A 72,089-nucleotide genomic window follows, 5' to 3' on the forward strand; every position below is an offset into this window, starting at 1 on the left:
ATGCTCCTTTGGTTGGTGGTCCACGCATGAGCTCGCATTAAAGAGAAATACAAGCAATGTCAAAGGTCATGTTTACCCAGCATATCCTCTGAGTCCCAAACGTCTCATCTTCAGGAAGATGGATGACAGTAAGAGCCTGATTGGAGAAAGGTGTCTACCTTCAGCTCAGGGTCTGAGTCTCGGACGTGACGTGTTATTTTGGCAGCAGAATAGAGGGATACGATTAAAAAAGAAAGAAAAGAAGAAAAAAAAAAGAAAAAAAGAAATTTCTTCAATTTGTCACATCGATAACCCCGAAAGCTTAAAAGGAAATTTAACGTCTACATTAGCATTTAAATTGCATGACAATTGAAAAAAAAAAAATGTTTCATGACACTTAACAAAGAAAAAAAAAAAAAAAAACCCTTGATCTCTTTTCACCCTTTCGGAGATCTCTTCCTCCTAACGGAGTGGTGGCTATTTTGACTAATGAACTGCTGGTCTAGATAAAGATGAGTCTTGATTGATTCCCGCGATGGCGTTCCTTCCTGTGGTTGGTCAGCCCGTTTTCGACATTTTTTTCATCGACCCTGCCGTTGTCACAGTTCACTTTTTTTTCTCTCTTTTCGTTCTTTTTTTGGCCTCCAGTGGCTCGTTTAAAACCCCAAACACACTTCACGGTCCGGTGGTATTTTTGGCACAAGCAGATGTTTGGATTGTGTTCCCTTTGAACGGAATTTTGGAGCCCACTCTGATTTCTGGCCGCTGGCAAAGCTGCATAAACCGACGTTAGGCACAGCGTCTCTGCAGAGGGTCTGAAGTACACGCGTTTGCAGATTTAAGCAGCAAGTCGCAAATTTTGTTGTTCCATTGATAAAGTGAAGGAATAAATAAATAAACAGGTAGATAAACATAAATAAAGGCTGCCTTTCCTTAAAGTGACTCATGAAGAGTGTGACTGGCAGAGAGGTAAAGGATGACTAGAGGTGAAGTAGGCCTTACTTATCTCTCTGCCTAAGGGGTTTTTTGTTTTATTCAGCCTCAGCCTAACCTTGCCACTATGCGTATGTGTATGTGTGTGTGTGTGTGTGTGTGTGTGTTAGTATGTGTGAAAGACCATATGTAGAGAGAGAAAGAGGTACAAAAAAAAAGAGAGAGAGGGAGAGAGAGAGAGAGAGAGAGAGAGGTATCTACTCGATGATAATGTAGCCTTTTTAACAGGCAGCACCCCAGGCAACCAAAGCAGACATGGCTTTGATCTTCACCAGAACGAGCCAGAACTCGACTCCATGGATTCTTACTTTATCTGAACCCTCTCCACGTTCTTTCTCAGGGAGGAGAGGAGAGGAGAGGGTGTGAGAAGGAGAGAGGGAGAAGGAGAGAGAGAGAGAGAGAGAGAGAGAGAGGGAGTGAAAAAGGGAGAGAGAAAGTGGGTTGGACGGACTCTTGCGGCAATCATGGAACCACACCGCGCCTTGCTAAAATGCCACAGCGGCAGGACTGGGGTGTTGTTCTGGGAGATGGCAATGCTAGGATAATCAACCTAACCTTTCCACCTCCATCTTCCCTCTGATAAGAGCTGCGGAAGAATAGCAGGAATTGTAAACACGCACATCCCATTGTTGTGCGTGCGCAACAGTTTCCTGCAGGCTCTCCAAGGGGCAAATTTATAGTTTCGTAATGAGTCATTTAGCCTCTGTTGGAGGTAGGCGCACCTTGAGAATTTCTGCCAGAAATTTTCAGAGGAGAAACAGCACCTCTAATACAAAAATAAAAAAGAGAGAAGGGCTTAGAAAACTCACCAGTAATTTGCAGAGAGCAAACTCATTGAGCAATTACGTGAATATTTTAGTTGCAGTGTTCAAATTCAGCATCGTATTACATTATCATTGCATTTTAAACAAGCATCATAGGAATGTTCTATATTATTGTGCTCGTAAAATCGACGTAAACAGAATTCTCCATTGCACATTGACTTTTCTGGTTGTCTCCTTTTTGCCAAGGCCAATAGAAATACCTTGTGCTAGACTAAAATAATTAGCCGTTTGACTGTTGTAATAGGCTTCCGATCCTGTTTTTTCCACAGTAACACTAGCGTTACCTTAATTAACGTATTGATTCGCTTTCATTATGTTTAGCAGAAGATCGACTGAATCTAAAGAGTAAAGTTGTAGGATTAGTCATTTAGTGCAGCTCCTCAGTACCAAAAAAAAACAAAAACAAAAACAAAAAAACAAAACCTCACACATAAAGGAATACTACCCTTTAGAATCTTTACAGCTATGAACTTTTATTATGTTGCACCTGGAAGTTCAAACATATCGTTTTGGACTTTTATGGGGAAAACAAGCCAGCCGCTTACACTGCTTACGGGAGGAGAATCGCGTGATTTCTGTGGGGAACCTGTATCCTTCCGTGACGCTTGAGTGTAAAATGGGTCTTATGCTTTTTCTGGGCTGAGTCTGTTCTAAGTAAGGCTGAGAAATGGAAGGTCAAGTGAATGGAGGCCTGAATACGGCACACACACACACACACACACACACACGTTCGTATTCCGGTCATGTCTAGAAACACGAATGCTCAAGGAGTTATTGGTCCCACTGTGAAGAGAGATGGGGGAAGTGTGCTTTTCTTCCAGGTGCTACTTTTATGCTCAGAGGAAACCAGAGATCCAAGAGAAAAGTTTCTCATGACATCCTGCTATGTCCCTGATGGTAGGATTGGCTTTGGCTCTGTGTGTGTGTGTGTGTGTGTGTGTACATAGGATGTGTGCTCCTGAGGGAAAGAGCAGACTCACCCTCAGTGTGACACTACCCCTTTCCGACAGGTCTCTGATAGGGACCCGACAGGGATGATCAGGGGGTTGCCAAACGGAGACCAGAAAAACTGCATAGGCAGCTGGCAGAGAGCCTGGCGAGTTAACTTATATCGTATGCAGAGAGGTGGCTCAGAGCAGAGCTCCAAGGCTGAGGGGCAGGGATCGGGAGGTCTCTCCGCAGCACACCGGGGTCTCTTGAACTCACGGATCAGTCAGTCTGCTCAGACACCACTTTCAGTGTAGATGAAAGACACAGAAACCCTCACAGAGCTTAGGACATGAAGGGGCTCAGAGAAGCTTTCTCTCTCCTCTCTCTCTCTCTCTCTCGCTCTCTTGCACACACACACACACACACACACACACACACACACACACACACACACGCACACACACACACACACACGCACATACATATTGAATCTATCCACATCCATATTCTCTTTATGTCTTCTATCCCTTGTATTTTTTTCACCACTAATATGTGTGTTAAGATGTAATGAAAAGACACAGAGTAGGAATTGAGATTAAAGCCTCCGAACCCACAATCTAATTTTACCTTTTCCTGTGGTCTCAGATTAAACCTACCATATTCTCTCCCTCTCTCTCTCTCTCTCTCTCTCTCTCTCTCTCTCTCTCCCCCCATCCTTTTCATTTCCCTCTATTTTTATGGTTCCCTCTCTATCTCATTTCCGCTCTCACTCTCTCTCTCTCTCTCTCTCACACTCTCTTATTCTCCTGCTTTATTTGTCATTCCCTGATTCTCTCTCTTGCCCCCTTTTTCTCCCTCTTTATCATTGTCTTTCTCATTTTTCTATTCCTCTTTATATGTCTGTCTTCTCATCCCCTTTATGCCTCTCTCTCTCTCCCTCTCTCTCTGTCTCCCTCTCTCTCTCTGTCTGGTCTCCCATCACAGGAGGCATTAGAGCCAACACTGGCAGAGCAAACTTTGAGGAATAGCTGCTTTTTCTTTCATCCCCACATCAGAGACCCATTCAGAGGCACTACCTGTCCTACTTAAGACTACACACACACACATACACACACACGCACATACGCACACACACACACACATACACACTTCTTTCCCTTTTCCATTTCCACCACTGAACAGCGAAACAGCGGAACCTGTTTGCGAAGACGTTTTGAAAAGGCACGTGTCAGGCAGAGATAGGTTACGGTAAAGGGGCCGATCATTATGTCATTTAAGCGAAAAGCAGATGACGCTGGCGAACGTTTGGCGAGCGCGCGCTCGTTATTGATTAGCATTTGATCCCGGCTCCTTTCATCCCTATGGCTCCCAGGGCCCTGGTTTGACCTTCCACTCCTGCCCTGTCTCTCTGCACATCTCACAGTACGCAGGGTGTAGCCGCCAATGTCTTCCTCACTTCAGTCAGAAGCGTGACAGCTTGGGAGTGACGCAGAAGGAGAGAGGAGGAGGAGGAGGAGGAGGAGGAGGGGGTGGAGGAAGATGGAGGGGAGAGGGGGAACGGGAGCGGTAGCGGGCGGGGGCGGATGGGCTTGATTTTGGCTTTGGCCAGAAGGCAAAAGTAGTGGGTAGCCCAAACAGATCCATTAACGGTGTCAGCGGTGGGATGACTTTGGAAGATGAAGCGCTGAGGAGAAGTGAATAAATCCAGGAGAGGAGAGTTATGTCTCTTTCACAATCTGCTCTGCCAGCAATGTCTGAGACACTTCCACGCTAAGGCCAGTCAGACTCAACAGTCATCATCACTAATAGCGGCTATGCAGGTGCCTCCGGAAACTGTGGATAAGCACTTCCGTTTCACACAGTCTCTATCCGTTTCACATTAGAACTTACCTGAAATGTCCTCAGCTCATTATAATCACTGCATGGTCAGACTCAAACTATCTCTCATTGTCACTTTCTCTGATTATTGTCACTATCTCTCAGTCTCTCTCTCTCTCTCTCTCTCTCTGCCCCTCTCTTTCTCTCTCTCTGTATGTTTTTCTCTCTGTCTCTGTCTGACACTGACCGTTAAGTCATGTTTTATCGTTCCTATTTGCTGACTGAAGGAACTCAGAACCTCTCCACCTATCTTTCTCGAGCTGTAATAGAATTGCTCCTTCCAACATTGCTAACAGTTTCCACGGTAACAGAGGCTGGGGAGAGAGAGAGAGAGAGAGAGAGAGAGAGAGAGAGAGCTGTGAGAGCAGTGAGTGATGTGGACAATTTGATCATCGTGATGTTTTGGACCAGGCACTGATACGGCAGACATCATGTGCCACAATAACACCGAGAAGTGTTTCCACAAAGATGTGATACAGCAGAATTCGTTGGTAATATGAGTGCGTTTGAATTTTTACTGTTTTTTTTTTTTTTTTTATGATTTCATCGCCAGTCATAGTGATTCACTTTTAACAATAACATCTTTATAAGGAATGCGTTCCACAAGTTTTGATTTGGTGCTAATAACAATCATCCATCATGAAACGTGACCTTGATCAACAGCGTCAATGAATGAAGCAGAAATGTCTTTGGAAGGACTCTGTGGCATTCCCATAATCATTTCATCTTATCTTTTATTACCTCAGAAAGTCATTTTCTCGTGAAGCGCTGGCATTATGGACTTTTTTTTTTTTTTTTCCTTCTCCCCTCGCAATAGTTGACATTTTATCACTCATTCAGCAGACGAGACAGACAATTACTCTGCCGTTGTTTCTGGTCCGATTATCCTTCCCCAAAAAACAGAAAACGCGGCATCAAGCAAAGGCGCTTTTCTGTTCATTCAGCCAAGCACTTTGCTAAACTGGGACCAAACATTGTTACCCTCGTTTTAAAAACTGACTAAACCCCCCCCTACCCCCCCCCCCCCCCCCCCCCCAATCTGAATGTGTCGCCACATTGAAAAGAGACAAAGAGAAAAAAAATGGGTTCTTTACAGTCAGATGGCAGCTTTGTGTTGCCGGTGGTAGAGCATTTGTTATTTCTGGTGGGTATAATGTCATAGATTCTCTATAAAAGGTACGGGTGTAAAGAGAGAGTGTAACCCTAAACTCACTACATTACCTATCTCCAAGTGAGGGTTGAAAAGAGGTGCCGGGATGAAGGGGTTGGGGGGGGGGTGGGGGATGGGGGGGGGGGGCGCTAAATTTAGGCTGACCTGAGTGCCCGTGAGCACAGGGAGGCAGGCTAGGAGACAGGTGCAGACCAGCCATCATGGAAGAATACAAGAGCCCCATGGACAGATAATGGAGACTCATCTGACAGCTCAAGCGCCAGCCCCCCCCCCTCCCCCCCCCCCCCCCCGCCCCCACTATATTTAGAGCAGAGCTGGGGGGGAAAGTGAGTGGGGGAGGAGGGGGGGATTGCTGGCAGTGTCACAGCTCCCATAATGAAGAATAGGGGGGAAAACGTGGATTAAAAGTTGACTCCACTGTTTCTGTGTGCCTGGTTACTTGAAAAAAGTCCAAGTTGGACGAAGATTTGATGAAGTTGGCTATTTGTTCAATGCCTTTGCGTGTGTGTGTGTGTGTGTGTGTGTGTGTGTGTGTGTGTGTGTGTGTGTGTGTGTGAGAGAGAGAGTAACAGAGAGGGAGAGAGAGAGAGAGAGAGAGAGAGAGATTATATCTGGTGCATTAGGCAGAAAAGTGTCATGATCAAACCCTTTTTATAGGTTCGTTCTCTGTTTGTTCAGTTTTGTACTCTCTAGAGGTTTTGTGTGGCCTGGTTGTTTTGTGTGCTTAGAGAATAGCAGTGAGAGACTTTTTCTTCTTTTTCCTTTTTCTTTTTTCCCGAGGACCGTCATAGCTGAAAACAAACTCCCACTCCCCCAGCCTTACCCACTCTTTCTCTCACAAACATCTCCATCACGGCTCCAGCAGAGGTGTGAATACAGCTCGTCTGGGTCTTACAATAGAGCGACTGACACTAACTACAAGCTGAGACTTTCACCGAGAACCTGGTTGTTTAAGAACGGTCCAGACGGCGTGTCACAGTGTCGGACGCGGGGTCGTCACGGTGACGCGACCGTTGCCACGGCCGCAACGCTTTGCCGCTCCTACGCCGAGGGAAAGGAGATAGCTGTTGATAACTCTAACACGTTGGACCCATGGCAGTGAAATAATATCACGGCATCCGATTCCACAAAAAAAAAACCCTAGCAAAAACAAAACAAAACAAAGCAAAAAAAAAAAACCCACGTCTGTTTCAATTTCACAGTGAAAGGGCACCATTTTGTATTGCCACGTTTCAAGTTATTTCTTTCTTTCTTTCTCTGAGCTGTATTATTTAAGTTCGGTTTGGACAGCCTTGAAGATTGAATACTCTTGTTTTCTTTCCCGTAAACTGTCCCCAACAATTATGCTTCAGCTGTGCAGAAAGAAAAAAACAACACGTAAAGAAGTTTGTTTTTCTCTAATGTATGGTGATAGTTTAATCCATTCAGACAGTCTAGACTGTAGAGTACAGATTTTGTATACATTGTGTTTGCTGTCGCTAAGACGACAGATATGGTATAGGGGTGGTATCGCGTTAACGTGCTGACCTTTCCTTACTCGTAAATGTTTGACCTCGTGGTTCGCCGTGGGTCTCTGCCCCTCTTCTCGCTCAGGTCCCTCGGGGGTTCGTCCATCTGCGCTATTAGCTGGTAATTTGAGATTATGCACCGGACCGGGTTTTTTTTTTTTTTTTTTTTATCTGGTCTTCCATTCCAGCTGAGAAACCAAGGTCAAAGCCGGAGAGAAGGTGGGAGTGCTGCATGCTGGGAAGAAACCTGCCGAGGATGATGGGGGTGAAGGGAGGCCCGGGGGGCCGGGAGAGACGGAGGCGACACAGGGGGAAGACTGGCTGGGGAGATGAGCAGATAGGAGGACCAGCATAGGGAAACTCTGGGCTTTAGGCAGAGAGAGGGGAGGGTCAGAGGGAGAGGAGATGAGGAGTAGACTGATGGGAAAGGCAGAAGGAGAAGGAGGAATGGTTTATAGGGGTTATTATTTGAGGGCAGAATGATGGATTGAAGCTCTGAGTGTTTGGCAAGGAGGTGAGTGTGTGTGAGGAGAAGATCTAAAGTAGAGGGCAATTTGTTCTCCCTCCGTCCCGCCTGACCACAGGCAAATTTTGGATCAAGGATAACTTCAGTTAAGGAAAAGCAATCTAGAGAAATCTTTACACAAAACCGAAGGTCAAATGCGTTTAACCAAGCCATAAATAAGTGTGTAAAGTTTTGCAAATTCAAGTAAAATCAAATCGAATCAAATTTCTACAGCCTCTACTTACAGACTGAACCTTCTTATCTTAGTCACAAATTCATGCACTAAAGGATATGAAACTGTCTGTATTTAGAACTGCTGATTAGGCATTTGAAATCCATTTGAAATTGCATCTCATTCACTCCTCAATTTAACCAACATTTGCAAATAGACAACAATTTGTCTTCCTTTTAGTGCTGGAGTATTTTACAATTGTGTGTGCCAAGATGCACAGTGTAGCTGTATGTTAGTAAATAGAGGTACTACATTTCAATAATGGAATCACGTTCTTGACTCCTTTCTTCCCTACAGGTGTGATTGAAGAGAAATAAAGCTAAACAGATGCTCTCTCTCTCTCTCATACCCTTTTTTAGTCTTTTGATCAGTCAGTCATTCTGGTACTGATGCAGTCGCTGTGTTGTCCTAGTTTCCATACAAACCTTTCTTTCTTTCAGCCAGTGCTCGGTGGACATTCACCAGAACCCGTCGCGTTGCCGTGGACGCTACCGTCCGTCTGCGGGAGTACGGATCAGTTCTGCTCCTCATTCAATCTGGAGATCTAAGGCTCCTTTTTCCTCCCAAAAACTTCAGTTTGACTGTGAAAGTCGACGCGGTTAGCAGATATTCAAATTCATGCACGGCGCATAGACCCTGATGTTTTATTCTTTTTTATTTCCGCCACGAATTTTTTCCTCCTCTTCTCTCCCCGAATCCCTCCCCTGATCGCATGAAATTTTGAGCAGGTTTTAGTTAGTACGAAGATTAAAAAAAAAAAAAAAAAAAAAGCGAGAGAGAGAGAGAGAGAGAGCGAAAGAGTTTGTAGATAAGATGGTTAAGCGTTCACCCAGTCGCTCCGGTGACAGGCAGAGGATGAAGATGAGGCGCGTGTGTATAGGTGACAAGCCATCATCTGTGCATCATCTTCCTCGCGGCTTCTCCAAAGGCCTTCGCCTAGCGGTGGTAGCATCAGGATAATTAGCAAGCCGCTTATTAATAATTAATTAAAAGCCGCCTCTGCCAAGCCAGTGAGTAGGCCTCTTGCGCTGTCTCATTAATAAAACATCAGAGTTTCTGGAGCTTTTGATTAAAGATAAAGAGGAAATGGGATGATCAATAGGGATCCTCTCCTGACGACAACGGGTAGCGCAGTGTGCCTACTGTTGCCGGGTGACTGCGGTTGCCACGTTACGAGGGTGGGCCTTTTTTGGGTGTGCGCACCTTGTTATTTTGCTGGTTCTGTGGAAGTAATAGATTCTATAGGTTATCTGCAGTGCGAGTTACTCCCGTGACAAGGGGTGACAGCTCTTTCTCTGGGAAGGCCTACTCCCTGCTGAAGAGTTTCTTCGACGAAACTGACCTTTTTCCCACACTTTGTGGAGCTGTGACTGAACTTGGTTTGAACTCTCTCCATCCATCCATGCTCTCCTCACAAACATATTTTCCAATGGGCTGGATCACTGAGTGAATTGCTCAGTGAGTTGCTCTCTGTGTTCTCTGTCTCTGTCTCTCTCTCTCTCTCTCTCTCTCTCTCTCTGTCTCTCTCTCTCTGTCAGTCTGATAGATGGACTTAGAGCTCATGTTTAGCTTGCGGTGCATGTAAGCCATGAAAAACATTTATCACATTTATTCAAATGATGTTTGTAATCGGAACCAATTTGTGATTATACTTGTAAATGATGTTCTTGCTAGAGTGTTCTAGAGGATTCAGTCCAAGCAAGTGGGATTTTTTTTTTTTTTTTTTAAGACTGTAGGCGGAATTTGTCACATAGATTAAAGAGAGCAAAACCTATCCCCCAATCTCCATCAGTCTAGCGGAGGAGAGCAAGCCCTGAAGGACCTCTTCTATTCACATTTACAAATTCTCCATTTCCATACATTTTTCAGCGATTTACATCCATCTATAGGATGCATGGCTCTAATCTTCTGATTGACAAAACTCAAGTAGGTGTTTTAGATGGCAAGCAGCGTTGAGCCGACGATGTAGAAATAGTAATGGCATGTCCTCTGCATGCGTCCACATAATTTTACCTTCATCCCTTTGACCTTGAGGTCTGTTTTTGAAAGTTTCCATTCTACATGCTTAACATGTGTCCCATTAAGTCTTTTAACAGCCTTCAGTTACACTGTCTCTGTGTTCATCTTCCTCATGCAGTAGCCTCATTATAAATACTCTCTAGTACTTCTATCTGTCTGCCCCCCCCCCTTCTCACTAGCTCTTTATTTGATAGAGTGCTCCCCCCCTCCCTTCTCACAGGGCATCATCTGTTCTTCTATTGCTGCTTTGCTTGGCTTCTTATTACCATCCATTTCTCCCTACTCTCTTTCTCCTCTTGCTTTCTCTCTCTCTCTCTCTCTCTTTCACTTACGCACACTCTCTCTCTCACACACGCACACTCACACACAGACAATCTCTGCCTCTCATTCCTTTTTCTCTCTCTCTCCCTCTTCTCTTTGTCATCATCATTTCTCTCTCTCTTTCTCTCTCTCTCTCTCTCTCTCTCTCTCTCTCGTCCCTCTGTACTGTCTGAACTAGAGGTTGGCAGTTTGGGAGAGCATGTTGGTTCAGTTCAAGGCCCCGTCTATAATGTCTCTTGGCCTTGAAAAAGACGCTTGAAAAAAAAAATTGAACTCACAACACTGAGGCAAAAAAAAAAGGTCCACTGAAAAACTTATGAAAAAAGTTTAGACACTGGATTTTTTTTTTTTTTTGTAAAGTATTTGGAATTTTGTTGTTGTTGTTGTTCTTATTCCAAGTTGAGAAATAACACAGTGCCCTTTGTTGTGCAGTATCGTTTTATAGTTTTATGTAAGCCAAAACTAAACAAAACTAAACAATCAGAAGATAATAAGACCTTGTATTTCAAATTCTCTTTGGATACTGAGGTTAGCAAATTTAACCACTGTGAAAAGGTACAGACAGAAATCCAGCAGATTACACTGGATTCACTGGATTACGCTGGACGAATGAGAAAGACAACGTAAAAGTAAAGATTGTACTAAACAGATGATCATACCTGTAGTCACAAACAAAGCCATTCATGCCCTGTATTTAAACCTTTCTGTTACAACCGTGTGGCCTCTGAAAGACCTCTATTCTCCAAAGGGGTAGGTGAAGGTTCTCCTTTATTTCTTTTTTTTTTTTTTTTGGCATTGCAAGGTAAACATGAGTCAAGCGTGCCTTGGAACAGACAGTTAGTTTATTGTCTATTGTCCTCTTTGTATTACACAATACGTGGCAAGATTCAACAGGAGAGACGTGTGACAGACTCAGGCATGCTCCCGGACTCACAAAGACCTGTGTAAGTGGAGACACACATACTGTCATACTGAGGGGATGTACTGTTGCCATAGCGCCCGCTGGCTATGTAGATGCCCGTAGCATGGGCAGAGATGGGCAAAGCAGAGAGAGAGGGAGAGAGAGAAAAAGAGAGAGGGAGAGAGAGAGAGGGAGTGCAAAAGGAGGGAGGTTCACAGTCTAATTCATTCTATGCATGTGGTGCCTTGGCTCCATCTTTCATTAGTAAACTGAGGCCATTAAACAGTGAGGCGGAGGGGAGGAGAGGGGATACTAGACCTCCCAACCATCGTTCACTCATTCAAACATGTCTCCTGGAGCGGAAATTATTCTGATCATGTCTCTCTCGAATTCAGTGGGCAGCCATTTCAGAACTCATAGCCCATACATTTCTGCCTTCTCATAGCTCACACACTCTCTCTGAGAGAGAGAGAAAGAAAGAGAGGGAGAGAGAGAGAGAGAGAGAGAGCAAAACTCTGGGCACAGTCATTAAGAGGTGAACTCATAAACGTCCATTTTAATACTGTATCTTACAAATTAATGTTCTGTATTAGCCTTGCAGCAAAGGTCATTAAATACCATTTAATGCAAGTGCTTCTTCTAATAAGGTGACTATTTTATATATATATATATATATATAAAAGAACTATTCGTGGAAACAGAAGAATGTTTGGACTGCTGTTTACTTGCAACTTGGGAAGAGGGAAGGATAAAAAAAATGAGGCAGCAAGTTGTGATGGCTGTCCTTATCTTGTCTCCAACAGAATTATTTCAGTGAGAGAACGGCATTACCACACAGCCGTGGTGGCTGCCAACCTCTATCTTTCTATTTGTCTTCCCCCTGCCCGTAGCCAGCTTTCTCTCTCTCTCTCTCTCTCCCTGTCTCTTTTTTTGTTTTTATCTCATTCTGTCATCTCACTCTGTCTCTAAATTTCATTTATGCTAGTGCTTGCTCACTCCCTCTGCTTCTCTCTCTCCCTCTCTCTCTCTCTCTCTCTCTCTCTCCTTTTCCCATCCCTTGATATATACTGCTTCTCCGAAGCTCAGGATGTCTCTGTTTGACATGTGTCAATCAGTCACACCATTCCTCTGAAACAGCACAGACATTAGGTGAACTTAGGACATAGCCTTTCCTATTTGTCCATCCTCATTCCATCCAATAAGAGAGGAGCTTTTGCCATGTTTGAGAGAAACGAGGCAGGACTGATAGAGAGTGAAGGAAAACAGCGCTCGGGAGATTGATTTGGGGTTATTTATTTATTTGTTTTTCTCATTGACATACTCCGTGCTTCTAACTGTACATACCATATAGCCAAAGGCACGAAGCTGAAGTCAACCCTCATCTGTCAATAAACAGCCTGGTGAGGTTGTTTAATCAATCGAGTTTACTCAGGCTTGTGCAACATATCGGCTTTAATTGGTGTAGGCACGTTACATGCTTCCTGTTTGCATGTGGACCGTCCGTGTCACCGTTTCTGTTATTTGATTGTAAACAACAACATTCTTTAGGCTTTTACCTAATTTATTAAACCGAACCCCCCCCCCCCCCCCCCCCCAAACTGTGTTAAAAGAAAAAAGAAAAAGAAACAACCTCATCCTATGGAGTCGTGGCCAAGGAACGGTAGTGTTTGTCGAAGGTGAATGAGTCAAAGAGTGTGTGAACACATGCGGTTATTGTGGCTCTCTCCCACTGGGCTAATCCAATGCTGCATCGGTCAACAAGCGAGCTAGGGGAGACCCCGCCAGTCACAGCAAACGCACCCCTGTTGTTCCTCACCGACTCCTCCACAGAGCGGACACACAGTTCAATAGCATGTCGCCTGGCCCGTAATTCCGCAAGAACAAATAGTTTTCCACACACCACGATGTGCTTGAGCTGCATGGAAAAACAATAGATCTTTTTTTGTCGTAATGAGCGGATTGCCGACACGGGATGAGAACTGATCAATGTGGCTGCGCTGGACTCTGGCTGTCATTACAACAAAAATGAGCCAACGCTCTTCATGGGTTGAACGAATACACAGTATGAAAGCCTGACCTCTCTCTCTCTCTCTCTCTTTCTCCTCCCCCCTCTACCTTGTAGCGTTGATACGCATGGCTGACCCCGTAAGTATTTTATGAGTTTTTTTTTTCTTCCTCCAATGGGGCCTTTCCCTTTGATAACTGGAAGACTAATAGATATGTTCAGCGAACTCTTCTCAGGCAAAACACAATGGGACCTGTGACGGGAACAGAAGGCTGTAAGATGAGGAAGGAATTGGTTTATTGATTTTAACCACTTTTTTTTTTTTGATGATGAGCAGAAATTAAATAACTCACATTCTCAAATAAGCTTGTGTAGCGTTGGGGGACTGGAAATAAGCTAATCATAGCGATTTGGGATGTTATGCTAATGAGGACTATGATGAGCTAATGAAATGCAAATCTCCAATCAGATTGAAATGCTGTTTTTTTTTATTTTTTTATTTGGGATTCTGTTCTCTGTCGTTTTTTCAGAAACCACCCACCCAATGTTTTTGTCAGAAAGGGAGAAAAAAGGCTCCGTCGAGCTAAAATAAATAAAAAGAGATATGGAGCGGAACGTGAGCGTTCCTGGCGCTCTAGCCGGGCGAGTCGGGTTAGGGAGTGACGACTCACTCAATCTAAATCTGGTCCCAGATGACTTTTTTTTATTATTTATTTTGTTTTGTTTATTTAGCAAGTTAGGGAGGTCTTTGCGTTTTTGTGTCCGTGTATATGAATCTCGTCGTATGTGACCTAATGAGGCCGTGGGTTTTATTCTTTCAGCAATGAGCGTTCACATTCATTCAAGTCCTCCCTTTCTTTGTCTGTCTGACCCCCCCCCTCCTCCATCTCTTTCTTTTTTTTCACGACTCTCTCACCTCGTTCCTTCTACCCTTCTTTCGTTTGCATCTGTTCCTTCTCACTTTCTTTTCATCTCTCTCTCTATTTTTCTCTCTTTCTGTGCATATTATTGCTCCCTTTGAATGGATGCTGTTTTATCAGTCTCTGCTTGTGTTATGACTAAATCTGTCTCTTGGTTCTCATCTCCTTAGCAACGAGCTCAGTAAACATCAAACCTGATTTAAACCATCCTTTCTGTCGCACCCACCCCTTCACCCCCCCCACCCCCACCCCTCTCACCCCCCCCCCCCCCCCCCCCCCCCCCTCACCTGCCTGTATGAACGACCCACAATGTTCTGTCACAAATAACATAACAACCCAACCACTTAGAAACATAACAGCCTTACCCAGCGCGGAGTACACCACAGCCGCAGCGTTGCCGGGTATACACAGCGATGTTGCAGACAGCTCAGTGAGACTGTCTGGGTTGTAATCGGGAGACGTGCGGAGAGGAGAGAAGCAGAGGAGTGTAGGCCAGTTAAACTGTCACACCACAAAAGTGTGAGCCAAAGGCATGCTGTTTTTTTCTTTTTTTTTGGGGTGTTGTTGTTTTTTTTTTTCTCCCCACATGTTCAACTAAATAAACCGTTCACTGTCTCCACCTAACATAAATCTGAGTACTGAAAGATGCGGTTTATTGGGTATTACAAAATGAGATGGCACAGAGAGAGAGAGAGAGAGAGAGAGGCCTGTATTGGCAGTCCTTTCCCTGATTAACATGCCTCTCAGTACTGATACAGGGAATCAGACCAGACTCACTCACTGTGTGCTGGGAGTTCTGCCTGCAACTCACAGATATTTTTCAATGGGTGGGCTCGTTCACGTGTGTGGATGCATTTGTGTGTGCGTGTGTGCGTGTGTGAGGCTGAATTTGAACAGTTTGTGAATAAATGCGTGCATGTATAGCGTTTTTATTTTTTTTCTCTGTATATCTTGTCCATAAGGTGGAAGAGGCTGATTTGACTGACAGAAAGAGCAGGTGTTGCCAGGGCAGTGCCATGTATCTGTGTGCACTGACTGAGAAATGACATCAATTCTTCCTGAAAGCAATAAAACCAGAGGGGCAGGGGGGCTTGGGAGAGCAAGAGGGAGAGAGAGAGAGAGAGACATAGAGACAGAGGGCAAGAGAGGGGGCGAGAGAGGGAGAGGGACACAGACTGGCAGCAAGACTGAGCCGTAGTACTCAGCTATAGAAATGTATATGGGGGGAAATTTATCTGGCTAAATTGGATGAGCAGGTGGTTGGTTTTGTGGAGGAAATTTGGGAGATAGAGAGAAAGAGAGAATGGGTGAAAAAAAAAAGGTGGAGTGCGAGATACGGGTGTATGGAGAGTCAGTGGATTAAGAGAGAGAGAAAGAGAGAGAAAGTGAGAGAGAGAGAGAGAGAGAGCAGATGGGCAGACATTGTGTGGGGTAAATGTGCTGTATTGGCTGCCTGCAGCAGGGCTTGTGTTGTAAGATATAGGAGGTTCAAGTATATGCAGTATCTCACCTGTGCTTTAAGGCTGCTTACTCTGCCATATACTCCATACGAACTCCAAGCAACTTATCCTGGGAATGGATTACTTTAGCTTTCTCTTTATTTGTTCTTAACATGGAGGCCAATAATAGCAAATCCTCTTTTGATGTGGTTTACAAGGGGTTGTTCTGCTTAAAGAGATTCATGCATAAATGAAATTGGTTTGCTCTTTGGAACATTATTCATACACTACCTTGTACATGCATGAGAGAGAGAGAGAGGGAGAGAGAGAGAGAGAGAGAACTGTTTCCTCTGTGTGCAATTTATTTGTGCACAGTGGCATGATGGTGTTGTAGTAAGAAGCATCCCGCTGATGTTAATTTTGCATGGAAAGGGCCGAACAGCACTTCAATCATGCCGTGTGTGTCAACGGCAAGTGGAAAAGAGGAGAGAGAGAGAGAGAGAGAGAGAAATGGAGGGAGAGAGAGAGAGAGAGAGAGAGAAATGGAGGGAGAGAGACGGAGAAGTGGAATGGAGGGCTGTGTTTGATCCGAGCACAATTAGAGTATGAATGTCTCGTGTTTTTTTTTTTCTTTCTTTTTCTCTACTGCTCACATTGGCTCACATGCACATACATGAACATGTTCTCTCTCTCTCTCTCTTTCCCTCCCTCCCTTTCTCTGTTCATATTCCCCTCTGTATTCCATCCTCTCCACTCTTTCTCTTCTCTTTCAACCTTCCTCCTGAAAGAACAGAAGAATTGACAGAAAGAACTTACCTTGACAGCTTCAGAGTCTGTCCTCCCAACAAACCCCCCTACTCCCTACACCACCTCCTGTACTCTCCACCCTCCATGTCTACACCCTCCCCCCTCCTCCTCCTCCTCCTCCTCCTCCTCCCCACCACCACCACCACCAAACCCCCTCCCCCTTCTGAGTTGTTCTAACAGGGCGAGATACAGACCACTGTTTCCATTACAATAAATCCATCAAACCTCATGATTCACGGGCCAAAAGGGCACATGTCGAAGGGATGAATACAGAGTTTGGATATTAGGTTTCTCTGTGTATTTATGTAAGATTATACATAGCCTCTGGGGAAATTTTTTTGGGAGAGAACAATCCTATGAAGGAGGCGGGGGGAACCCAGGAGGTTGCAGTCTTACCGAGTCATCAGACAGAATTTTTTATTATTTATCGCCGACTGGAGATTCACGCCTTCTTGTTTCTCTCCAACTCCTCCATTTGTTTTTTCATGAGCGTACAAGAGATGGATGGGAAGAGTTCAGACTCACGTTGGTCTGCGGTGTGTTTTTCTTCTTCCTCCTTTACGGCGAAAAATTGTTTCCTTTCTGTCCGATTCACGGTGGATTTACGATGCCAAGGCTCTGACTCTAACTCCGCTAATGATCGACATAAACTGTCCAGAGGCCAAGAGGTCAAACCCGTGACACTCCTCTTGTTTTATGTCAATATTTTGTTGATGTGTGGTCATTAAACCCTCTGGTGAATGTCTTGGAGATTCATTACTATGAGGGGGAAATAGAGCAGAACCAGACATTCCCCGTTAACTCGCCGTCTCTTTCGTATATCTGCAGTCGCTGCTCAACTCCACTAAGGACATTCCAGCCCTGCCTGTTTGCAAGGCTATGGGGGTGATATGAAGTTGCTGTTTAAAGAAATGCTAAGTGGGAAGGGAAGCTATGTCATTCATAAGCCACACAGGATCTAGAGATGTGGGTTAAGCAGAGCAGTCCTATACTCCTCTACCATTTCCTAAGTCACTGCTTTCCCTGTTTTCCTATGTATGCTGTTTCTCATTTCTCTATCTATCTGTCCGCTCGGTTTATCTGCATTCTGTCAGCTCTTTCTCTCTCTCTCTCTCTCTCTCTCTGGCTCCTCTCTCTGAACCAGTGAAGTTTTGGCAGTGGTATTTAAACTCTGCCTGTAGATTTGCAGTATCTGTAAGGTTGTTTCTCAAGCCTCCTGAAAAATTACTGGGGGGTTTTTCCTTGGCTGCCCCTTCCATTCCTGACGTTATAGTCCATAAATTTAACAACAGAATTACCAACCTTTTCATGGGAAAAGTGACCTGAACAAAGGCACTTCCTCTTTGAAATCTGGGTTAGGGCTTATGGAGTGTGTATGTGTGTAATGTAGAACTCAGATTTGACTCCTACATGAATCGCCTGCTAAATAGCTTTGTCTCTGGAGTCCCTCAAATCCCATGTGAAAATCCAAAGGAGACGCATTGGCTGGTTGGAAACTAGTTCAGGCCAGAGACTGTGCAGTATCTGAGCAACACTGTGTGACATGAGTGAGTGAAGCAGATAGGGAAGGCAGTTTTTTTTTTTTTTTCGGTGCCCGGGCTGTTCTTTGGCTCTTGCGCAACTCTCGTCCACCCGGTCCCCGGAGGGCAGGGGCCTGAGGTTAAGCGTCTCGGGTCACTGGAGCACATTTTAGGGCGTGCTCAGGAAAGAAGTGGTCCACGCTTGGCTCCATTTTCTTCCGGTTTCACCGCCTTTTCCCGGCCCGGACCCATGAAAGCATTCCAAGCATATTCTGGCTTCGCTCTCCGCATATCCAACGCACGTCTTCCACTGCTCCATCCAAGCACTCCCCTTCATTCTTTCCCTTTCTCTCCCTCTCTCTCTCTCTCTCTCTCTTTCTCTCACGACTTTCCTTTTTTTTCATCCCACATTCTTTCCTCTTTAAAACGCGTTTTTTTCCCTCTTAACGCTCGTAACGCTGATGAAAATAATTTCCTTTGTAACTTCAAAAATAGCTTGAGCTGGATTCCCCAGAGCTGTCATTGATTCTGCACACTTCATAAAACACAGATTTAAAAAAAAAAAATTTTTTTATTTCAGATCTCTGGCAGAATTAGTTACCGTAAGATTTATGAGGTGTGTGTAATCATCATAAGAAACACCATGTTCATAGAATAAGACACAGTCTAAGGAGGAACTGAAGCTATGTTGAGACAGATGAAAGAAAACACATGGCTGAGAGAACAGGAGTCTCCAAATCATACTTGATAACACTGAGGTCATTGTTAGGGGCGGTATAGTTTATGAGACGCTTACGCAAGAACATGATGCAATCGAAGCATTCGATTCTCTGATACCTTTTGAAGATATGTGGTCCTTAAATTAATTTGCTGGAGTACTTGTGTGCTACTAAATCTGTCCCAGCGCTGTGGTGAGAGTGAGAGAGAGAGAGAGAGAGAGAGAGAGAGAGGAAGAAGAGAAAGAGAGAGAGATCTATGCTGCGTGAAAACAATGTTATTAAACAAATATGGTCTGCCTTCATTTTAATTAAATAGTGGACTAATAAAAGATGGAATATTTTTGTTCCTTAGCTGTATGATAATATCTTTCTCAACAGATATGCATCACAAAACCATTTCTCTGTGAGTGTATTCACCGCTTTCATTACCATTCCTTTTATCTAGGACATACAAAGTAAGCTTGCTCTCAAATACCAAGATGATTTATAGAGCACGAGTCTATGGGATGTGTAATGAAAGCACTTTCACAAAGTACATATCAGCATATTTTCTCCTGAAGGCTGAAAAACGTCCCCCTGGCAACCATATTCATGAACAAAAAGCATCTGACTTTCAGAAAAGTCTTCGCAATTCAAAGTATGAGGCATGATATTAGCATGCTAAGTATTGCGTTCGGCAAGTCTAGCTCGCTTCAATTTCGCTGTAAGGCTAGACGTTGGTTTCAGAGTAGCCTAGCCTGCCCTACAATGCTCCCAAGCACCTATTGACTGCCCATTCACTAGACTATTGGCACAGTATCACTCCTCATTAGGGATTTCAAAGGACTTGAGGCGTCATTGATTTGCTCTGTGATTTGTTATCGCAGACATCGTTAACAGCCCTCAAACGGTCATTTGAAGATACCATGGCCCCTCCCTCTTATTTCCCCAATGATGTCTTAATTACTTTATTTGGAAAATTACCTGCTTAAATGGTTTTAATTACATTGATCTGGGAGGTCCGCAGAAATGGGTTAAGTAATGAACGTGAGTAAATCCTGAAGGGGCTAGTTTGCGTATTGCAGAGCGGAGAGTATTTATGCCCACAGTGATAAGTACAAGTGCTTTGGACTAATGAGGACTGGCCCACTGAATGAACAAGTCTTGTTGACTGACTTGACTCCATCGCTCCATCAGTTTGTTTGTTATAATCAAAATGACGCTATCTACTGGGATAGTGTGGGGTGAATATCTTGTTGTAAGCCTATTTTTCACTTCTGTTTCTGTTTAGCGCGCTGTCCCCTTGAAATCCTATAGCCCACAGTTTCTAATTATGCTAATGGAATGCATGAAGCCTGACATTGAATCATAAATTATTAATTACAGAAACACAATGGAATCTGTGATAATATCAACGTGTGACGTCTTCCTATTCTCAATCTTATTCCATCTCTCCTATTTGGTTTCTCGCCTCCTTTCTTGTCTTCTTTTTTTTTCTTCTTCTCATTTCTCCCTCTCTCTTGGTGTAATTTGTGGTTTGGGTGTCGAACTATTGGTGTGTGTGTTCCTCTTGTTCTCACATGAATGGAAGGGGCTTTAGAAATTCTTAGCCCAGATTCTAAGCGCTGATAAAAATGGTGTGAGACACTTAACCGTACAATGCTTGTGTTTATGAATGTAAGTGATTGTGTCTGTGTGTGTGTCTGTGTGTCTGTGTGTGTGTGTGTGTGTGTGTGTGTATGCGCAAGTGCCCATGTGTGTGCATGTGGGCTTGCATGCATTAGTGTACGAAAGGGCGCGTGCTGGACAAAAGAGTTTGGTATCCTTTGCATTGCGTAACTTGACTGGCTTCCAACCATAGTAAAATTAAGAGAGATTTGAATAAAGAAATGACCTTGGGGATTCAAATGCGTCCACTCACTCCACGAGCGCTAGACTGGACCTCATGTTACAGCGATTTTGTTTATGGGTCATCTGTGACTGTGACAAACAGCTTTTCCAGACAATTTTCCAAACAAATGTAGTTGTTCAGCTGTGAGATAGCAGACAGCATTCTCTGTTTACAGTATCCACACAGCTTGTAATTTTTTTCCCCTTTGTGTTGTCACCTGTAATTTGTTTAAAAGGAAAACTCAATGATTCAACAACGTTCTTGGTGCACAGCTTTAAAATATATGTCATACTGTGTACTGGTATGTTATGTTTCAGTCTCAGAAAATCTACCATGGTCTGACACAATCCCAAAACATTCATTCATTCATTCATTCATTCACCCTAGATGTGCCACATATTCTGTTACTACAGTTAGTGCTGCATAAATTTACATGCCCTGCACATTTTTCTGCACACATATATGTATATATGTATCCCAAGGCATTTTCTCTCTAGAGTACAGAGATAAGGCTTATTAGACTTAATGTGTGCACCATTCATATTTAAGTCTTCATCTTCTTATTGTTGGTATTTGCTATATAGCTGTTATACCTTGAAAAACACCCTATCGTCAGTTGAAGAACTAAATGGTTGATTTGTAGGAATTTAATTTAGCTCACAGCGCTCTTCTCCACCCCACTGTCCTTCAGCCCCTCCTTGCCGTTCTCTGTTTCTATCTGTAGCTCTCTTGTTTGAAAGCCCAGTGAGTCAGTCTCGTGTGTCACAGGGTTCTTGCTGACTGAGCTCCGATATCCCACTAGGAGCTGGGGCTATTAAAGAGGACTCTGGAGTTTGTGATTGGTTGATGGCTTTATCACTGATCTTAATCTCTGGGTTCTTCTGAAGATAGAGATGTGTGTTAGCCAAAGACGGAGGAGAGCGCAAGACAATCAGAGTGTGTAATACTTTAGCTCCCCACGAAACCTTTAATGTTTTCGGGGGTTTTTTTCCTCCCCCAGAATTGGACGTACCGCTGGTTCTGACGGTTCTCTTTATGTTCCCTTGTAGCGCTAGTGTTCCGCCGCCACGATGACCCTGGTTCCACCTTTCGTCTTGCTGTTTTGGCTTCTCCACTTGGCTAACAGCGCTTTTCCAGAAGAGCCGGGTCCGTTGAACACCATTCCTACGGAGGGTAAGTCACATACAGAACTGAGACAAAAGACAGAGTCATGATCAGGTCCTATCTGAAGGCATCAATGCTTTTAGCAGCCATGTTTCGGTCCATCTCCTGCACCAAGCAGGCAGTTGTCAATAGTATTGATCCAGAGTGTCTCGGGTGAATTGACTCCTCTCAAATCTACCCACTGTGTAATGTGAGACTGACCAAGACCGTAAAACCCTGTAGGTTTAACAAGGATTTCACAGGGAAAAGGCCGCAGATGGGATGTCTAAAGAAACAGCTTATCATACAATGAAAAAGACAAACATTGATGGACAGAGAAGAAGGAGGACAGACAGTGTACAACTCTATCACTCATTCCAGTCAAGGCCAAGCTAAGATGCCTGTCTGCATTTCCCATTGCAATCCGGTTGATGTACGACGTTCCGTCCTGCTTTCCCTTACATCTCCCCCTCTCCATGATTAGAAGATGATAGAACTCTCTCTCTCTCTTTCTCCTTCTCTCTCTATCTCTCTATGCCTCCTTCAATCACAGTGGTTAGGCGGTATCCTGTTTTTCTGGGTCGGGCCCATCGCTCATCACTGAGGCAGGAACCACTGCACCTCCAGAGAATTCTGCAGGTTAACCGGACTCTCTACATCGGAGCCAGGTAGGGCACGGCCAGAAATTGCCGGGGCGAACAACACCACCGACGAATGTATTTTTCAAGAAACGGAATTAATTGTCTCGCCGTCATGGCACATTTATGGTAATGAAACAGCTTTCAAAGACTTGCCTCCAAGCTTTAAAAGGCTTTCGTCTTTGATGTTGGTGAAGTTGGGGGGGTCGCGATAGGGGCTTTTGCCTGCCCTTAACCACACACATACTGTTTGTGTAGCTGGCTAGAGCCAGGGGGCACAATTCGCTGACTGAATTGAATGGGAGGGGTTATGGCAGGGGTCAGGGAATTGGAGGATGTTTGTTCCACTCGCATTTGTCGTCTGCCTCTACAGTGTAGGAGCCAAGAACAAATAGGCAAACAAAAATAAAGCGTCTACGGACTGCGGAAGTTTTACGAAAATAAGCTGTGTCTGAGACGGTACCGACAACTATTTGGAGCGCGTTACCCGAAAAAGCTCGTCTCACCGCACATGTGGTGGTAGTTACTAGAAGCCACAGTTAGTCCACAAGGGAGTCTAGTTCTAATAAGGAACCACATACTGTGTCAGGAAATGACTTACCCAATGGCCTTTGCTCTGTCTGCGACATGAAAATTCAGGACCCTAATAATAAATACGTCAAGAACAGCAATATGGCTCCAGCCACTCTGGCCACATTTCCTAATAATAAAAGCCAAACGATGAAAGCCTTTGGATATAGCTGCCCTTAGGTCAGTTAGCCAGTGATAAAAAGTAACTAGAACCATTAGACCGCTCGATGGATACTTTCTAATTTAGTGCCAAAGTGGAAAAAAAAAAATTATACCACTTTAAAACACATCTGTTTGGGAATGGATGGTTGTGAAATCTCAGCCTCCCAGCATAACATAAGCAAACATGCACTTTGTATAAATATATGGGTATGCAAAGAGGCTAAAAGTGCTCTGTTCTCTATCTATCAGATACGTGTGGAAAAGGAGGATTTATTTGCAAGACATGAAAGTGTGTGTGATTAGCAGGGCTTGAGAGTGGTGGTAGAGAAGGACTTAGAAGCACAAGCTGTTGAGAAGCCATAGGCTGATTGGCAGAGAGGTGCAGCAGGGTGCTGAGCCTGATAAGGGTCGTAGCGAGCTTAAATCCTGTTAGCATTAGCGTTGCCGCTCATATAGCCGGCGCTATTAAATCCGTGCCCCAAAAAACACGGCAAGCTAGCTACCTTGTCACGCTACCTTCCTCCATGCACTCCTCTCTTTCTGCATATCTGAGCTCTTTAGACCCTGTCGTGTGGAGAGCGTTTTCCGTAAACACCTAAGCAGCTCACGCGATGACAAATGATTCTTGAGGAGTTTCACTTAGAGGAAGGTAACTTTCCCCTAGCAAGTTCCTCTCTATAGTGATAAATCAAGACTGGACGTTTGACCTCCACAGAGGGTCAAATTTTTCACTTAGGACAAGGAGAGAAACTCAACACGTTTTCTCTCAGACCTGCCACCAGGCTGAATGGACTGACTCCTGCTCACCCCAGGGGTCACAGTGGGGGTCACGCATGGGGTCGGACGCTGTCTGACAGACACTCGGTCTCCATGGACACATCACAATTTAGGTCCACTGTGCTCAGCTGCCATTCCCAGCTGTAGGTCGGGTCCAGACGCTGGGACACAGACGTAGACGCAGAGGGAGACAGAAAAGGCCTGCACATGGAATGTTGGGTCCTAATTAGTAACGACAGCTCCTCTTCGATTCAGGGCTCCATCACCTCTTTAAAGGGGGAGTTTAATACAGCAAACCATGCGTATTAAACCATCCTCCAAATCCTTTTCTGTCCTCAGGCTTTTATGTATCAGTCTGAGAACTTGCAACTGTGGGTGAGGGAAATTCACTGCATCATTCAAACAACCTGGGGTGAGAATGAGAGAAAACAATCTATAAAAAAAAAAAATATATATATATATATAGAGAGAGAGAGAGAGAGTATGTGTGTGTGTATGTATGTGTGTGTATATATATATATATATATATAGATAGATAGATAGATAGATAGATAGATATATAGATAGATATATATATATATGGAGAGAGAGAAGGAGAAAGAGAGAGATAGAGGGAGAGAGAGCGAGAGAGAGAGAGAGAGGTAGACAAAAAGTGGGAGAGAGAGAAAGACATAGGCAGTTTGCTGATTTAGTTTCTGTTCTCAGACAAACACAGCAGCATTGGCCGTCGGCCATGCTCACTCTAGGGTCCGTTCACATTTTCTTATGTTAATGAAATACGGCGTTGAAGAGCTCTGGATAAAATTACCCTTCACTTAGACCCTGCTTGATTGCATGTATCCTGCTTAAACTTTGACCTCTCCTGAATAAGTAAAGCGCAGAGTAAGTGTATTTTCATTCTGCCCACACTACGTCGGCACTGTGTCGTACTGTACCGAAACAACCGGGGGAGAATTCTTCTTAAAAAAAACCACAGGGAGGATAAGAGAGTGAATAATTTATTGTTGGACCGGTTAGACGGTTCCAAAAGAGACATGACCTCCCAGTCTGCTGATGAGCCCCAAGGAGAAGCGGCGCAGATGGGAAACAGTCCCTGATCCCTCAGATAAGATCGATAACGCTGCAATAACACGGGAACACAGCAGATCCGCAGATTAGAATATTAGAGGCTGTGTTCTCTATTTAAAAAAAAAAAAAAAAAGAAGAACTCAGCCAAAGCTAGAACTCCTTGAGCTGCCTTCGCTTTCCAACTCCCTCATCAGTATGCAGACTTAAGCCGTTAGACCGTTCTTTAAGACCAAGACACTAACTCACATTCAAAAGGCACTTTTACGCTCATGATAAGGTTATACAAGAATTATTAACGCATTAGCTGAAAAGCACAGAGCGACGTGCTTGGAAGCGTGAATACCTTGTGCTGTATTATGGGGGGGGGGGGGGGGGGGGCTTTTTTTGTCGCACGCGGGATTTTGTCGACATGCGGCGAGGAGGTGGTTTATAAACGCGGGAAAGCGGACTGATTAAATCAACCGCCCATTCGGCTTCCTCCTTAAGCGAGACGGCTGCAAAGAATCGAGCTCTTTCAGCATATGAAATTCTATATAAAATGTCACATCATAACCAATAAAACGTGCATGCGAGGGTTTAAGAGTCATAATGAGACCATTTACTGGGTCTTTCTCTGGTTAGAGCAGAATTGATGCTGACGTGTTTAATCAGCCTTAAAGCTTTGCGTTAGTTTCAGCTGCTACAGGTCACAGGACAGTAATAAATAAGATATACTGTAAACATTTATTGGTGTGAAAGAGGCCTGACTTAACTCTTCCCGAAATATCAGGTCAACTCGAACTCTTAATGTCTCCCCGCTGACAAAACCAGTGTCCGAAACTGTATGTCATTTCTCCTCCACTTTCCGTCCCCAAAATAATTCAACTGCTCTAACTCTGTGCTCTAGTGATCTGATGCCATACGGAGGAGGATGGGCTCCCCATCTGAGTCTTGCTTCCTTTCAGTGTTTCATTCTGTTTTAGCCAGAGGGAACTTTGCCTTGCCACTTTTCTTCTGCTCACAGGGGGTCTCAGGCTTGGTATTCTGCAAAGCTGATTTGTGACAGCGTTCATTGTAAACCTCACACATATATACGAATGAGCTTAACTTAATTGAATTGAATGGAATTTAATTCAGTTGAACTGAATCGAACTGAACTGAACCGAACCGAACCGAGCCGAGCCAAATTGAATTGAATTGAATTGAATTGAATTGAATTGAATTGAATTGAATTGAACTGAGTTGAGTTGAGTTGAGTTGAGTTGAGTTGAATTGAATTGAATTGAACTGAATTGAACTGAACTGAACTGAACTGAACTGAGTTGAATTGAATTGAATTGAATTGAATTGAATTGAATTGAATTGAATTGCATTGCACTGCATTGAATTGAATTGAACTGAACTGAACCTGTGATTGTGATTTCCTAAGGGGTAATGTTGAGCTCCTGCAGTGTGATTCTGCTGTCTCTTTGCTGACTCCAGTGCTCTTTTTATTTCAGAGATGACCTTTTCCGTGTGGAGTTGGACAACGTGGTGGGAGATGAGATGTTCTACAGCAAGGTGAGGACCTGACAAGGAAACTCTCATTAACTGAAGGTACATTCAGCCAAAAGCCTTCTGTGACTGAGCAATCAATGATCACTTTCTTTTATGCCTTTTTACAGAAACGAACGTGGGAATCCAATAAAAATGACATCAGAATTTGCAGGATGAAGGGGAAACATGAGGTGAGTTAGAGAATTTGCTCGCGCGCGCACACACACACACACACACACGCACACACCCTACAGGTACACACATCTTTAAGAGGGCTGTGTAACCATGCCATGTCCGTGTTGTGCTTGTATTCACGTCACAAAGCTTCATTTTAAGAGGAAATAAAAGAAAGAACACAGGAAATGAGCTCTGTGCTGTGTGCCCTCATAAACCCGAGAGGGGGTGTGTGTGGATACCAGCCTGGTGAGCAGTTGAGCACTGAATGGTCCCTGTAGCTATACACACATGGATACCTCAGCTATCTCTCACCCACACCCACTCGGCATCCCCCTTTCTCTCCTCCAGCGTCTGGATCAGACGCTTCACTGCCCGACATCAAACACATTCTCTCCGCTCTGAGAGAGAGAGAGAGAGAGAGAGAGAGAGAGAGAGGCGTTTTTTTTTATTGAAAGGTGTCTGTGTGGGAGAGTGAGGGACGGTTCGATTAATCTCCCTCAGGCAGAAAAAAAAGAGAAAGACTTATTTAACACTGAAAGTCACACCTGACATCAAATCTGGGCGAGACGGAGAAGACAAAAGGCGAGAGGGGAATTAGGGAGATGGGTCAGACAATAGCGTTAGAGCAGAGAGCAGAGCTTCTGTCCCACCTGCTTACCCTCGGGAACTGCCCGTGCTCTTAGTCAGAGAGAGAGAGAGAGAGAGAGAGAGAGCGAGGAAAAAAGAAAAAGTCCCATCCTCTCTTTAGTTGCTTTTCTAATGTGAGGCCCCAGAAAGAGCAAAGAAAGAAAGAAAGAAAAAAAAAAAAAGAAAAGTACAAGTTTCTTATAAGAGTTTCTTATAGCTCTTCAACAAAGCCTTAAATCATTCCCTTAGTGGGGCCATAGCCCTTCTCTCTGTTCCACCACTGGTCAACTGCTGTTATCTGTGCCTTTAATCACACTCCACTTCCACCTCCCCTCCTCTGAAAGAGTCCTCTCCGACTCCTGGGGTGATTTTGTCAGATGTGATACATTTGCCACCCAGGTAATTGGTTTTGTAATTAAATGTTTCTGGTTGGTTGGTCTGAAAGAGCATATACCCATAATTGGGGAAGGAAATTCAATATCTACTACTCACGTCCTCTCTGCCCTGCTCATCATAGACTTTACAGGAGCCATTTTAGCACTCAGCTGGATGCAGACGGGTTTCCTTCCTCCTTGTGAAAGACTGTCATATCCTGATGTGCACGCACACACACACACACACACATACACACATGTAAACAAACCTCATGCACAAGCACACACACACACAGACATTAACACACACACGCATAAATCTCGCACACATACACATAGAGGCCCGCACACACATACACACACGCACATGCACACGCGCACACACACGCACACGCACACACACACACACACACACACACACACACACACACGTGCATGAACCTCATGCGCAAGCGTGCACACATACATACACACACACACACACACACACACACGCGCGCGCGCGTGCGCACAAACCTCATGCACGTACACATACAGGCAAACACACACACATTAACATGCACACGCACACACACACACACACACACACACACACACATACAGACCCCTGTGATTTGGCTCAGTGCCAGGCACAAGGGTATGTCAAGTGTGCAAACAAAAGGAAATTCCATGTAGGGTTTTAAACAGCTATTTTGGATGGTTATGGGCAGCACTTAGCAAGATTGTTTGATCAATAAAGTGTCAGTCCATTTCTCTGTGGAGCCCAGTAGAACTGAAACGCAAGCAGTGCCGCTTAAGTTTGCGCTGGCTTCGTTGTCTGTTTATCTAAAAGTCTTGTTGCTGGTAAACCTTTTTAAATTTTTACTCGTTGTTATTGCAGCATTAGCCATTCAGGTTAAGTGCAAGTGGAATGTGTAGACATGAGAATGTAGAGTGTCCTTGTGTGTGTGTGTGTGTGTGTGTGTGTGTGTGTGGTTGGGTGGTGGTGGGGGGGGTGCTGTCTCCTCGTCACATGTCAGCCTCTGTAATTAGCATGAGGGCCATGTTCCCTTAGATTGGCTCGGTGATTCTCCCTTCTCGCGTTTGAGGAGAATCTTAATGTTTGCCCAAGGAGCGTTCACTCAAGATCATCATCAGACTCTTTCCGCAGGAGAGAGAGAGAGAGAGAGAGACAGTAAAGCCTAGGATGGTGTCTGGAGATTAGCCCCCCCATGCACATGCTGAGTAAGAGAGAGAGAGAGAGAGAGGGAGCACTGTGACAGGAGCCCTTTCACCGACACTGTTTTATTTTAATTTATCGCTGATGTTGGTTCAGTCCTGGCCTGACCGCTGCCTTGTCACAGCGTGTTTGGGGAAAAGTCTTTAGTCAGAACTGTGCTGGAGATGACAGCCATGCTGTGGATAGACAGAATCAAGAGAGAGAGAGAGAGAGGGGGAAGACCTTGAGGAATAGAGCTGGAGAGGGAAGGGAATTGATGACTGTTGAGAACAGAAAGCTCTTGCTCTCTCGCGCTCTCTCTCTCTCTCTCTCTCTCTCTCTGTCTCTCTCTCTCTGGTCTTGGCAGAGCTCAGCCCTTTTGTCACAGGACTACGGCAGGAGATCCAGTCAAGCATATCATGGAAACTTTCCCAGTTTGGAGGTGCTGCTTTACTAAATATGACCTTATGATGCGGGGGGGAGGAGAAGACCTCCAGTGTGTGACCAGTACTTTAACCAGGACAATGGAAAAGAACAAACACACGCACCCAAACCTTTTAAAGTCTTTTAATTTTTTTTCTGTACTTGATTAACCAAAAGCTTTATCCAGACACTTCTTGCATTAACCCAAATTTGATTAGTGACGGTGCTTAGTTAATACAGAGACTTTGTTTTGCCCCCTAGAGTCCGTTTAATGAGGCACTGGGTGTGTGGGTGAACAGCAGATGAATACCAGGATTCTTTACCGTGGGGAATTTGTGAACAGATGTGATTTGGCAATAGACAAGCATATTCCTGTGAGCAGGCTTGACTCTGGCAACAAGAGGGAGGGAGAGAGAGAGAGAGAGAGAGGGAGAGAGAGAGAGGGAGAGAGAGAAGCTGGGCAGAGAACAGAAGGACAAAGAATGCACTTGTTCAGGTCAGCATCTGCAGGAATTTAAATGGCAGCCACTGAAACATCTGCTAGGGAGACAGAGACTGTGGGCCTGGGTGTACCTCCTATAACTGGGATGATGCTCAGTTACAGAGAGTGTCATGCATAAACACATATTCACACACACACGCACACACACACACACACACACACACACACAAAGGTATGAACACAGGCATAATATATCTGGGTGGGTGATATTAATAATTCAACGGTTTAACACAACAGTGAGAAGTGGCTCTGATAGGCCGGCTACAGAGAGAGGCTCTGCCAAGCAGTGCAGGTGGTGCTTTGTCTGTGAAGAACCCAGGGCAGACGCAGGGCAAACAGCAACCACAGAGAGGAAGGGAGGAGAGGGGAGGGAGAGAGAGAGCGAGAGAGGCAGAGGTAGGGACAGAAACAGAGACAGCGATAGAGAGATGAAAGAGAGAGAGAGAGAGAGAGACTAAGAGATGAGGATGAAGGGGGGATGGGGAAGAGAAAGAAATGATGGCCAGGAGAGGAAAGAGAAAAGAACGAGAGGCAGAGAGAGAAGGAGAGAAACGGAGAGGAGAAAAGATGAGAGAGATATATGGATGGTAATAGGAAGGCAAGCGAAGCAGCGAAAGGTAGGACAGACGATAGTGTTTTTGGAGGGGGGTGGGGGGTGGCAACGAGGTAGTGCTCCATCAAATAAGGAGTTAGTGAGTACTGTAATAGGCCAATGAATAGTCTCTCACTCTGATGGATCGCATAGAAAATATGAAATGAAACTATGAATACCAAAAGGGAGGCAAGTGGTGATTGAAGGCCCCGAAGAGGGATGACAATCTCGACTGTTTACGACGGAGGCGTCGCTTAGGAGCCGAGTTAGGAGAGATGCCAAAAAACCACATTTGTGCGATGGCTAGTCTTATGTACTCTTACAGGTATTTACAACCCTCTGTGTGAGTCTGGTTTGGAAAAACATTCATCATTTTTGGTTTATGTCCGTTGTAAAGGTATCTACTTAAAGAGGGATCCCACAGAGAAACTAACATGCAAATAGCGCTGACTTGCACGAAAACACATCTGTGCTCTATATACACATAGACACACACACACACACACACACACACACACAATCACTCATACTGTAAAATCTGCATCTGTCTTGCAGACACAAACACACAAGGGCTGATACACAGATACCAGATACGCACATGCTTATACCCACTCGCGGAATGCTAATACCCCTGCACACTCTCGAATGCGCGCGCGCGCACACACACAGTGACAGCCTGACACACACACACATGATTTAACAGGCCCTGCTCGTATGTCACTTTTCTCTTTGTCTGTCACTACACTTGCTGTTTGGAATTCTCACCTCCTCTTTCTACACCCGCTCAACCACCCCCCCCCACCCTCCCCCACCTCTACTCCCCTCCACCTCCCGTCCCCTCAACCCAAGCTCCCCTCACACCCCAGCGAAAAACGAGAACCCTGTCGGGAGCTTGGGGGGGGGGGGGGGGGGGGGGGGGGAGTAGGAGCATCTGGAATAACACTCACCCCCCCATCTTTCCCTCTTTCTCTCTCTCCCTCTCTCTCTTCTGTATGACATCAGCATGCATGAAGCCCACTGCTTGTCACTCTGCAAGCACCAGGAGCAGTGCCAGGTGAATGGTGCCAGTCTGGCTGGCGAGTGGCACAGTGGGGTCACAGGGAAGGGACAGGGGCTGGTGGGGGAGGGAGTTGGCCGGGGGGGTGAGGGAGGGGGTGTCCTATACCCCTCACATATCCCTGTACAATCCCCACAAAAGGTGCTGGAGTAAAACATGTGCATTCAATTGGTCCGTGTTATTTAAAAAAAAAATTTTTTTTATCCTTATGACTTACTTCGACGTACCTCCGATTTGCCAACTTAATTATTTGGACAGATGCTAATGATTTGGAAAGCAGTCCAGAAAGAGAAACTAATGATGTCGCTCACGGCCAAATCAGTTTCGTTGTTTTTCCGTTGTTGTTCTGTTGGGTTTTTTTGTTGTTGCTGTTGTTGTTTTTTTTTCTTGTTTTTTTTTAGCATTTCATTATTCATTTCTTATTCTTGTTTTGTTTTGTTTTTCAGGATGAGTGTCGCAACTACATAAAAGTGCTACTGAGCAGGCAGGGCGGTTTGTTTGTCTGCGGGACCAATGCCTTTAATCCGTTATGTGCCAACTATACTGTGAGTATTTCCAAACACATACAGGCCTCATGTAAAAAGTACTAAAACACACACACACACACATGCGCGCACACACACACGCACGCGCGCACACGCACACACACACACACATGCGCACGCACATGCACACACACACATACAGAGCTGCACTCATTAAAGCCAGAGGGAATTTGACACGTGTCCAGACCGTCGTTTGAAGTATCCTTGTAAACGTCCTTAAGTTCACTGATGGTCAGAGCAGTCACCCCCTCCCCCCCCCCCCCCCCCCGAGAAGGCTGGGTTCACGACTTCTCGCCCGTTCACCTTATCCTCACCTTTCCTGTTAACTTTAAAAAAAAGAGAGGTTAACTTTAAGTCAGCTGTAGCTGAAAGATTTAGTTCAGAATTCTCCATCTGTTTGTCTTATTCTCACCGTCCATGTCAGTGTAAAAAAATGAAGGTTAACTGAAAATTTATAAGACATATTGTTTTTATATTATTTTATTTAGTAATGTCAGTAGACGTGTTGTTTTGAATTTTTAAGTTGACCCTAAGTTTTTTATTCAGTGGAGGGTCATGACCTTTGGGAGTCACAGATCCGCGCCTCATCAGATAACGATCCTCTCTGTGCCTAGGGTTGAGATTGAAAATAATTTTTTTAGGCTTGTTTTTTATTCTAGCTGTGTGTACATCCATTATGTCAGACACACCACCTGAATAAGAGTATCAGTATGTCATGTATCTGCATGACTAAACAAAAGATTTTTGATCTGTCAGAATGACAATTACGGCCTAAAGTAAAAACAAGCCTCTGTAATGGAAAGTTTGAATGTTAACAGTTCACCTCCAGCAACTGTCATTTCCCATCCCCAAAACATCATACCTGAGAATCCTGATACCTGTCCTGTGTATGAAATGAGCTCCTTTGCTTATGAATAAAACTAATGACACGGAACCTGCCAGAAAACACCCCGCACATAAATATTAATCTTTTGCTTCGCTAACTTCTTGATATTCCGACGGAATTTCTATTAGGGAGAAAAACAACTTTTTTTTTCTTTTTTTTTTTGGAATAAAAAATAGAGAAAAAAAAATAGAAAAAACACTTGAGATAGGAGCGAGATCTCTCCTCTGTCACACGAGGAGAATGTCAGAGAGGAGCTGAGCACCTCCTGCATTATCTGAGGCTGTTAATGAAACACTCTACCTGACTACGGTTGGTATGCTCTCTTTCTCCAGAGACCGAAAAAGTTTATTTATAGTTACTTTTAATGGTATGACAGCAATTCATTATTTCCCGACAGCTTCAGCTTCAAACGCGACTCGTTAATGTATGAGGAATCGCCTCTGGATGTTTTTGTGGATTTGTGTGGGTTTTTCTTTTTTTTTGAGTGAATGTGGGAGCATATGTGTGTGCGTGCGTGTGTGTGTGTGTGTGTGTGTGTGTGTGTGTGCGCGTGAAGATCTTGTTTTCTGGCTCTGCGTATGGAGCCGTTCATATCTTGGATCAGAACAACGGAATAAATCAAACGTTTTTATGAGTTAAATGAGGTGTTTTTATTAGTGTAAAGTAGAGAAAAAAATCAAAACGTATGTTTGTGTGTGTGTGTGTGTGTGTGTGTGTGTGTGTATGTTCTCTAAAGGGAGACACTCTGGAGATGGTTGGCGAGCCAATCAATGGCATGGCCCGATGCCCTTACGACCCAAAACACGCCAACGTGGCTCTCTTCGCAGGTGAGACTGGCACATCTTCAAATCCTGATCATTCAGAGCACAAATCTCTTTCTGAACCAAATCCAGTATCCCAGTGGAGCCCAGCGGATACCACAGTAGCAAACCAAAGGAAGCTGTTATCTCTGATTACTGCCGTTATATATATAGAATTTTTTTTTTGTCAAAACAACACACAGAGGCATGCTCCGTTCCTGTAATTATCTTACATAATTACACGCTGTCTGTGAACAGTATTTATGTATGTTTTTCTCTCTCCTCGTACACATGCTTACACTGCAGTTTGCTTGTGCTTTCTACTGCAGCTATTATGTTTCTAGCATTGCTTCTGAATAGTGTGTGTGTGTGTGTGTGTGTGTGTGTTCTTTTTGCCAGAGGGGAATCTTTTTACGGCCACCGTCACAGACTTCTTGGCCATCGACGCTGTCATCTACCGTAGCCTGGGGGACAGCCCGGCACTCCGCACGGTCAAGCATGACTCCAAGTGGTTCAGAGGTATGGGGCGGGCACAGGGTGAAGGCGGAGACTGGTGTCTCCGTGGGGTCAGGCACAGTCGTGTGTGTGTGTGTGTGTGTGTGTGTGCACTGATGTTGTTGTTAGGACGTCTCCGTTTACATCCACATTACTAAGCTTTGGGATCAATATCTGTGTCTGTGCCAGACCCTGAGTCAGCAGGGTGGGGATAGGTTGGGGGGGTGGGGGTTGGTGCGAGTGAGGGACGGCCAACGCCGCGGCCACATCTTCACCCCACCTGAGCCTGTCACGTCCCCTGTCCGTCTCTTTCAGCTCTCTCTTTACGTCCGTCTGACTCTCTGTCTTTATCTCAGACTCAGTTCTGCTGGAATATGGATTTCCCATATTTCCCCTCGCTGGCTTTGCAACGGTACTAATTGAAGGTTGTCTGTTTTTTTTTTTTGGCAGCTTTATCTGAACCGAGCTGATAATTGAAAACATCAAAGCGAAGAGACTCCATAAGGCCCCTGCTGTTTGCTCAATATTATTTATAGTTATGCAGTCCAGTAATACAGGAGAGGAAGACAGAGTCAATAAATCAAAGTTGTGTTTTGCTTTGGTCATTCTGTGACACTCCTCTCATGTCTTTCAGAGCCCTATTTTGTGAGTGCTGTCGAATGGGGACCTCATATCTACTTTTTCTTCAGAGAGATGGCTATGGAGTTCAACTATTTAGAGAAGGTGAGAAGGAGACAAGGAGAGAAGGAGACAAGGAGAGAGAGAGAGAGAGAGAGAAAGAGGATGCGTCCAGTGAATACTTCTTGTTTTACCCGATGTTCTATCAGACGATATTATTCAAATGTCAATACAAACCGCGGCGTGTCGGTGCGCGTTTGCTCCGATGACCTTTTTTCCTCTCCCGTTTGCGTTGCGTGTTTCATTTAACGGCTTCGCCCAGACGCTAACCGCGCGGTCGCTGAGTAAGACATGGAAAAAAAAAACTTTACCAGGGCTACTCAAATAGCATCAGTCTTATCATTGTCAAAACATGCCCTCCGGAAGGGGAAAAAAAATTAAGAGAATAAAATGGATTTTTTTTTTCCTGTCACATTAGTAATGCACTTTCCTGGTAATATGCTTGGAGGAGCGTTTTTGTTTTTTTTTTTCACTTGTTTGCAGAACTGGAAGTAACTGGATACTTAGTTTGGCATCATTTTAGTGCAAATGATATTGCCAAGAGACCATGATTTAGAATGCACTGACATTTTCATGAATTAATTATACCAATTTACCATTTTCAAAGGAAGCGACAATATGCCAAGGAACTTAAACGGAGTCCAGATAGACTGGAGGGGGTAAAAGTTCAGGGTGGAATATTTGGTATATATTTACTTTGGCAGAATTGTTTGGCTTTTTGACACTTCCGAGAATAATTCTGAAGAAGAAGAAGTAGAAGAGGTACTTTATTTGTCACACACACACACACACACACACACACACACATTGAGCTGTGAGCAGTGAAATGCAGCCTCTGCATTTCACCCATCCTAACACCAAGGAGCATACACACACACACACTACAGCGGATAATTTGAGCGTAAAGTAAGGCTCATAGGGGTTGTACCTGGTCTCTTAATTACTCGTAGGTGTGTTTTGGGTATAACATGCAGTAAACCAATCAGAGTGTCAGCTCCCATTCCCTTTAAAAGCCGTCTGCGCTGGAACCCTGACGGATTGCTATCACAATGGCGGGCTTTTCGCCCAGATGAAAAGAGCGATTTTCTGCCGAACGGACAGACCTACGCGTGCTCGAGGTGAAACATGAAACATGAAAAAGATTAAAAGTAAACATGAAAAGACTACAGTGTGAGAGACCGTTATTGGCTATATATATATATATATATCTTGAAATTTGGCTTCGCAAACTGTGCAGATTACTTTTGTTTTCTCCAAAGAGCCGTCAGGCAACTTTTTTCATATTTGAATAGACTATTGTGGACCTTTTTGAAATTCAACTGGCACTTCAACATGGGACATATTTTTTGTTGTTAATAATAGTGCATATAATATAAGTGCATATAAGAAATCATTGCCTTTTAAGCTGATATCTAATTTTAATGGCCTTGATGGTTTTGAAATTCAACTGCCGCATTAACATATAGGCCTGGATTTTGTTATTATTTGTGTTAGTGCATATAAGAAATATGTCTCTCAAGCTGACAGTCTATTTTGATGGCCTTGATGGGTTTTTTTTTTTTGGAAATCTGTAGTTCACAGGAGAGAATCTGTGTTCAGAGTTAAAAAGATGCTATCAAACAATAGTGTTTGAATTTAAATATACTTCCTTTGTGTTGATTCTGTATTAATTCCGTGATTTTACATTTAAGTATCCAATATTACAAGCTTCAGTCTTAAGAAGAAAAAAGGCAATTCATTGCGATTAATTACAGCAAATCGTGCGATTAACAATCGAAAGCCCTAATTCTTTTATTCCTCTTTATGTATTCGTTTGTGTTATGTGTTTGTGCATGTGCGCGTGTGTGTGTGTGTGTGTGTGTGTGTGTGTGTGTGTGTGTGCGCGTGTCATCAGGTGACAGTGTCACGGGTGGCTCGGGTATGTAAAGGAGATATGGGTGGCTCACAGAGAGTTCTGGAAAAACAGTGGACGTCGTTTCTGAAGGCGCGACTGAACTGCTCTATCCCCGGAGATTCACATTTCTACTTTAACCTGCTTCACTCCACCAGCCCAGTCATACGCATGCATGGCAGAGACATCATCCTGGCTGTGTTTTCAACACCCTCTAACAGGTATATACACACAAACACACACATACACACACACACACACACACACACACATACACACACACACATTGTCTGATATACTAACATGATCTTCTGGCCAGTACCAATACACACCTACTGAATTCAAATCTCAGAGACCTATAAAGGAGTTTGCCAAGAAATGTGCTTCTGGAGATGCTGTACTGGGAATATTTGTTTTGGAGGCAAACAAATATATACACTAGGAGACAGTTAACTGGGGAGAAGAAGTGTATTCATGCAGAGAGATGGATAAGGAACAAACAAGACAGCGGTTGACATCCAATGTTAAAACCAAGCTGAAAGATGTCAGAAGGGAAATGAAACTTATATTTTTGGATCAGGTCATAAGTGCGAGTTTGACAGATTTTATGGGAAATAATGACAGGAAAGGCTTTGGAGTAAAAAAAAAAAAAAAAAGAGGTAGGGGGTGTTATGGGAATGAAAGTGAAGAGAGAAACGGCTGCTAAAGAGGTGGATGAGTGGAAAAGTGGACAGAGCATAATAAACAGTCCATGCATAGAGAGAGAGAGAGAGAGAGAGAGAGAGAAAGAGAGAGAGAGAGATTGAACCAGAAAAAGAGGGATAAGGGGGAGCTTTTGAAAGGGAGATCTCAGAGGTTTGTCTGTATGTGTGTACATATACGCCCATCTGTGTGTGTGTGTGTGTGTGTGTGTGTAAAAGGCAAATGGGCAGGATAAAAATCACGGTCGTGTGGTGAATATAGAGTAGACCCTGGTGGAGGATGGGCATGCCTCTCATGCAGATGAGGCAGACGCATTTATGTCAGTGAAGGGCGGATCTCAGCAAATGCCAGCTCTGATATCAACCTCCTCACATAATGGCTGCTTGTATGGTTGCGATGGAGAGGGGGGGGGGGGATAGAGAGGGACAGAAAGGAGAAAAAGACCCAGTCAAGGACAGGGGGGGGTGGAGTGGGGTGGGGTACTCAATAATGAACAACATCTGCAGCCGCCTGACACCCCCCCCCCCCCCCCCAAAAAAAACCTCCTGCTTGTAGTTGATGAGTTAAAAGTGTTTCATCAGCTGCATCTTATCCTTGTGTCAATGAAGCCTCCTCTCCCTCTGAGGGCATGGAGCCACTGCACCCGCAGAGAGAGATGGATGATGTACACAGACGCAGAATAGCTCCCAGATAACAGACTGACCAGCGGTGTCTGTGTGTGTTTGTGTGTGTGTGTGTGTGTGTGTGTCCCAGCTGAACAAGCAGTCTTGGTCGCTCTGCATGCCTCTCGCCACCGCGCGCCGTTCTAAACCGCTCCAGAAAGCAGGGGGAGCCACTCACAAACCTTCTTATACCTGTGTGGTCCCATCCACTTTGCTATGAAAATGTTCCCAGACAAATTGCGTCTATCGCAGACGTGGGTCCATACGGTGGGGGAAAAAGCAGCAGGTGTACTGGGACATTAGAGGTTACCATTTAAGGGGATGTGGTACATGAACAATAGATTGAGATAATAACTTTTAGGGTTTCTCCAAATTGGCAAATAATACGACAAATAAATGTAAACAGACACTGATCTTTTGTAAACTGGGCGTTTCTAGTGCCCTTTTTTTTTTCTCATTTCTTTTTTTTTTCTTTTTTCCCCCTGAATCAAAGCACAAAGCTCAAAGAGACCCCACTGTATGAATGTCCCGTCTCTATCTGTCCTCCCTGCTAGACTCCTGCACTCTGACAGTCACTGAATAGCTAGTTTTTCATCTGACTGACTCATCGTCCCCCCTCTGTGCCGTGCAGGGCAGGGCGAATAAAGGAGCGATACTGGTGGGAGCCGGTGAGATTTCGGGCGAATGAGATCAGAGCTCCTCATCCGGCTCCAAGGTGGAGGAGGACGTTCCCGTGGTGTCTGTAGATGGAGAATAGAGTCAGGCTCTACTGAAAGCTCGCAGAAAACACTAAAGTCTAGTGGTGGTGGGGCAGTGGGAGGTGGGGGGTGGGCGGGGGCTCTACCTGGAATTGCAAAACCACCAAGGAGGCATTAAGGTGATAGGAAACTCACAACAGCAAAGACGGGCTTCTTGAAGCCGTATCCTGAATACAAAAGAACAAAAGCGACACGCCATTCCTAAAGGGAATCCGTCTGTTGCACTGCTAAACGACTTCAGTAAATAACAGTTCGAGAGACTCGGTGGATTCAGATCTTGCGGTTGAAGAGGGGCGTTAGATTTCCTTCGCAGTCAGTGATCATTTCCACCGTGTGAGGTTCAGATTTATCATCCATTTTTTTTCTTTTTTTTTTTTTTTTTTGCTCCCTGAAATACACCAGCGGATGGGCATGAGGTTTCTTTCAATCTGGAAAAATAACCTTGTTGGAACCTTACCCAACCTTGTCCATGCTGTCAGCAATTCAAAACGTTGGCTGCGATGAACAATACATAAAGTGCAGAAATTTTTTTTTGTCTCACCACAGTTTATTAGACGTGAAAGAGGGAGACTCTGCTGAATCAGCAAACTGTCCTTGGGCCTAAAAGCGGTGGTTCGAGGTGGTTCGGGCGTTCGCTCTTAACCCTACAGTGTCAACAGCAATAGACTCGTGGATTGAGTCCCTCAGCCTGCAGGAACTCTTGACAGACCTAAACTGACCACAGCCAGAGTCCAAGACCCCCTTAGAGACAGCGCTGTCACTCATCCGGTCTCTCCAAGCCACTTTCCCATTGATTTAATGCAAAAAGCACAAAGCTCGAGCCACAGGCAGGAAGCAGATATGACAGATTCTGCACCAGCATTTCTCAGCATCTGTCCTGGAAACTGAACCGGACAGCGCAATTTTTCTGTCAAACTCAGCATTACCGCACCACCTGTCAACCGGTCGCCACGAGCTCCGGGACGGGTTAATCAGGTGTGACTATGGAAAACACGCGAGGACTGAATAAAATGACGCCGTTCGGTGGGACGGAGATTGAGAAATCATCGATTGGCTCGTTCAGCAACAGTATCTGTGTCTGCTGATCTCTCTCAGAGAGCTCCGAGCTGTTTATACAGAAGCCCTCAAAGCGGCTGCCAAAGCAAGCTAGCTTCGTTCAAACATTTCAATAAGGAACGGCTAATCGGCGCGGGCGACCTTGGAAGATAACACGCTACGTTGTTCGTCACTAGTCCTGCAAATACGGGAACAGGGCTTCCTGGCACAGGTCTGACACACCTAAACAGCCAGAGAGAGAGAGAGAGAGAGAGAGAGAGGGGGGGGGGGGGGGGGAGGAGACGTGGAGAGATGTGCTTCAGCGGCATCCATTTGACACATGGATCTTGCCCAAGAGTGCGTGTCTTTTCCCCAGAGACAGCGTGTCAGATTTGTTTTCTCCTACAAGCATCTCAGTTGGGATGTCTGAGTATGCCGCAATGTCTCAGAAAACGTCTCAATGCAAGGGGGGGGGGGGGGGGGGGGGCGAGCGAGAGAGAGAGAGAGAGAGAGAGAGAGAGAGTGGGTGTAAGCAGGAAGAAAGTGACTCACCCTCTCTGACTCTCTTCTCTCAAGTCAAAGTCTTTGAAAGTCTTTGTTGCACTGAAAGCTGTCGTTTCACCAGAAACAGTCGGAACACTCTAAGACAACAGTGTAAAAGAGATTCTCGGGGCAGGGAGTGTTAGAGGTACACTCAGTTAGTTCTTGTTTTCTCAACAAGGCTCCTTGGTGCACACCATCAGTGAAAGTAAGTGGTTTTTTTTAGTGCAGATTGAGTAGGCTGATGTCTTGTAATGACAGCTTAACAGTTGTTTGGCCCTGGACAGGTCAACGATTTGAAAAGAATTCAAACATTCAAAGGCATGTTTTCACATTCTAAGAAAACATGGTATCTCCTGTTTGCCTGGGGGAGGCTAAGAGGCTACCCACTGTGCCGCATTTTTTCAAGGTTCACTCGGCACAGATGGAGTGCTCACAGTTTGCTTTAAAATATTCCTTATCGTTTGTCACAGTAGTTTCATTCAAAATAATGATAAAGCACAGCATTTAAATAGGCCTTAAATGCTTCTCCCTCATTGAAATGATTAATAACAAGCGACATAATGTTCATCATATATTAAGAGAATCAAACAATCAGTCTCGGTTCAAGTTCATGCCTCTGCTATAATATTAATATTGTACATTAGACCGAGGAGCAGATTTATTGTCTCTGGTAACACATTGCTTGTTCTCTCTCTCTCTCTCTCTCTCTCTGTCTCTCTTTGTCTCTCTCCCTACGTCTTTCTCGTTCTCTGTCTCTGTCGCAGTATCCCAGGCTCGGCTGTGTGTGCCTTTGACATGGAGCAACTTGCTGGAGTGTTCGATGGCCGATTCAAAGAACAGAAATCTCCGGAGTCCATCTGGACTCCTGTGCCAGATGAAATAATACCTAAACCCAGGTAAAACACACACACTCACACACACACACACATACTCACACACACTCACACACACACACACACACACACACACACACACAAAGCATTAACTTTGTGCATCACAATAGCAGTGGTCACTAAGCAGTTAACCTTCTGTTGACCTTCTGCTGTTGACTTTTAAAGGCCTGGAGGTTGTGCTGTCCCGGGTTCCAAGTACAACTCCTCCAACGCCTTCCCCGACGACATGCTGAATTTCGTAAAGACCCACCCGCTGATGGACGAGGCCGTGCCGTCGCTGGGTCAGAAGCCCTGGATCGTCAGGACCATGGTCAGGTAAAAGCGTGCGCGTCTGTCGACGGTTCGATCGCTTGCTCAAATATTTACCGCCCGTTTCACTATGTTTTTCTCCGTTTGTATATTCTCGCTGAAAGGACCAGGCCTCGAGGTCCCGGCAGCTGGAGCTTCTCAAAAAAAAAAAAAAGCACATGCCATGAGTTGTGAGAAGATTATTGTGACATGTTGTTTGTGGAATTTTAAATTCCCCAAGGCGTGTTTCTTATTTTAGAGAATCGTATCATAAGCTGAGGATTTGCTCAGTTCATCTGTGGTGCCTATTGTCTCAAGACACGTCGGTTAATCTTAATTATGTTAATGACTGGCTGTATTTATGAACGGGCTCTGTTTGGGCTACAGTTTTTGATGAATTTCTAACGTCTTAATTTCATTTTGTCTCACTTGAGAGTGAATAATGCTTTGCGCGGCAAAGAGCTCTTGCGTCTGTATTATGGCTCAGACGTTGGTACTTTGTCTCTCTTAGATATCAGCTGAATAAAATGGTGGTGGATACGGCGGCTGGACCCTATGGGAACAGGACCGTCCTTTTCCTGGGCTCCAGCCGAGGGACCATCCTTAAATTCCTCATCGTCCCCAACAAAGATAACACTGTGTCAAACAACAACGTCTTCTTGGAAGAACTGGAGGGGTACAACCCAGACAAGTAAGGGTTACTAGTTAATGTGTTTTTCCTGTTAAATGTGCTTTTACTGGTGTAATGTGTATTTGTGTGTGGTTTTGTGTGTGTGTGCGTGCGTGTGCACTGTAATGTTTTTATTAGGGGAAGTACTCACTATAATCCATACAAGACCGCAGGGGAAGACAAAGACAGATGGGTTGTTAGTTGGTTATTATCTCTTGCTGAAGGCAATGTAAAACATGTAAGCAAGACTCGCTTTAACATGGATGCGCTGTTAATAGCGCCCCTATCACACCTCTATTTGGTTTCAAGAAAGACTTCCTAACTCCTTTTCTCCATGCCTCTCTGTTCCCACCTTTTTCTCCTTGACAAATTCCATAACGTTGACAGGCGGAGACGAACAGCGGTAGAGTACATTAGCCGCTCGTTTGAAACGATTCCCTCATTTACCCTCCTGTGAAACCGCGCACAAATAGCTCAAAATTAATATTGTTTCCGAATCAGATAGAGAATTCATTAAATATTGAGCGTGTGAATGGGAGGGTAATTTGCGTGGCTCTGTGCTTGGTATGGGGCCATACAGAGGCCTGGCATTGGCTGGCACGGTGGGGTGCCAACTAATCAGGGGGAGTGAATGAAGTAATCAGATCAGCTCTGTCTCAGAGCCGTGTGCCCTTGTCTGACCCGTGCCATCTCTCATCGCGTGGCTCCATTTAAGTGAGACTAGCGACGAGGGTCAAAGGGACAAAATGTTTTGTTTTATTTTTTTATTTTTTTTTTCAAAACGCACGCAGGCAGGAATCTAAGTAGCGCCCCCCCCCCCCCATATGGGCCATGTGCCAATACAAACCAAAAGAAGAAACCACTAGCTAATTGATGTCATATCTCAGTCTTACTGGTGTCACTCTTCTTCTAACTCCATCTCCCTATCTCTCTCTCTCTGTCTCTCTCTCTCTCGTTCTATATTCTTCTCCTCACCTCTCTCTTCCCCTCCCTCTCTCTCTCTCTCTCTCTCTCTCTTCATAGATGATGTTCTTTGATATGTGTGCGACTCGGTGCGTGTGATAAAACTCTGCTAATGACTCCTTGGCTCTTGGCAATGCTATTATCATAAGCAATCCTGAAAACTCCATGCATGAGCGCAAATATAAACAAATATAAATCTCAGGCAGCCAGGCAGGTACATGAATGATAGGGAAGCGGTAAATGCCAATTAAGGCTAATGTACAGCGTTACACAGGGGCTTTCCGAATCCTTTGATGTTTATCAAACGAGAGTCTTCGGCACCACGAACCGGGGGGATGAAGACTATGACATTTGGCGGCACGCTAATTTTTTTAGCCTTTTTAAGTCTTCCCGTCATTGTTTCCGTTAATGTACCGCATTTTTCAGCGATGAAGTGAGTAATTCATTAAAGTTTATTGATGAGGTGGTGTTAGGACGAGGTTTCTGGTGTAAAAGGAGCAGACTCGTGTTGTTCTCTCTCGGGCGTGCTACGTGTTAACCGCACTGATTGCTCCTCTGTTGCAGGTGTGCAGGGGACTCTCCTCAGGCCAGGCAGCTGCTTTCGCTAACGATGGACCGACTCAGTCACACGCTCATTCTGGCCTTTTCCTCCTGTGTGGTGCGGGTGCCTGTAGCACGCTGTAATCTCTACTCCCGCTGTATGAAGTAAGTCTACACACACACACACACACACACACACACGCACATCTTTGTGTGGCTTTGTTCCATACTTATAGGTACTCACGCGGATCTCAAAGTGTACCCGCTGACAGACACACACATGCACACACACACACAAACATCTTTATGAATTTTGTTTTATATAGACAGAATCTCACACAGACCTCAAAGTGCACCTGCTGACAGCCAGTACATTCAGCATTTCCAGTAATCGCCACTTTGCCCACTCTGCATGCAAGAGTTTGTTCTCACAGTCTGTGATTCTCCAACGTCTCGAAAAAAAAAAAACCCCAAAAAATAAAACAACTCCACCAGTCTGCGTCGAGACGGTATTCCTGCAGGCTTTGGGTTTAGCGAGGCATAGAACGCGCTAATGCATGTCACGCGTGAGATATGAAGCACTGAACCAGGTGAATTGTATGCGCGTGAAATGCATGGGGGAATTCATCTGCGCTGTCTGGAATGTAAAGGCTCTTGTTCCCCACCCCCCCCACCCCCTTTAGAAACTGCATCGCCACACGGGACCCCTACTGCGGCTGGACGAGAGGCAGCACCTGCACCTTCCTGAGGCCCGGCACAAGGTGAAGCGAAATGACATCTGGAATACAGATGATGACATTTCTTCATAATTAAGCTTTTTGTTAGATTAAACAGAGAGACAGAGTTTTTCTTGGCGTGCGCCATGTGTGTGAGTGTGTGTGTGTGTTCTTGTTGTTGTTTGTTGTGTGTAAGTATGAGCATGTGTCTTTGTTTTGTAGATGGAACTCATTCAATTCTGAGAGAGTATCTGGGGTTTTTTTTTTTTTTTTGGAAAGGATGCTTATTGAATTAAGTGCAAAAGCAGATAGTCTGTCAGTAATTCAGCCAACAATTCTTAAAGACCATTCTGCCTCCTTGCCAGGATTCAATTACAGCTCTCAGGTTAGCTCTCATTTGATTTAGCAAGGGTGGTCAACCTTTGGTTCGATTCAGTATCATATAGCATTCTGAAGCTTGTTTTTCTAACGATTTCATTTCAAAACTGCAAAACGATTCAGAGCTCCATTCCAAACCATTGCTCAGTATGAACACACACACACACACACACACACACGCACGCACGCACACAAAAATTGTTTGTGTCAAATAAGCTGCTAGAAACTGTCCCCGGCAGTCATTTGGACTTAATTATTTAGAAATTTTCCATGTATGTTTATCAGTTTTATACGGCTCTCAGTTTGACAATACAGCTAATGTTTGTCCTCTGGAGAAAAGTGAACGGGAGCGAGTCTGTAAACTCATTTAAATTCTCTGTTGGTTGAGGCTACTGTGGCATAAAAAAAACGCTGCCTTCTTCTCTCTGTGGAGCTGCACAGATTACAGCTCTGTGCCTGCAGTTAGTGGGAATGCTGTATTTTATAGACATTTCACAGAAACCATTAAACCACACTGGTGTAAACTTACCTCTCCCAAAAACTTAACTCGCTGCTCTGCCAGTAAAAAGGACCCCTGGCTGCCTTCTAGTCCTGGACATTTAACAAATCAGGAATCGCTGAGCTGGAGTCATGTCCCCCTTGTGTTGGTCTCTGCTGTGTGTAGCCTTAGGCCCTTCCCCCTGTTAGAGTTCCATCACTGGATGGGAGCCATTTCAGGTCCAAGTGTGGCCATTTTTCTTCATTAGTGCAGCTTCAAGGTATACAGCTAGTTTCTAATGGATTCCTGTGATCCTTCTCTGCTTATGAGATTTGATCAACAGCGGAGGCCTTGGTTTAGACGTTCACAAAGCTCCCCTTTTTCTCTTAGGAAAACTTCTGATGTCTTTTTTCTTGATTTTTTTTTTTTTTCCCCTTGATTTTTTTCATTGTGTGCTGTCAAAAGTATCCTTTTGATTCACCATATTGCTAATTATCAATGTAAAAGAAAGAACAGAGGAAAACATTGAACAAAAAGAACCATTTCCATTCTCGACGCGCCCCTTCGCAAAAACACGGAGCGTAATTTTCTGCACAAAAAATTTCTCCTCTGTTCTACGTAGCATGCAAAGGAAACCTTTACAAGCCGCTAATTGTTTATGGACTGTTTATGTGTTTCTTCATGAACTACCATACTACTGTTTGTTTCCCCCGTCTTCACCACAGGTTACCCTTCGAGCAAGACGTGGAACATGGGAATACTTCCCACTTGGGCGACTGCGACGGTAAGAGGCCTCTTTTACGACTAGAGGAAAGGACTCAAAATGTAACCCGTTTGAATTACAGTACTCTAGGTCTCCCGGAGTGGCACTCTGAGTCAAGGCAGTGTGATAACATGCGTAGAGGTGCGACATCCCCTGACAGCCGTAGTCCTTAGGAGAACTCCTTAGTCCCTCAATGTAGTCAGTATTCTTAAGAAACTCGGAGAGTGAAAAGCGGCGAGTTTCATCTGTGTTCGGAGGAGGCATGTGCAGTTCCTTGACAAAAGTGGCTATCGTATGAGTGGTGAAACTTATGAGATACGGCGTGTAATTGGATATCGCAGATGGAAAAAAAGCAGGGGGGTGAAATGATTACAATTCTTTTCCACTTGCATGCTCAAAAAGATATTTTGTTGTTTCTGAGATCGTTTTTGGGGGCTGGTTTTCGTTTTGTCTTTTTTTTGTTGTTGTTCCTTTTTATAGCTCTCTTTTCATCACGCATTATCCTCGTCTGTGAATAGAACACAATTTGTTTTTCTTCAAATGGATGATTGCGGTAAATTGATCATTGAGACAGAATTTTTTTTTTTTTTTTGCGCAGTGCTGTAGTTTCTTTGATCTTGCTGCTGATTCTAATGAGGCAGTTGTGCAGATTAATCTCTGACCTCTGCAGCAAGTCGTGTTCATCTGCTGCTCTAAACAAACAGTCGACAGACGTATGAATAGTACATTATACACCCGTGCTTATGCGTAATCCTCTTTGGATAATGCCGTTTGAAGTGGCTCTCTCGACCCACTGAGTTCCCATGTCTTGGCGTTTGTCCTCTCTTTGCGGTCTAGCTTAGCGTATATCATAACACTGGTTTCTCCTACTGGGTTTTTACTGTGGAGCTGGTGGCACTGGCGGTTGGTGTCTGATGAGGCTAATCGAGCCAAACTTCAAACCCTTCTCGTTGGATACCAGCTGTCACAGTGACAGATGAAGAGTGATTTTGGCTGTCTGTTCAGTGATTCACCCTTCACAACAATATCCATAGAGCTAATGTACAGGAGGAAAAAAAACCTTAAAAGTTCTGTTGCGGAATGAAACTAACTAATGAACTGATTGTCCAATTATGATAAATTGATCAGTCAACCAACCAAATGAATATGGCTTTGAGGGTATTTTACAGATTTAACAGTTGTATTTTCTGACCCATTCAAGTTATAACTCCATATCACCATCATATAAACTCAATTCAAGAACAGCTCTATTCCTGAGGGTTTGCAGTGGAGCTGGTAGAACAGCCCCTGTCTCACCTCATATCAAACACAATCAACAAGTCTAGTCTCTCTGGTGGCCCACACACACACACACACACACAGCGGAGAGGACAGGCCTGAGTGCCAAGGTCCTAGGCTTTATTTAGGTAACGTGGCAGTCATTACCAGCTGTGGGCCTGAGGGAATGGAACCAGGCTCTCATTCACCGCCACAGGCCTTGAAAGAGTGAGTGCAAAGGGGAGAAAGGGGACAGCAGACACAAAGCTTAACCATAGCAAAGACGTCAAATGCCAGTCTCTGAGGACAGCCAACCTGTCTTCAGTCAGAGAGCCGGATGGATGGATGGATGGATGGATGGACAGCCAGACGAACTGCTTCTCCTTAGCAACAGAAAAGCGGCTGTTGGAAATGAAGGGAAAGAGAATCGATTTCCATCTCGTCTGCGGCTCAATCCGAGTCAAATAAATATGGGGATGGGGGGGGGGGGGGGGGGGGGGGGTCCATAAAGCAGGAGCGAGAGCACAGGAGAAGGAGAGAAGGAGGGGGGTGAGCTGCAGACAAGCCGGAGCCCGGGGTCTCCGATAGGGGCGTGACAAATGGAGTGAGAAGGCCACTGCCATCTCCCGTGTCACGGAGCTGTCACTGCTCCTGTTCCTACAGGCGTGACAAGCCACTAACTCTGCCTGTGACATATTCTCTCTCTCTTTCTCTCTCTCTCTCTCTCTCTCTTTCAATACGCAGCATATATATCTCTCCCCTTCCATATATCTTTCTCTCCCCTCCTTTCTCTCCTTACTCTAGCTCTCTGTCTCCTCTCTGTCTCTCACTCTCTCTCTGTGCACTAGCCTTTCCTCCCAGTCGGGCTTTTACCTGGCTCAGCTGTGGGAGGGGCCGGGGCTGCTGCTGTCTTTTTGGCTTTGCTCATCGGCGTGAAGATCTTAATTAGAGACGCCTTCGGAGCAGGAGCCCAGAACAAGCGCTTAGCGATCAGCTTCAAAATATCAAGGGTGTTTATTTATTTATTTATCTATTTATTTGTGTCATGCACTTCTAAGCTGACATGATCAAAGTGGATGTAGACATCAGCGGCTCTCAGCGAACTGACCTGTCAGGAGTGCCAGTCAGTGAGTTGAAACCGGTCGATTGGCAGTTAGGGTGTGGCCGTGCATATTTAGTAACCCCCCCCCCCCCCCCGCCCCCCCTTGGGCCAATCACTCCATCATGCCACTTTGAGAAAAGCAGAGAGGGAGGGTGGATGAAAGAAGAATAGAAACCTTTAAGATGGACGAGTATGCGAGCTTGCGTGACGCTGTAAGAAAAACGATACTGCTTTTTTAAATGATGAATGTCAGTTGTACAAATACAACATGATGGTGCAGATCAGTTGAGAGCATAATAAATGACACTTCCTTTAGAAGAAGGGATATACATATTAACTGCCTCCTCACAGTGGAGTTAAGGTTTTCCGGGCCATGACCTAACCAACGGTCGTATCGGTTACAAAGTTAATCGCCTGACTCACGGGCTACGCTTCAACGTTCTCCATTTCATTGTTGTAAGAACTTCTGACACCCGAAAAATCGAGAGTCGTATCAATATGAAAGATGATCCTTCCTGAAGCATTGCATGTCTCTGCTAAGGGATGTTTTACGACACGCTACGTGACTGTATTCAAACAGCCTCTGGGAGACGTCAGGAGACGTGTTTGCACAGAAAGCTCATCAGCCAGTGTCAACTTTGTTAAACCAGGCGTCAAACGGGAGGATGCTGTCACCGTGGGAGAGAGAGCCTCACGCTGTCACGGTCTACCATTGTTCCAAGTCACTGGCTCGCAAATCTGTTTCTCTAAGATAGATGTTTCCTCAGATCGAAGAAGGGTTTCCATCAGATGGAAATGAGACGACTTTCGGTCTCTTTCACCGTCGATGCCGCTGTGAAAGCACTTGAGCATAATAGCAGAGTTGCTACAGATGGAAGCAATTATGGGGCTATGAAAATATTTCCTGAAGTAACAGTGGTGTTTTGACTTGGCGAACAGCGGGTTGCAATCACAACTTAATTGAGCGCTGTGAAATATCCAGAGGGATGTGGGAGGGAGAAGGTGCGCGGTGCCTTCGTCACATCCGAGGGTGACAACGGCGCGGTTCAAGGCCCTCAACGCAGTAAATCAAAGGAAACACATGTTCGCAAATTTGCTATGGTGGGCAGTTTTTAATTGGTTTTTTATTTGGTTTGCAAGCAACCCTCTCTTTGGAATCTGCCCCGCATGTTCGTCTGGGTTATGCGCCAGTGAACAAACATACTCTTGCATTCAAAGGCACACACACATACATCACTCACTCACCGATACAGAATAATACATTCCATTATCAATAGCGCTGCAGCGTGCATCAGTTAACTTTCGACAAAGCTGTGGACTGTGCGAGCGTACAAATTTATTTATTTTTCCTTCATATGGGTTTCATATTTTCTCTGGAAGCAGCAGAGACAAAGACAGCTGTCTGTATTTCAGGGGCTGTCTGAGGTTTCTGTGACCTTGTTACCACAGTCATTCATCCTATTGCAGAACAGACAGGAGTGGGAGACAGTCCCCGGCAACCCAGACACCATTGTGCATTCTTCCCACACGCTGCAGGCTGCCAAGCTCAGAGGCAAGAGGCCACTGCTTGAAGCTTGAACTGTGTTCTGTAGGCTTTGATGCCCCTGGAGCTCCAACACTGTGAAATGCGAGGACACATATGCCTCTCGCATGAGGCTTAGTGCTCATGTGGAAGGGGACGGGTGCGGGGTGGAGATCTTTTAAGCTCCAAAGAGTGCGGCGCAGGGCTTGAATATCTGAGGAGGTGCGTGAGGTACCTGAAGGAGTTCTCATCTTTCATCTGGATGGGGATCTAAGGAGCCTCCTCACAGAGAGAGAGAAAAAGAGGGAGGGAGTCTTCTGTCAGATACCTGAGGGAACGAGAAGAGCCCAAACCACTGGACCGCTCTCTTTCATCAGTGAGTAAGATCCAGAAAAGGGGCGGAGGAGAATGAAAGCGCAGCTGCTGCCAGGGAGAGCGGAAGGGGAGCCCTATCATTTGCCAACACATGGGTAGTGTTGCCCTGGCACATTGACAGTGGTCACAGAATCCCTGAGATGCAAATTCGTGAAGCTCTAAAGTACTTAAGCGTTGATGGACAAGAAGTCCAGCCAGAGTGGATTGCAGAGGCACGGAGGTCCCGGTGGCCAAACCTAAGTCAAAACATATACACACACACATACACACACACACACACACATGATGTTTCCAATATAACTCAGTTATCCTTTTTCCCCAAGTTTCTTGGTCACTGAGAGGTAACCCACCACATCACAAAGGGTCTTGCTCCGCCGAGCCCCAGATGGCCCGACCACACCGCCTTGGTCATCTTAGCAGAGGGATGCGGCCAGTTCATCAAGCATGAGTTGTTTGGCAGCTTAAGTGTTGCGGGTGACTGCCCCGACTGCATGCGAGAAAATAATTTTCAAGGCCCTAGACGGTTATAGGACATTGGAGACGTCTTATTTAATGAGTGTTGTAAATCAGAAAACAGGCGAGGACCAAATTCAAATTGCACCACTGTGTTTAAGCGACAGGGGTAGATGTCTCCAAAGGAGGTCGGGGGGGGGGGGGGGGGGGTGTACCTTTACCCCAAGGCTGAATGTGTTTTTAAGTTGTCACCACGCCTTCAAGAAAGTGTAATTGGAAGGGACCAAGGCATCAGTAATGGGGTGTTAACTCAATCCAAACACTAGTGTGTTTTGGCTGGTGTTAATATATTGCAGCATGCATGTTACTGACACATGGAATTTATGTTTCTTGCATGTGTGAGAAATCAACGTGAAATTGAGAGCGAAGTAAGTGGACCAAGCGGACGGTCCCTAGCGAATCATTAGACTAATGGTTGGGTTTTTTTTTTTTTGTCCCCCCTCCCCCAAGTTATAGCTTGTGACATATCTGCTGAATATTCAATATTCATTTGATTGGTTGGATTTCCTTTCTCACTTTGATTTAGTTGAAACACTTAACAACAAAGTTAAGGCAATTTTTTTACTCTGGCTTAAAAAAAGAAAAAGAAAAAGATGAGGAAAAAAAAAACTTTCTCTGAACAATTTACCCATTTAGTGTGGTTCACTTGGAAACAGTTCTGTTAGATGAAATACATCTGAAACTTCAAACATTTACAATGACATGAGGTGCTAAGCAACAGTCGCTATATTCAAGGCACGTTCATAAAGTATGCACTAATTGACCTCAATTATGTTTAGCTCACGCGTTGGTATCTATAGAATGAAAGGAGGCATGAATAAAGCAGAAATAGAAATGGTTTTCTTATGACTTACTGTTTTCCCTTTCAGCAAATTAGTCGTAGCTTTGGGGCCACAGCATTTGGGGGGGGGGGGGGGGGGGGGTCCTATTTCCTCAGCTGGTTATGAATTCAACACGCACCATTATTTTAAACAATTCCTCTTCTGACTTTTCCACTTTAACCACTCACAAGTTTTGTAGATTATAGCATCTGTAATTATCCTGGAATTACAAACCTTGGCAAAGAGCCAGTAAAACGTAAGCCTACCTAGAGAGACAGATCTCATATGCCATTAGCTGGGGTTTCTTTCTGGAGAGATATGAGCGAGAGCTAATTGGAAACATATGCTGCTGTCCTTAAATGTATGGGATTTATTGATCAATAGGTAAGCTTCCTCATACCTCAGCATTTATGGGTTCTCTTATTGGTTTTTAGGGACCCCTGCCTGTGCTCTCTTTGAAACTGCTGGCTAAGGAGCTGTAAATGCCCTGACCACCATATAGCAAGTAAACACCCCGTGTATAGTCTAGCTTGGTTTTTAGGCGTTCGCCCGCACCCAATTTGTCGAGGGTTTTTTTTTATGCACCCCTGACTGCATGGTGCTGTTTGTGGTACAGCAGTAAGAAGTGAATATAAGTCAGTAAAGGAAAGAAAGTGGAAGAGTGAGAGAGACAGAGGAGAGAAGTAGAAGAAGAAGAAGAAGAAGAAGAGCAGATAAATAGAAAATGGCCTGCAGTCTTTTAACCGAGAGAGAGAGAGGAACAGAGTTAGAGAGAGGGGGAGAGAGAGAGAGAGAAAAAAGAAGACAAGTGATAAAAAGAAAGAGAGAGAGAGAGAGAGAGTGGCTAATGAGTGAAGTCAGTGATCTCCGGCAGCATATGCTGCCATGCCCTGACTGAAAGACATACACAAAGACTCTCATGTAGAGACACGTGCTGACATGAAACACATATATACATATAGTGCACGGTGGTTCCTGGTGCAGAGACACACTAGCGCATGGAAAAAAAAAATATAGGGTGCTGTTATATAAGCATCTCTTTCCAGCCCTATTACAGTTAATAACTGCATGTTTCCAATCGCCACATACTCGCTGCTATGCTCAGTGCCGTGGTGTGGGGTTTGAAAATCAATATCGTTCTGCTGTAAGGCCTGCCAATTTGTAAGCATGGGCAGAGCAAATCCATACACTGCCAGCGTTTTTAATGAAGGGAATCTTAAGTAACACACCGGGCCGTGCCGACGTTTCATTAGCGGATCCGTTCATAAACCGGCGCGGTCGTGCGGGGCGGGGGCGGGGGCGGGGGGGCGACTGGGGGGTTGGGAGTTTGAGGCGCTGGAGAAAGGACTGATTCAAAGAATGAAAAATTTGGGAAGGACATCCCCAGAGACGGAGAGCAAGGCAGAGATTAAAGGACGTGCCCTGGTGAGGAGATGAGCAGTGGTGAGGGTAAGGAAAATGAGAGGGGGGAAGAACGAGGCAGAGGACTGGACATGCATGAAGATAAATATTAAGGAGGGATTATTGGATACAAATCCTCTTTGGATGGTGTGGCATCTTCAAGAAAAAAAAAAAAAAAAAGGACTGTTAGTCCCTCAGCTCAAACTCTTAATGCACCCCCACCCATTCCATACCTATCTCTCCAACGCTGGCTACGGCCGTACTCGCTATTGTTCCGTTGTAATTTGAGCTTCGAGCCTGAGACATGGTCGCTGTTCGTCAGGCTGACAGACCGCGCGGCTTCCATTAAGCTTTAATAAGTGAACCGGGAAGGAGACGGTTGGTGTCGCCCCACTGGGAGAGAAAACAGGGAGCGCCCCCCCCCCACTGTCAGTTTTCGTCTCTCTTCTCTCTGAGCCATCACGACAAAAGCAAAGTGCCTAGAAAGGCAACACTCTCTAATGGTCTGGCTCTCTCACCACCAGGCTCGTCTCTCCCAGAGAGAAAAAAAAAAAACGCATTGGCACCGAGTGGGAAGAATATTGTGTTCCGTCGGACTGGCGGAGATTTTAATGGTCGATTTTGATTATGGGAACAGAGCAGTGCAGCCTGACTAATTTGTGTCAGAGAGAGAAACTGTGGTGCGATGTGCGACGACAGGTTTTTTTTTTCCCCTTTTTTTTTTCTTGACCGCGTAACGATACGGCGTTAGCTAACGAACGTTCGTATTGAAGTGTTCAACTCCGCTCACCTCAGAGTGAATACTTCCAAATGTGAGGAAAATATTGTAATTCCACTCAAGTTGTTTATGAACTTTAACCAAATATGTAAAACAGAGAAGCGGATCCATTCGTTAAACCGCTGACTTACCTCCTGTCTTTTACTCTGCAATGTCACATTATGCCTGCTGTTTATACCTCATGAATACGTGCTGTTTAGTAGTGCTATTTAGTTGTTACGGTTAGATAGCATTCATGAATCCATAGAGACGTACACCAAAGGCCAGAAAATGAAACCTGTCTGAATCGGTGGTTTGTTTAGGTTTGAAGCACCTCACAGTGTGCCAACAGGCTGTTTATCTCTCTCCTGCAACAATCTGTTTATCTCTCTCAAGGAAATTCAGCATCAGCAAGCAAATGCCAGATTAAATGTAAATAATGGAGGGAACGGGCCGTTTAGCTGAGGCTGCAGGCACAAAGCTCAGTAATGCAAACTGCTTACTGTGTCATGTGACAGTCTGCTGGGGGAAAATTGGCCGGGGAGAGGGAGAGAGAGAGAGATAGAAAGAGAGAGAGAAAGGGTGGGGGGGGGGGGAGAGAAAGAGATAACAGAGGCACACTAATAGAGTCCCAAAGAATACAACAAGACATGAACACCTTGTCTGATGTTAGGTGACATTTTGGTAATGTGAAACTTTCCCTCCAACAGCAAATGTGATTACTGCATTGGAATCAGTCCTATGAATGATTTAACATCAGTAACCACAGAGCGACTCCCTCGCTTATGGCTGATTCCCAAAGGTGCTGGGTTCTGCAGGACAGCTTAGTTATTAAAAAAATTTATATATGTACATATATATGTGTAGGTAGGTGTGTGTGTGTGTGTGTTTGTGTATGTGTATATATATATATATATATATATATGTGTGTGTGTGTGTGTGTGTATTTTCCCTCAAGCTCTTATGCCAGAGCATAAAATCCCTAGAATCCACAAATTAAAAGCTTGCTTGTTTTTCAATTAGAATAAATCTGTCAAACTGGAAAAGTGTTTTTAAGATTCCACAGTCTAACTGGATGAATAAATGCTTAAGAACATTATGGAGTGACAGTCATTCATTTCCCCTTCACCCAGATTTAGCCCTTGGTCCCCATTGCCATTCCTTTTCTGCAGTAACATTTAGAGATTTATCTGTTGAGTTACAGATACTGTTTTGTGCAATAATATTCACAGATATATCTGTTGAGTTTTGTCTGTGGTCTTGCTAGCTGAGGATTTTTGGGTCACCCCCCCCCCCCCAACACACACACGCACATACACACACACACACACACACACACACACGTTCTCTCTCTCTCTCTCTCTCTCTCTCTCTCTGTTGTATCAATAATCATCTCTGGTGCTTGCAGTTACAGTACAAAGAACTGGTTCTCTTTTGGCATTTTCTTAATTGATCCTCTCCACCAACTGTGCAGTCCCCCTGTTTTGTCATTCACGATAATTCATTCATGCTCCTCAGTAGAGGTCCCCCTTTGTTTTTATTTCAGCAGAAGAGATGCATTGCTTTAATTCTGCCTCCATTCTGTGTCTGTGTGTAATATACTGACGCCCCGTGAACTTTTTTTCCATGTGTAAATACAGTTTAGAACTTCGGCAATTATTCACAATTACTCCTGAGCCGAAATTTTCCACAGGAAATGAAATGTTCCACATCGAGAAGCGGCTGAGAGATATTTTCAATCAGGAAGACAGTTATTACAGCTATTAAAATCACCATCCATTTTAGTTAATGAGTGCAATTAGCTCTTACACCAATGGCATACCTTTATTAAGCTCATTCCTCCCCTCCCACCAAGAAATAAATTAGTCTACTTTTTAAGGCTAATGGAAAGAAAACCTCTCAAACTAATTTAGTTTAGCAATGCCTGCTAGCTTGTGATTGTGCTTTGTTTGCTAATTACCCTGCTGTCTGTCTGTGTGTTCCCAGGATTGCTCCAGGAAAGTTTTATCGAGGAGCCTGATGGTCTGGTATCTGTTAATCTGCTGGTGGTTTCTGCAGTCTCTGCTTTCTCCACTGGAGCTGTTCTTTCGGGGCTGATGGTCTGCTGGATCATGAGTCACAAGCACAGGCAGAGAACTTGCGGAGGCGGGTCCAGCTCGGGAAGCCGTCGTAAAGGAGAGAAGGAGCAGAGCATGCTGGGACAGGGTCGCAGCGGTTCAGTGATGAGCGTGACGCGGATCAGCGGCAACGAAAGGCCCAGGTCGCAGGTGGAGAACCCCTTCGTCACGCCTAACGGCTGGTCCAAGTCCGGAGACATGGATCCCGGGCTCCTGACTCCGGAACCGACCCCGCTGCAGCAGAAGAGGCCCACTCCTAACGTGCACCTCCCAGACTCCGACTGGGACCAGAGCCAGACCTTTTTGACCTCCGTGGGAAGCAACTGCCCAAACAACTCCTCGGTGATCTATCTGAGCTCCAAGTATTTGCAAGGCGGAGGGGGCAGGCACGAAGATCCAGGCGAGGTGGCTCCACACACTGAACGCCAGCGCTACCTGATCCTGGCCAGCCATCGAGAGCAGGGAGGGCGACCTGCCGTCACCATGCGTAATTCTGCCGGCGAGTACTACCCTGCCACTCCGCAGGACTCGCCCGACCGTAGGAGGGTGGTGTCGGCTCCCAGCACCCAGATGGACTTTGGGGAGCCCAATCGCTGGACCCACGAGGGTCTGAATTTCAACAGCAACAACGCCACTCCCTCCGGTCACCACTACCCGGCTCCTCGCACCAACCCGGGGCTGGTTCGATCCGGTCTTCACGCTCCCAGAGGGTTAAGTGACCTTCCAGATTTCAGCCACCTCCTGAGCAAGGGCGTGAGCGAACGCACCCCCAACGGCCAGTGAGGAGAGAGGCAGCTTGTTCACGCCCTGCCAAGATCCCCTTCCGGATCCCATCATCCCCTCAGCAACTGGACCGTTCCCTCAGTCCCCCAACCCTCTCCACCCTTGACCCCTGACCCGTCTGTCCTCTCTCACTCTCATCCAGTGTGTCCACATCCCCCCCCCCCCCCCCCCCCAGTGGCTGATCTCTGTGACTGCGGCTCAGAGGCCAGTCCGGCTTCAAAGACAGAGAGAAAGCGAGAGAGGCAAAGAAAGAGAGAGAGATAACAAACGACCAGTTGGAGGTTGTGCTCCTCAAGCCTGCTCGTGCAGTTTAGCTCAAGGAGGAGACGGTTTCACTCCAACAAAGTCAAGGAGCCTCCAGTAAATATCACCCCAGTGAAATAGGAGGTCTCTTCAGGGACAAGGGAAGGGAATTTGGGTGAAAAAAAAAATACAATCATTAAACTGTGAACTGCTTCAGTGACAATTCAGCATATGATACCAGTTGCAAAAGTGTCTCTGCTATGTTGGTGTTTTGCAAACCACTTTTTTTTGGATGTGATGTTTTGTTTTTTTTTTTCTTTTCCTGCTTTGCTCCCTGTTTCTGCAGTCTACAGACAACCACACGTATTTTCTGGGTTTACAGACAAGCTCACACTCTCTGCCTGTGTTTTTGTTAGATACTAGGAACACCAGAGGGCACAAAAGCCCATTGAAATCTAGGGTTGTGCTGTTTGGGACAATGCAGTCAGAGCCCTGTCTTAATGTGAACATAGAGAAAAAAAAAACATACACACACACACATACACACACACACGATCTATCAACACTGGAGTTTCTTAAAAGAGCTGCGAGATGTGATGTCAGCGGACTTTTTCCTTTTTTTTTTTTCTTTTTTTGTGTCAGGAAGCAATCAAAGATAACTGCCATGTGACTCTTTTGGTCCTGTGTGCTTTCAAATCAGATGTGTGTGGGTGAATATGGAGCGTTTGCCAACAATCATAGAACAAGCTAATACTTTGCCCCTCTGAATATCTCTGATATGTATACTTGTACATGGACGAGGGTTTTATTGAGAGAAATGTCTGGATAGTGCAAAGGGACAAAAAAAAAAAAAAAGCTAAAACAGTCAGATCCATTTTCATTCTATTACGAATCCCAACTGATAATGTCTTTTTTTTTTTGAAAGCCTTTTGTTTGTCATTTAAAGCCAACGTCGAGGTGTGAGATTTAGAGTGTGAGATTTAGAGTGGGGAGAAAGGGGAGAAAGAGAGAGAGCAGTCTGCAAGAGTTTTTCTCTCTCCCTCTCTCTCTCTTTCCGTCTATCTGACCTGACCTTCTTCGCTCTGTTCGGAACATGAAGCCTATTTAGAGGAATGTGAGCTTTGGCTGTGAGGGCTATGCTGTGTCGCCGGGGGACCTCCATTCAGACACATCTCAAAGACACTGAGTCGCTTTTGTGTTCCAGAGCGAGAGGAGATGGCTTCAACAAATAGCTGTTAAGAGTCAAGCCTCCTCGGGACGGGCCCAGCGCCTCAGCCAAGGAGAATATCAATGAGGGAGGAGATGACCGTACCCCGAACTCCCCCCTCCGGTGGGATTTTTCGAGGGACGTGTAGCTTCGAAGATGGAGGGGGTGCAGCGAAGATGAGATGAGACGTCCGGCGCCCGTCTAGATTCGGACGATGCTTTGTTGCTGAGAGACTGCGCGATCAGGCGGTGCAGATGGAGGGGCTTCTGTTTTTGTTCGTTTTCGGTTCACGCTGTTTTATGAGTGAAACAGTAGAGGCTTCTGTGACATTTTACTCCTTATCTGTGTGATTTCTGATTGGGCCCTGACCTGTGATTGACAGACTGGTGCTCTCTATAACTCTCCCTTTAGGTTACACTGTTGTGCTTGGAGAAGGATGGTTATGGGGTGGTTACAGGATAGGAGGGAGGGAAGAAGGGAGAGAGAGAGAGAGGGAGGCAAGGAGGGAGCCTGGACTGACTAGGCAGGCTGTCAGTGGTAATGCAGGTAGATCCAAAAACTCCAGCCTCTGCTCTGTATTGACTCTGTCAGAATATCACCTGTCTCCTAAATGAGGAACCTGGCTTTCCTGCAGAGAGAAAGAGTGAGAGAGAAAGGGGGAGAGCGAGAGAGACAGAGAGAGAGAGTGTTTAGAGGCCAGCGGCAATCAGAGGACATGGAGTGTGGAGTGTAGCCGAAGCCTTGTTTGTCTTAAAATGAGGGGCAGAGCCATTGAAGTAGAACAGCAAAGGAGATTAATGTGGTGTAAGCACATGATCAACGAGATAGAAGTGCCAACGCATGACTGAGTCCAAGGTGTGTGTGTGTGTGTGTGTGTTTGATTGATCGTATGCTTGTGCATGTGTATGAGTGATGGATTTCTTAATACATTCCATATTGTAGACACAATCATTTCACTTGGGTCATAATCATCCATTGATTCCTCAATAGCGACGTCTCCACCCCCAGGCTCAGGCCCAGTGTCCCCGACACCCACCACCTCTCACGACCACTCATCACCAGGGCTGTCTGAAGTGCTGAGTGAATTAGTGTAGGACTCCCCTCGCCCGTCCTGCTCATCCACCCATGCTGTCTCTCTCTCTCTCTCTCTCTCTCTGTTACACTGTTTCACTAAACATGCTTGATTAGGCAAAGTACATCCCTCCTCCTAATGGCGTGATGAGGCCCGGAGAAGATTACAACAGACACGCCGGGGCGGGAGACAGAGACGTGCCCCGGCTCTCTCTCTCTCGCGCGCGCGCGCACCGCTTTACAGAGCCAAATTCACGGTGCAATTGCATTAAGCTCAGCAACAAACCTGAGGCAAAAAAAAAAAAAAAAGAAAGAGAGAGAGAGAGGAGACACGGGACGGGACGGGACGGGGGGGGGGGGTCTCTCGAAAATAAAGAGATTCACACGCGTTAACGCCGCACATGGTAATATGATCATCCAAATCAACCTTAAAACGGTGAGAAAAACATGTTTGGTTTTTTTTTTTAAAGGCCTTCGCCCTCATGTTCAGTCACCCGTATCGGCTGGCTGCCTCCTCTGTCTGTGTTAGGGAAAGGAGAGTTTACTACAGAGGTTTTATGGGAAATTTGGATGAAACATGATGCTAATTTGTTATGGAGCTGTTTAAAATCGACTGTTTTTAAGATGTAGCCACTGGACACGCCAAAACGTTAAGACAGATGGTTTGTTCAGCCCAAAAAAAAAAAAATCAACACAGTCATTTGGTTTAGACATAAACACATATCACCACTTGCCCTGTTTTCTATTTACCAATTAAAGTATGGTGTCTGTGAATAACGTAACATGTGTGTTTGAGGCACTGCTTTTGTTGTGGAGTTTTTTTTTCTTTCTTTCTTTCTTCTTTTTTTTTTTTTCTTCCTCATAATAGCCTAGAGATTTTATGCCCCTCAGCCAGAAACTGCCGTAATGGGACATCCTGGAAAGAGAGCTTTTGTAAACCAAAAAGAAAAAAAGAAAAGAAAAAAAAAAGAGGGATTTACCCATTGAAAAACAACCCACGTTACAAAGCATGATGTCATCTAACAAACACATCTGAAAGATAAGCACAAGAAAAAAAAAAAAAAAAAAAGAATTTGCATTTGTAAATGTTGCATTCTGTTGAGAACATATTAGCCATCTTTTCAATTTGGGTTTTGTTTTTTGTTTTTGTTTGTTTTTTTGTAGTAATATTTAGTTTGGTTTCTGATTTATTGTAAATGAATTAATTTGTTCTCTGGTGTGTGGATTTTCATGATGATGATGATGATGATGATGATGATGATGATGATGACAATGATGATACTGTGAACGCAATCTCAGTATTTGCTCCTCTTTTGATGACAGTGTCTCTAAAAAAATAGGAATGCAAGGTGTACAGGCTTGTCTCATGACAAAAAAAAAGAAAAGAAAAGAAAAAAAAATCTTCTTTTGCTGAAGAGCAGACCCTTCTGTTACTGTAAAGGACTCCTGACGTTCTGATTTTCACCAGAGGCTGTACATGTGACCAAGGCCATTGTCATCTAATGACTACAGATGTCCCTTATTGTACATAATTTCCATGCTTAAATGTAATTTAAGAGCAGTCGCTGCATGAAACAGCCTCTGAGTGTACAGAAATAGTGTGAATTTATACACAACATGTGAGTGTGTGCTTGTGTGCCCGTAACACTGCATAACACACACAGTCACATGCATGCAACGTGGTTCACGATAACTACAGCCAATTCATACTGTCTCACACACACACACACACACACACACACACACACACACACACGCCAACGCTGCAGACACACACATACACACATGAACACACACGCCAACACTGCAGACACACACACACACACACACACACACACACAGTGGTAATAAAGAGTGGAGACCACACACAAACATCTCAGCTGTTGATCTTCGTGACAAACATCATCCTGAGCTCTGCCTGTCACTGAGCATGGAGAGTTTGCTCTCTGTCAACTTTCTTATTCTAATAAACCACCGAGATATTGACTGTTCTTTCCCCGTTTTCTTTCCAGTGAGATATTTACACTTCCTCTGAAGTATGAACAGTATACTAAATAAATAGGAGGCGTACTCCCTCTCTCCTCCTGGAGCCTCAGTAAATGAGGAAAGTTTAGGTCTCAGTTTCTCTGGCTCATTTTCTCCTGCTGTTATGCTATTACGTTGTGTGGCGAGCTTCTGCAGTTCTGTAGTCACTTAAGGTAAGGGCTGTTACATGTACCTTCACTGACCACTTGGCGGCGCTGCAGCATCTGATTTCATGACTGGGAACAGCAGTGTCTTTTCCTGCAGTCTTATATTGCTACTGACACGTAATAACATCTACACATACATAATATCTCTAATTAAACTTTATATAATAATACCATTAATGTATCTTATAGTTCTGATTTCTATGACAATACTACATCTGAAAATAACATCAATGAATTATGTGTAGAATTTTTTATTTTTTTTTAGCTTTTGTTACATGGGAGTAAATGGAACATATCATGTATTTGTATGCCAAAAGAAATGTAGAATTATGGAATTTTACTGCATTACTTCGAAGTCATGTGCATTTGAAAACTGACAATATACAGATTATGACAAGACCTTTTTGACTGGATGTCACATTAGTTGCATTGAAATAGCACATGCCTATTTAAATCATGCACGGATCTCAGTGATGTTCTGGGTGATTCCTGGGGACCAGGGTGGTGCATATTTAATTCTGCTCTCTTGTACAGAGTGAAATCTTTTGTACTGGGGTAAGCATTATGAAAGGAAATGCCACTGGGACTTCACAGAACTCATTCTTCAGTCCAGTCGACAGTTGAAGAGATATATATATATATTTGATATGAATATATATTTAATAGGAACTAAAAAGCAGAATTAAACCAAAGCTAGGATGACACTACTGTATATTAGACTAACTCCTAAGCGTCATTAGAAGCTGCACAGAATAGCTTTCTAACAGAAACTTAAAGAAAAAAAATGTCTTTATTACATATTGACATAGTGATTAAGACCAAACATATCAAAATATTGCAACACTCCTCACATCCTCTATATATGACCATGTAGTCATAACCAACGATTTTTGATTAAATGTACAAATGGATTATGCATATTACAGACCTATTTTGTCATATGAAAGTTCTCTCTCGTTCAACCACACTCCCATAGTTGATTGGGCTGACAGCTTAACCCTCCTGAGTTTTCATAAATCTCAAAATCAATGGCTGTGCTGGGGGCACATTAATATGATGAATGTGATTAATGATAGGATTGAAACAATGCTGAAGGATACCATTATGACTCCGACCCCAAAGCTGATCTCCCTGCTAACTCTGTGGGTTTAGAATATTTATGCTCTTGCTTCTTTTTATTCTTTGAATTCATTACTGGGCTGACTCTCTGGTAAACATGCATTAGAATGTGATGGAAGACATGAGATCTTATTTAAATGTATTCATCAGGTGTCTCAGAGACAAACCTGCTAAAGGTCACAGAAGTAAAACCTCTTTTGCTTTGCACGTACTTACACGCTAGCCCAACTTAATGCACAAACACACACAACAATCACGCACACACAACAATCATGCGCACACACACACACACACACACACACACACACACACACTCACACACACACACACAAGCAAACACGCATGCACAGAGTGAGGGAGAGGGCACGAGAGAGAGTGAGAGAGAGAGAGAGAGGAGGAAAGAAAGAGAGAGAGGGAAAGAGAGAGAGAGAGAGGGAGAAAGAGAGGGAGAAAGAGAGGGAGAGAAGGACAGAAGGAGAGAAACATTGACGACAAATAAACAATGGCTGTTAGTTATAAACAGGTTTAAAAAATAACTGATTTCAGAGAATCAACAGCTGATGTAAATCACAATCACAAAAAAGCAGAAATTACTTTTAAGGAGGGATATGAAAGCTTTTAGTATATAAAACTTTTCCATATAGGAATGCTGATCTATGATTTACCTCCCACAATCTTAAAAAATACAACTATATACTCTATGTAATTAATACAGCTATACACAGCTATAGTACTCCAGAGTCTCATGCTCATTTGCTTATATTAAACATATTACCTTATTTTAGGTTGTATAAATGCATTCAACTGTGGTTTAATAACTTCAGCTACTAATTCACAAGAAGTGGCTTCAAACAGGACATCGGCCTGCAGAGTGAAGCAACCACCACATGGGGGAGACATTTCCTGGGGACATAACTAACCCTCAGAGGAGGCAAGAGAATACATGTTTCTTTTGTAAAATAATTTCAAATAGGATATTGATTTTTTTTGTTTGTTTGTATACACTACCTACATCTAATTTACAGCCCCTTTCGTTGTATTACAATATCTCTCTTTTTTTCCATTTCATTAAAATTACATGAATTTTACTGTTTTGTTTTGTTTTTCGTTGGACAAATTTGTTCAGAGAGCAAGAATGTTTAAAAAGGATCTAACTGGTTGTGCAATCAGAGCTTTGTTTCTGGGACGCTACACCCAACCAGATTTGTTTTTGTTTTTGTTTTTTAAATTTATGATTAAAAGGCAATTTTATGAAGACTTCATCTCCATTCGTGTCTCAGAATAAAACCCACTGTAGTGGCTAGATTTGTTTTCAAGTGGTTCCTTACATCAGAGGAACCAAGGCATTAGCACTTCAAAGTACCACAGTACTGAACTGATCTGCAAACATGATTTTGGCAAGAATGCTTTCAACCTGTAAAGTTGTGTGAATGAAAGGAGCAAGAAATTATGATGGTGTACTTACCATGTTCATAAATATATATATATATATATATATATATATATATATATATATATATATATATTCATAACAGTCCTTGTTTCACTCTACATTCTGAGAAGTTTCATAGTTCAATACTTTCTTTGACTGCTGAACAGGTCGATCTGCAGGCTGAGGAATGGGGGCAAAAACCTTGACAGAATTTTAATTTTCAATTCTCTGAGGAAAATCTATGTTGCTATAACAACTATGAGTCATCTGTGTGTGTGTGCTAATGTATAAATACGTATCATAATTCAATAGCTTGTACATGTTGAACTTGTTGTTAGTGTTTGTGAACTTGTTGCCAGGGCTTATGTATATTTATATAGAAATGAATTTCGGATGATACAGAACAGTGTGTACAGAACGTGGCGAAACACGGATGGCTCCAATCTCGACTCTAATTAACTCATTAGAAGGTGTTTGAGCATAATTACCAGCAGTTAGAGGAATCATCAAATGTGTGTCATTCTAATAGGTGACAGGTTTATTCACACGAAGCACTGCAGTTAGACATTTTTCTCACAGATTTGTTTTCTACTTCACACCAACTGTCCCTAATATCTGAGACATTTACACCAGAATGACAACACTACCATCAACAACAACAACAACAACAACAACAACAACAGCAGAAGCAGAAACAGCAACAACAACAACAGCAGCACAGCAAAATTTCATTAGCTGTGTAATTACGTTGTTTAATTACCAAGGTTACCATGATTATTATTATTGTCTACTTCACGTACATAATTACTCTATTTATATTCACAGGAAAGCTATGCTGTTGTCATTCATGTTATTAGCACTGCTAAACACTAATTGAGACATTCAATATGAAGAAAGGCATAGAGAATATCACTGAAGAGAAGTATAAACGATCATTTTGTCTTGATAACATAGCAAAAGGTGTGACTGAATGGCCAAAGAGGTGGTTGAATAAACAACAAAAAAAAAAACTGCGTATCTTCCATATGTTGATTGTGTCTGACAAAGTGGTTCAGAAAGCTTGTGTTGTCATGGATACAGGTTAGAGTATCATAGGGACAAACTGCTGAGACAATAAAATGTATCTGAACACAGCCTGATAACAAGGTGTTCCTTTTTTTTTTTTCCGTTGAGATAACCATGTGAAAGTACTTGATGTTTTTGTGTATACAGAATACCGTATCTGTTTACCTGCTGACACCTCAGATCTTTGACTTTTACGATAGCTACAGTGCATTACTATTCTGTCATTGTTAATATTCATGTTGTGCTATTTTGATCTCATTTCAAAGTCAAATTTGAGATGCTGCTGCTGTCTGTGCTCATCACTATGCCTTTTATGTCCCCCCACACACACACACACACACACACACACAATTGTGTAACATTTGAAACTTGTTACAGTGTCAGCTCATCATTTTTTGATTAACAGTGAATGCTGGTTTTTGGTCATCTGACAAGGGCTTGGATAACTGAAACTCAAACCATCCAATTTATTCAGGTGTCAGATACAGCACAGCGCATCTTCCCTAATGAGAACGTGAGAGAAAGGTAAGCTCTCGTTCGTACGTGACTGTTTAAGGTTCAGTCTTAAATGAGGTTTAGGTTTCTTTAGGCAAACTGACGGAAACATGTATGAAACCTGACACACTAATCATGTCAAAAGCTAAGATTTATCAGTCATAGTCATTCAAACAGCTGTTATACAAGCTACACGGTTTCAAACTTTTTGAGTTTTTTTTTTTTCAACAGCCGCTTTTCACAGACACCAGCAACACATGCAAGCAGACATGTATCGAACCAGCTCATCTTTAGCATTATCAATAGCACTCCCATTTTGAACTGGGCGAGCAACGCCGATTGAACCACGTCAAATGTTACACAGTTCAATAAAAACCCCCGGCGTTTGTCTGAGTTAGAAAAACAGTACACGAGGGGAGCTCCGTGTCGATGGAGCCGATGAAAACATCTTGTCTTTTTTTTTCCCGAGAAAACGACCTTATTCCCCTTTGTCGGTTAGTTTGGTTAATTTTAGAAGAGGCGCATAAAGTGAGATTAATGTCGCACTTCTTAAATTATTGAACGCTTCCCCGCCCCCTGCAGTCAGCAGAAATGGGAGATGGCAGATTCTCTCTCAGATCTTGTTTAGGTGTGAATCTGTGTCATTTGATCCGCGTCGTGGCTGGTCTCCCAGTGAAAGAGCTCTGGGCAGAGCTCCAGAACTAGGCCAAGACTATTTGGTTATATTGGCAGTGGTAACATTCAAAGTGTCACCCAGTGTTGGATTACTCCTACACCGTGGTTTAGTGGCCATGTTTAATTACGTTCCCCAGAGGTGACAGATGTACAGTTGAACTTCTCTGGAAAACAAATAAATGTCATTGACTTTTGTCCCCTCGTGTTGTAAAGTGCCCTGTTGACCTGAGGAACTCAGAAATCCGAGTCACGCCCTTCAAAAATAGACATTGTGACTCCAAAGACATTAATATATTAACAACTAGGAAAGTTCTTATAAATATCTATATATTTCAGTATGTAAACAATACTGGTGAGCTATGGAAGTAAAAGAAATGAGTCACTTTGTAGACAGGAACTTATTTGAAGAGACAATTCTTACTGGAAAAATTTATTATAACTTTTCAGCAAATGTGAAATCACAATATATAAACACGACGCTCACGATTGTCATTTTCAGCAGGTATCACGTTCACGTCTTTCGGGGCAAATTCAGTATTTCAGTACTCATGAGAAATTTCCCAAAATAAAAGTCTATCATGTGACACCAGCCTACAGTACCAATGTACTGTATCTACTCCCCTCTCTTGTTTACTGTGGTGTTCTATATTTGTACAAAGGGGGAAAACAAGGTATATCTTTTATCTGAGTTTGACCTTGCATCTGTGAGAAAAGTCCCTTTGTATGGGGCTGCTTTCTCTTTCTTCATATGACTGACCCAGTTTATGAAACACAACCCCTGTCACGCCGATATTGACTTAATAAGTTACCAGGCACGACTCATCAGCACCCTGGTTAGGACATCGGGAGAGGACGCTACAGAAATGAAAAATATTCTATTTACTCTCGTGAAAAAAAAAAAAAGAGCACATTTACCAACAACTATGAAATGAGTCATTACTGAATGTCTTCAGCCATGAGATCTGATACCGCAGCTCATCTGAAGACTGTCTGCGGTTCTCTGGGGACTGTCTGAGGTTGCAGCTACAGTCAGAAATAAGCAGCAATGACGGCAGTGGAGGTCTTGAGTCGTTGTTCTGAAGTTCCTTGACACTGAATTAGCTGGTCGTATTTGACAGACAGAACGCGTTGCACTTTAAACAGCGACGTTCACGTCACCACATAACTAGCGCTCAGCACAGCAGCACTCCATTAATGAGCCCCACCCTGAATAAACACATCAGCTGCAACAGTCTCAACTTTAATCTCCAGGTGTTTCAGCTCACCAGCGACTTTAAAGAAATGCAACCGCTTAAGCATGACCTTTAGGGGAAAGACAAAGGCCGTCGCATGAAGGTCATGACCAGGCCAGCCGATGTTTTTTTCCCGGCCCTCAGTCGGTTGTCCTTGTCGGCGAACCCGTCCCCGCTCAAAGATAAGTGTTTTACTGTATCTCGGCATGCTGCATGTCTTTGTTCACATTGAATTTTTTTTGATCACAAGGTCTGATCACAAGACAGTCTCTAATCAGAAGGTCTCTGTGCACTGTGACACAGTGCTCCCTTTGTTATCTTGTGCATTCCTATATTTAAAGCGTGTCAGATACACTCGTACGTGAGTTCCCCCCTCAGAGAAATCCTTTCTGCGGGATGAATTTTGTAAAAAAAAGAAAAAGTCTGTGAAGTAAAGCCTGTGTCAAATCAGTGCCATATCAACAAGAAACACAAGCTTCACGGTCACTTGACCCCTTCTCTGCCAAGCTCCGTCTTTCATTTAGACCTTTGGCAGGTTAAGTTTACGAGGACAACGATGAATTATTTATGTTGTTACATAACACAATCATCTATTGCCAAAATGAAAGATTAAAAAATCAATAGGTCACATTAGCAATAGTCTTCGAGCGGAGGTAAAGGTAATTAATTGTCACTCGACCTTTGACACTAAAGATAACTTTTGCTTTCTTTTGTCGAGATATCAAAAACATGTCCGTAGGCGTAGCCGTGAAATAAAACACCTGGAAACCTCTTCAGGAGGTTCTATTGTGTGACGCTTTGCTCAAATTAACAATGTACTTTTTTTTTCCACCTAATTTGATCAGTGGGGAGAATTAAATGGACTGTTTCTGTGTAATGAATGTATTAAATGAGGATGAGCACGCTTTCTGCCTCTTTGCACTCGGTGTGAATCTAATTCTAATTAAATCCTCTTGCGCTAGTATATTTTTAGCCAACAAAAAGGAAAAATTTCTGATGGAAGAGATGCAGCTCACAGATGGGGTATCACATCCCGCTCCACAGTTTGGTCTGAGAGATCTGCGTCCGGCGATCTGTGTTAGTGTATTTCTAAAAACGACTTCACGACAAACAAATGTAAATAAAACTCATGTCATGTGGTTTTGAGACAGAAAAACAGTTCAATGGATGGATTCATAGGATAAAACATAAAATATGAGTTTGAAATGGAATGTAAAACAAAAGGGGTCTCGTTGTCATTTCTACATGCCCTTGAGATGCCAAAGACAAACTTTACAACCCAATTCTTGGGCGTGATTTTGTGTATACGTGTGCAGACTGCATGTCTGTGTGTGTGTGTGGGTGTGTGTGTGTGTGTGCACGCTTTTACGCCCCTGTGTGTCACTGTTAGAAAGCTGGATTGTCCAGGGGTGCGGCAGGTTTTCCTGCACTGGTGAACAGCTTTAAGTAGGTCAAAGCGTTCCCCTTCTCCCCTCCCTGCTCTGCTTCGCTCCGCTGTTAGACTCTACCTCTATCACACTGTTTTCCACTCTCTCTGTGTGTGTGTGTGTGTGTGTGTGTGTGTGTTTGTGTGTGACACACAGCAGTCCGCTGTTGTAACTGTACAGCCTCCTTTAACCAACTCTTTTTTTTTTTTTTTAGGTCCCATTTTCTTTAAACCAGAGGAAAACTGCTGAAAACAACTTAGAGTACAAAATTAGCTTTTGCTGTCATTTCTACCACTGCTATTTAGATCTGTGCTCCTGGAGATTGACCACGTTTTTTAGCCCAATCTGTAATTTTTACGTCTGTCCTTCTTCTCTTCTTCCAGTGGAAAATGTTATTAAAAGGATCAAGGCTGATATGACATCAGAAAGGGTTTTTTCTTTTAATGAAATTTGGTTTTATATAAACATTAATTTGTCTAAGAGAGAGAGTCTCTCAAATCCCTCTGTCAAACTTATGTTCGTCTAGGTGCTCTTTACTAAAAATGTCTGAATCGTGGTTAAACCCAATGATGGTAGCGATTCAAACTTCGAGGAAAAAAGATTTCATTTGATGCTATGTCTGTTTCAGTAAGCATTTGACTGAGACTGTAATGTCACTGTGTTAGCTGGAATACATAAAGAAAAAGAGTTAAATTTTCCTTGCCAGAGTTACTTGATATATTTTGTATGTGTATGAATTAAAATGTCTACATTTATGTATGTAGTTACCACAAAGACTGTAGTAGGCTTATTCATGATACCAACACAGCAGGGTGTAACTGTACTTCATGGCGTCTGAGCGCGATAGCAAAGACTATTATGTAAGACAAAGGTTTGTGTTTCCATTAACCACCAGGGGTCTCTGTTTCCCCACTCTTAATGGAAACTCAATTAAAGAATATTTGGTTGATGAAATGGCATATTCAAAGAGAGGAAAAGGAAAAATACTGTCCTCAAAACTTTCCAATGAAAATTGCATTTATGTGTAACAGTTGAAAATTCATCACAGTTGACTGAATGGTTAAAGTTTCCACACTGGTTCCCAGCTTTTACTTTTCTTTCTTTCTTTCCCCCTTTCTTTCTTGCATCAGTGGTTAGAGTCACTTTGTCTATAAGTTCAACTATGGTCACAAAATGGGAAAGAGAAAACATTTGGGGTTAAACAGCTTACTGTGCAAAACTTAAAAGGAAAAAAAAGCAAAAAAAAAAAAAGCAATAATGATTAAATGGGAGCTGCATTATGTGTTCTACTTACCTAACAGGATTATGTTTATTCAATCCTATGAGATAAAGCGCAGAATGAGATGAGAGATTGGAAAAGAGTCGGCGTGAAAGAGCGAGTAAAAAAGGGAGAGAGAAAAAAAAAAAGGAAGAGAGAAATGACATGTTCTGTTTTGATGGGTGAATGTTACAGTGGAGATGTGGGAGGTAAAGAAGAGACCAAGCTCAATACAAAAGATTAAAAAAAAAAAAAGGCCGAACAAAATGGTGGACGATTATTGAGTGTGATAAGAGGAGAGAGAGAGAGAGAGAGAGAGAGAGGGAGGGCTGTGTATGACATAAAAGGGCAGAGATGGACAGAGTTGTGTCCCATGGTGCCTCCAGGAAACAGAGAGAGAGAGAGGGAGGGGATGAGAGAGAGAGAGAGAGAGAATAGAACTAGGCCATGAGGGAAAACTGAGTGAGGGATGACAAAATGGAGGAATTCAAAGAGAGAGGAGGGAGGGGTGAAGACACAGTGGTATGAAAGTGAAAAAAATGCGACTCTTTTTCTCTATATCTCTCTCTGTTTTAAAACCTAATCCCTCTACCCATCAGCACTGCTTGATTCTCTGCTTTAATCTCTTTGCATGAGCGTTTGTAAATCCCAACGAGAACAATGATTTCTATGAAGTTGATGCGCTTGTGTTTGACAATGTTTGTTTGGTGTCTTGGTATATTGCACAAAATTCCACCAACAATTTCAGTTGCGCCCTGTCAAAACAATACATTTTTCCAAACATCAACCATATGTTTGATAGCAGACAAATATTTATCGGTGATGTAAATACTCGCGTGGCCAACTTTCACATGTCAGTAGCTAAGCAGGCGCTCGTACCCATAGGCCAGTAATACTTTCTCTCAGAACTATGCAGTAATTTCAGATGCCTGTAACTGAATATTTGAATATTCTGATTTTTCCGTGTGCATAGTTGGTAAAGCCTGTAACAACGCTGTAGGTAAAGTAAAGGTGTGTCGGGCGAAAAAATGTATGACTGTGAAAATGTGAGGTAGAATGCCATTGTGTTGAGGCCATTGTATATCTTTTTAATCTTTTAAGTAGGTCAGTCTTACATTGTATATTATGATTCATCTGTATAGCTGATTCATCTGAGACAAACAATCCCCATCACCATGGCAGCAAACACTGGCCCGACCATCATTGCCAAGAAGTGGGTCCGATCAGCCACCAATCTGCGGCGAGTCTGTTTACGTCAAAAAAAACCCCAAAAACGGCTTTGACAAAAACTTCCAAAGACTAAATATAAAACCCCCCAAAAAAGTGCACTAACATACACGGGGGGGGGGTGGGGTGGACATTTTTCTTTTTTTTTTCTTTTTACATCGAATTAAAAACAAATCTGAAATCATTCTTTTGTTTCGTTACTTTATTTCGCGGCCAAGCTAACAGGGGTCCTCTCGTTTCATGCGATGTACAATGCAAGGGTGTGGCTCGGTGTGTTTACTGAACATGCTCCACTTGTATTCTGACTTTTCGCCTGATTAGCATTGTTCTGAGATGAAGCAGAGGAAGATAAATAGCATTCCAGACTAAACTTCAGGATTAGGTCTGGAGAACATAAAGTACGTTGACTGAACCGACATGGTTCATTCTTCGGGCCTCGAACAGTCGCACTTCGGTCAGACGTGGGTAGCGAGATGCCGATACCACCGTGTTTTCTCTGTGTGCTAAGGAAAACTGGTGAATATTAAGGAGAAGAAAAGTTTGTGGAGAAGGAGTGTTTGTAGCGTGGCCTCCCAGAGAACAGTCAGTGCGGAGGTCAGGGTTACTGGTTGTTGTTCTGGAAGAACTGAGTAAAAAAAAAAAAAGAGCCTTTTTCACCCTGTATTTTTCTTCTTAACAAACACATACTGTTCCTAATGTTTTCTTTGAGCTACACTTTGTGTTTGTGTGCACGTGCTTGCGTGTGTGTGT

The 72,089-nt window shown here is 44.0% G+C and overlaps 1 protein-coding gene across 1 annotated transcript; it reads left to right on the forward strand.

Annotated features, from left to right (window-relative positions):
• The first annotated feature begins 21,611 nt into the window (after positions 1 to 21,611).
• sema6bb (sema domain, transmembrane domain (TM), and cytoplasmic domain, (semaphorin) 6Bb) lies at positions 21,612 to 56,696 on the forward strand. Its single transcript, XM_030784479.1, has 16 exons — positions 21,612 to 21,714; positions 22,238 to 22,352; positions 26,378 to 26,438; positions 26,543 to 26,605; positions 31,811 to 31,909; positions 33,532 to 33,622; positions 33,995 to 34,114; positions 34,725 to 34,813; positions 36,663 to 36,880; positions 41,124 to 41,255; positions 41,418 to 41,567; positions 42,052 to 42,231; positions 43,738 to 43,878; positions 44,397 to 44,474; positions 46,011 to 46,069; positions 55,783 to 56,696. Exons 1-16 carry the CDS (start codon positions 21,612 to 21,614, stop codon positions 56,694 to 56,696), a joined length of 2,613 nt encoding a protein of 870 aa, XP_030640339.1.
• The last annotated feature ends 15,393 nt before the right edge of the window (positions 56,697 to 72,089 follow it).

Source organism: Chanos chanos, chromosome 9 (assembly GCF_902362185.1).
Source record: "Chanos chanos chromosome 9, fChaCha1.1, whole genome shotgun sequence".
NCBI lineage: Eukaryota > Metazoa > Chordata > Actinopteri > Gonorynchiformes > Chanidae > Chanos > Chanos chanos.

Bases quoted from the DNA above. Each gene is read 5' to 3' on its own strand.
- sema6bb (XM_030784479.1), top strand. From the start codon at position 21,612: ATGACCCTGGTTCCACCTTTCGTCTTGCTGTTTTGGCTTCTCCACTTG. The intron at 34,115-34,724 runs GTATGGGGCGGG...CATGTCTTTCAG, and splicing joins TGACTCCAAGTGGTTCAGAG to AGCCCTATTTTGTGAGTGCT. The intron at 36,881-41,123 runs GTATATACACAC...TCTCTGTCGCAG, and splicing joins TTTTCAACACCCTCTAACAG to TATCCCAGGCTCGGCTGTGT.